At 42.7% G+C, this 70,436-nt stretch overlaps 4 protein-coding genes across 9 annotated transcripts; 3 read left to right on the top strand and 1 right to left on the bottom strand.

The window, feature by feature from the left end:
• The first annotated feature begins 1,940 nt into the window (after positions 1-1,940).
• Positions 1,941-22,818, top strand: LOC105930239 (glutamate decarboxylase 1). 3 transcript variants are annotated; one of them, XM_012868343.3, is made up of 17 exons: positions 1,941-2,322; positions 3,140-3,283; positions 5,844-5,900; positions 7,257-7,394; positions 9,065-9,307; positions 10,262-10,352; positions 15,938-16,050; positions 17,560-17,675; positions 18,220-18,299; positions 18,417-18,471; positions 18,569-18,685; positions 18,780-18,844; positions 18,930-19,008; positions 19,157-19,306; positions 19,423-19,530; positions 19,691-19,780; positions 20,963-22,818. In XM_012868343.3, the coding sequence occupies exons 2-17, from the start codon at positions 3,208-3,210 to the stop codon at positions 21,134-21,136; spliced, it is 1,752 nt and encodes a 583-aa protein (XP_012723797.2). In that variant the 5' UTR covers positions 1,941-2,322; positions 3,140-3,207; the 3' UTR covers positions 21,137-22,818. The 3 variants fall into 3 exon arrangements, with proteins under 3 accessions (XP_012723797.2, XP_021175109.2, XP_021175111.2); XM_021319434.2 differs by having other exon boundaries at positions 1,942-2,322; positions 3,180-3,283; XM_021319436.2 differs by lacking the exon at positions 5,844-5,900 and having other exon boundaries at positions 1,942-2,322; positions 3,180-3,283.
• An 8,511-nt stretch (positions 22,819-31,329) lies between these two features.
• LOC118563405 (golgin subfamily A member 6-like protein 22) lies at positions 31,330-34,031 on the top strand. Its single transcript, XM_036137978.1, has one exon. The coding sequence runs from the start codon at positions 31,408-31,410 to the stop codon at positions 32,824-32,826; it is 1,419 nt and encodes a 472-aa protein (XP_035993871.1). The 5' UTR covers positions 31,330-31,407; the 3' UTR covers positions 32,827-34,031.
• A 4,546-nt stretch (positions 34,032-38,577) lies between these two features.
• On the top strand, positions 38,578-46,083 carry gorasp2 (golgi reassembly stacking protein 2). Its single transcript, XM_012868358.3, has 10 exons — positions 38,578-38,764; positions 39,497-39,577; positions 40,527-40,730; positions 40,832-40,918; positions 41,039-41,169; positions 41,253-41,385; positions 43,328-43,451; positions 43,562-43,669; positions 44,769-44,897; positions 45,046-46,083. The coding sequence occupies exons 1-10, from the start codon at positions 38,702-38,704 to the stop codon at positions 45,300-45,302; spliced, it is 1,317 nt and encodes a 438-aa protein (XP_012723812.2). The 5' UTR covers positions 38,578-38,701; the 3' UTR covers positions 45,303-46,083.
• A 2,553-nt stretch (positions 46,084-48,636) lies between these two features.
• LOC105930288 (serine/threonine-protein kinase tousled-like 1-B) lies at positions 48,637-70,218 on the bottom strand. 4 transcript variants are annotated; one of them, XM_012868415.3, is made up of 22 exons: positions 69,671-70,216; positions 67,872-67,993; positions 66,041-66,109; positions 65,829-65,867; positions 65,608-65,683; positions 65,477-65,520; positions 64,392-64,481; positions 64,213-64,293; positions 64,019-64,111; positions 62,874-62,984; positions 62,408-62,544; positions 62,107-62,298; positions 61,787-61,853; positions 57,992-58,089; positions 57,207-57,288; positions 57,011-57,102; positions 54,471-54,560; positions 54,074-54,243; positions 53,850-53,985; positions 52,695-52,806; positions 52,505-52,612; positions 48,637-50,009 (listed from the first exon to the last, which is right to left on the bottom strand). In XM_012868415.3, the coding sequence occupies exons 1-22, from the start codon at positions 69,795-69,797 to the stop codon at positions 49,860-49,862; spliced, it is 2,286 nt and encodes a 761-aa protein (XP_012723869.1). In that variant the 5' UTR covers positions 69,798-70,216; the 3' UTR covers positions 48,637-49,859. The 4 variants fall into 4 exon arrangements, with proteins under 4 accessions (XP_012723869.1, XP_012723870.1, XP_012723871.1 ...); XM_012868416.3 differs by having other exon boundaries at positions 64,392-64,475; XM_012868417.3 differs by lacking the exon at positions 65,829-65,867.
• Positions 70,219-70,436: the final 218 nt, after the last annotated feature.

Genomic DNA, 70,436 nt, shown 5'->3' with positions numbered 1-70,436 from the left:
AACTATAGAAACAAAGAGGACAAAGAACAGAAGAACAGCCATATAACAGCAATGTTTCACCAAAAGAACTTAGTCTTTTTGTTCATATCGAAGCATGTAAAACAGGAGTAATGTTTATGTTGTTAGCAGTGTTCATAAAAGGTTATTTATTGTGCAAAACATTTCATTATTTCTCTTTCGTCAAGTGTCTCAGAAAGAGTAAAATTGTCTTGAATTCAGATGAGAGTTACAATAATAACATAAAACACATTAAAAACTGAGTCCAGCCATGTATGATAAGAGCGAAGCAGACATATTATGGACTGTGAATATTCCCTGGTTCATGAATAAACATATATTAACCGATAAGTCCCTAAACATTTTCAACATAAATGCAGAGTGGATGCCAGGCTTCAAAATGAAAACTAACTCCAAAGACGAGACAGAAAGCAAGCTCAGCTTCTGAGAATGGTGGTGGGCGGTGGCAGGTCATGTAACTCCTTTGTCCAGTTATCTTATATCGATCAATCCCACCGAGCTTGGAGACTTTTTTTTTAATTATTGCGAACCTTCGGAGCAGGGTCTAGCTTTTCTTGATACAGTCCATCACCTTCCTCTTTGGTACAGCCCCTTTCCAAGCACTTTCACAGCACAGCATCAGAAACAGCAATGTAAACAAAAGCCGTCGTCCCGGAAAATAGCAACCGCAGCCATTGCATTGCAAAATCACATACTCTTTCAAGCTGTCTGCAAACCCAACACATCCATCACCCAAAGAACACCATCCCCATAGTGAAACATGGTAATGGCAGCATCATGCTGTGGCCATGTTTTTCAGAGTGGAGGAAAAGCTGTATAGTGCTAATAAAAGGGATGTTCTTAAGCAAAACGTGTCTCGGGTTGCCTGTGTTCTGAGACTAAGACAGAGCCTTCCGGTAGGATAATGAGCCGAAGCACACTGCTAAAGCAACGCTGGAGTGGTTTAAGGGAAAACATTTAAATATGTTAGAAGGGTCTAGTCAAAGTCCAGAACTCAATCCAACTGAGAATCTTTGGCCCCATGGAGAGAATCTGTGGAAGTTGAAGATCACTGTTCACATGCAAAAAACCATTCAACATCAAGGAACTGGAGCAGTTTGCTTGGAGGAATGAGTAAAAATCCCATTGGCCAGACATGGCGAGCTCAAAGAAACTGATCCAAAGACATTTACAGCTGTTACTGCCACAAAAGGTGGCTCTGAACAGTTATGACTTTAGGGGGCATCAAGCTAGTTTTCTGGGTTTTTTTTTTTTATTTTTTTTTTTATTTTTTTTTTTTTTTTTTGCTTCACAATAAAAAAAATAATAATGTTGTAATCAGGTTCTGTAAATACAATGGTGCTAGCTATCCAACAATCCATTTTTATTCCAGGTGGTAATAGAACCAAAAATGAAAAATGCCAAGGGAGATGAACACATTTCCAAGGCACTGTAAGCTGCTGTGAATTTTTTTTTATTATTATTATTCCACTTTCAGGACTCACAACCTCTCTTTTCTCTGCATAAAAAATCATATTGTTTTTAAATTGCACACTAAATGTCAGTGCGTTGTGACTGTCAAATTCCTTGACAGTACACACAATCATGGTCAAATTACACTGATTCAGAGAAATTCTGCTCCTTACAAAATCCCGAGGGGTGTGTCTAGCCATCAGTTTATGACTTTGAACACAAGTGCACACTAGCAAGTGCACCTCTTACCGGTTTAAAAAAAAGGAAGATTTTGGAGTCGCCTATAGTCAGTGTTTGGAGCTTAAATCTGATGACCGGAAACGGACTACGCATGCCGAAACACAGAAGAATGTGTCCAAATACAACAAAGAAGTCTAAGAAATCTGTTGTGCTTTCAAGGTCAGTTGCAGAAGAATCAAGTGAGAATGCGCTCATCTCCACCCACCAACACAACGCGAAACGCACCTGGTGACACGCACGTTCACTTAACGCGCACGCCTTATGAAACATCCCATCTCTGTTGCTTTTAATTTCACGTTTTGTAACCCCCTCTCTATCTCCAAGTCCTGCCTGGCGTCTCCAAGTGCATCTCTGCTGTCAGTGGATTCCGGGCAGGCTTCATTAGTCGTCACAGGGAGGCAGCGCCGTGACTCATGCCTGCGTAAAGAGACCAATGGGCAGCCTCAACCCCACATATAAATAACGAATAAAAGATATTCTTGAGAGACGAAAGGGTCAACGTGCGCACGCCTGGATGGGATTATTTTAGTGCGCTCCGTCAATGGACTGCTTCTTGTCGTGCACATTATTCAGTTAGTGCGTGGAGTCGATAACCTGTGCGCCTGTGAGCCGGTAAGACCCGTTCCCTTTTCTGTCCTTCATATTTATTGGGATCCAGATATAGCCTCAAAAACAGGCAGCTGACAGTTTGATCATTCTCGGTCGTTTTTGTTTGTTTGTTTCATATAAGTAATATAGATGTAATTAGAATATACAAAAAGTACTTTTGCTATTTGAAAGAATATAATCCCAGAACATTCTGTTGGTTTTCCTCAGACCTTTATGACATTGTCATTTTTCAATTTGAAATGTCGTACTGATCCTATAAGCAAATTGGTTTTTAATAGAGAAAAATTAAGCTAAATAAAGTCGTCTTTTTTTCTGTCATTATGTGTGCTCCTTCGAAAACAGCAACTGGTGCGAGCGCTGTGGATATTCGGAAATAAAGCGCAGATTTTTTTTTTCCATACCGAAATGTAAGAAAAAAACATTAAGGGTGATTTTTTTTTTTTTTTTTTTTTTTTTACAAAACCTCACATGTATTAAAATAAGTAAGACCGTTCCAAATATGAGGTTAAAACGTATAAGTTCTCTCGGTCTTATTATGAACTGTTATTATCAATGTTGTTACAAATGAGGTTGCTGGCATTGGAGATAAAAACGGCTCGTTAAACCTTTTTGAACAGCCATGCAGGAATCACATTAACCCGAAGGTCTGTATCTGATGATAGGCGGCTGTCCTGTTTATGCCGAGCGCAGTTCTCTTCCAGCTGCGCGTCTTGATCAATGCGCATACCCGGCTTGGCCTTTAGAAATCAATTTCCTGATCAGATCTCATCTCACCCTGCTGTGAAACTCGGACGCGCTCATTCTGGATGCATGTTTTCAGACCCGCAGCCTCTCTCACCGCTGCGTCGCTCTGTTTGCAGTGAACTGTCACCAGATAACGGAGAAGCGATGGCGACGTCTGAACCCAAAACCACCGAGGCGGACCAAGACCCCAACTCGGATAATTTGAGACCCCCGTCTGGAAGTAGGTCCACACAGCGCTCATCCGTATGATGACAAGGCGACTCAGTCTGTATCCCCTCTTTCAAAGTTACCCTCAAAGCAGACACCAGGTTATGACAGCCCCTTGATGCCTTGCTAAAAGGCACTTCTGAACCCAGTCACCCCCCGCCCCCTCTTTTTCTCCCTCTCTCTCCACTAACCTCAACCTCTCAGATGAAAGCAGTCTTGCCCGGGCCATTTGCTGCGTGGGCTCCGTCGTTAATCATCCCGGTTAAAAACAGAGCCATTACAGCAGCCTGTCGCTGTCTGGCGGATCAGCAGTGCGCGCCGGACAGCAGACAAGGCTGAAATGACGCTCCATTAAAGCCGTCTGAACGACACTTACGCCTATAGGTAACATTCTGATAATGTAGTATTCGTCTTATCCTCCCTGCTGATTTGACACTTTAGCTTTTTTTTTTACATTCTTGGAGGAAATCTCATCCATCCGTGTTTTATCTGTGGCGTCTTGATATTTTAAACGAATATTTCCCAGTAAAGGCTAATGTTAACGTTTTTTATAGGATAATCATTTTCCCTCCAATTTTCCAGAAATGCCTATACATTAACCCGGGGGTTAATTAGTCACATTCAGTGTTTGCCGCATATACATAATCGGCTGTATTAGAGTGCACATTTAAGCAGCCATCCGCACTGCAACGCAGGGAAAAAATAATAACAGGGTGTTGTCCTCTTGAGCTCAGCCAGCCGGCAGACACAAAGAGCCAGTCCGGGGGCAGTGAACCAGTATATGGCATTTTCTCTTTTTGGTTTTATTAAACGAAACATTTCGGAGTGGGATTTATATGTGTGGCCTGTGGGCGTCAGTAACCGTGCCTCAACCCCCCCCCCCCCCCCTCACATTTATTCCCAAAGTGAATTAGTACTCCCCCCTCCCAAAAAAAAAAAAATAAAAAAAAAAAAGACTCACTGAAAAAATATATAAACTAAAATCTATCTATGTTTTGTCTGATAATTTGCACTCTGCTGCTGCTGGATGTTGCCATTGCTGCGCTCCATCTCACGCCTGGCGGCTTGTGTCTGTGCGTGCGTGTTTGTGATCGTGGTAAACGAGATTGCTCTAGATGAAAAAAAAAAAGAAAGAAGAAAATAAAACATTTTCCTTCTGCTGTTTTGATTTGTCTGGCAAATATTGTGATCAGACACATGCAGGCGTTCACTCTGAGTTTGCGGTTCATGCTTCTGGCTTCCACCAAACTGCTGCCTCACCTTGCATGTCGTTCCCGCTTGAGCGCACCTTGTGCACTAATAAAACGAGTTGTAGGAGTTTCCTCAATAAAAAAAAAATAGACCAAACCCTTTGCAGTACTTTTGGGGTAGATTTTAATCAATATTCATGATTGGAATTTTTTTCCTCCTTGAGTATAGAAACCTTTCCTTGGCAAGCAGCACAGCTGAGACTCTTCCGCATGCTAGCAAGTTTGGCATTAGCATTAGCACAGCTGCTAAGCTGGCTAAAGCCTGAATGACCTGAAATTCATGCCCCAACACGCAAATGTTCACAAGTCATATAACGTTTCGTCAAAAAAAAAAAAAAAAAAACAATAACAAACAAACAAACCAAAAGATCTCCCCAAATAAAATGTCTGACATTAGCGTTCGTACTTTCGCTAAGCTAGTTGTAGCACGATCCAAACTGGGATTCCTGTTTTTAACACAAGCCTTATGGCAGCTCTTACTGCTTTATTTATGTCTAATGTGCACACAAACCCAGCCTGATCATCCTCTCCTGAACGCCCCACTCAATGGATGAGAATAAAAGCATCTGCAATTTAATTCTAATCAAAATATCCAGGAAGGATTTGTGACCAAAATAAAGCACCTAATTATGTTATACAATTTAACCGCTATCAAGCATTGCTTCTATATAACACTTGCTTGAAATTTAAAGGGTTAAACTCAATATCCCCCATCATTTTATTGTATTTGTTTTTTTTACAGTGTAGGCTTTGAGATGCGCTGTTTAGATTTCTGTTTCCAGCTGGCCACAGGCTTTCCAAAACCACGCACAAGCTCGTTCCAGTCCCAGACCCCACTGTGTTGCACTCAATTAATTTCTCGTCCGTGGGCTCATTTCACGGGTGTTAAATCCAGCCCGCCCCTTGGCTGGGTGTATGAGCCGGCGTGGATGTGCTGCTCGGTCACTATCGATTGAAACTAAATCGGAAATTATATATATATATATATATATATATATATATATATATATATATATATATATATATATATATATATATATATATATATATATATATACTCCTCTCCCCCTATAATAAAAAGCCGTTACGGCATTAGGGGACATCGTTAATGGCAAATAATCAATAGGCTTCAGTGTATTAAAAATAAAAATAAAAACATGGGACAAGATGGCTTGCCTGAACTGGCCAGGAGCCGTCAGCTTCACGCTTCCGCTGCGCTCAGTGTGCGCTCCTCCACCACCATCAGCATCTGCACGGCCTGCACGAAACGCACCACACGCACACGCTCCCAGACAAATCTCAAAAACATTCATTCTGTTTTAGCCAACGAATATGCATGGATGCACGGATGCACACGGAAACTGGGGATGAAGATCTGCGGTAAGTTGTGGTTTGAGCACATGTCAGTCATTTCCTGTCACGATTTCATCACCTTGTGAGACTCTCATCAGGGGGGTAATGTTTCATTTCCTATCGGACGTGTCATTTGTGGACAATTTCACATAAAAAAAAAACAGCGATGTTGTGCCATTCTTTTTCTACCGCCAACCGCTCATCATTACCTTTGCTCCATTTATCGGCCTTCTGAAATGCAGGCCATTGTTTAGAGCTGAGCTGCTCGGAGCAGGCCGCTCCGCGCCGCTGTCACTTTGCGTTTCCATCTCCCAAATGTCAGCGGGCATTAGCCCCTGAGGTGCGGTGATGATAGCCCCCACAGCTCGGCCCCTGACCGCCGTGTCCTTCCCTCGCTAACAACGGAGAAGAAAACCCCTTTGGACATGGCCGGGAAAAATAAAGCCCTAGAATTAAATGTTTTTCGTTTGGTGAAGGTGGCATTATTTATTTCAAGCAAAACATCTGCTGCTTTTTGTGACTTGTAATAAGCCGGGGATGATGTTGATTTGCCAAATGGAGATGAACGTAATCAAACGGATCGTTATTGACCTGTTTTGTCTCACCACAAATCAATTAAAGGCCTCAGGAAGTGCGATGCGCCCTTGGTCTTTTATTATTATTATTATTATTTTGTTTCGTGCCTTCTTTTTCAATTTATCCTTTCGACTTTGATAAAGACATGTCTTGAGGGCAGGTACAGTGAATGCCACAAAGACATATTTGAAAGCTCATAGCTACTATTTTGCGCCCGCAGATTAAAAAGTGCGGAACTTTTAGGCTACAGGTTTTTGCGCATTTAGCTGCAGATGGATACTTGGCGGAAGGGGAGGGTGTGGACCTGATTTTGAGGCTGAACGTAGAGCAGGCCTTCCCCCGGCCGTGCTCAAGCAGATGGCCTCGGGACTTTGTTCATCCGTCATTAACCCAGGAGTTCGCGTGGGCATCCGAGGCGGTGTACCCAGACGGCCCTCCTGCAGTTGCGCTCCCCCCGGGGGGACAGGGATCGGCTGTGACGTCACTGGATGAGACGCTCCCTCCCTTCTCCCGCCCTCACGTCCCCGGGCGCGTATCGCCGGCATATTTAAGTTTGACCTGCGCACACCAGTTAGCATTTCAGATGATTCAGATCATATGAAGCATATTAGCACCAAATGCTGATAGCAGACTCTTTTTTTTATTTTTTTAGGGCATTCATCGTCTCAGATTGTGGTGGCATAGCTCATTACGTTTATCCTTCTGTTTTCATATAGCTACCTTTATTTTTTATTTTACTTTATTTTTGTCTGAGTGTAATGGAGGTGTTCGGGGATAACTCCTTCTCTGCGCCGTGCAACGCTTTAGGTTTCCTGCAGAAGAACAACAGCCTGGAGGAGAGAGGGCGGCTCGCGGGCCAGAAGAACCTGCTCTCGTGCGACAACAGCGACAGAGACGCGCGCTTCCGCCGCACGGAGACCGACTTCTCCAACCTGTTCGCCCGAGGTGAGAGAGACGTCTGCGGGAGCGACACCTGGTCGTAGTTTCACAGTCGCCCGCCTAAAACAGAACTTTTAGTCAGATGAAAGTGTAAAAGAGTTTTCAGAGAATTTAAATGGCCTGTCGCTCTTATTTATATATGGGTTTTATCTTTCTCATTTAAACTGTCGTTAAACTGTAAGTCAACAGGTGTTCGCAATGAGTTAAATTCATTGAGTATGTACATTTATATCTGTTTTGATTGCTTTTGTTTGGCCAAGAAACACGAATAACTAGCTTAAGTAAAAAACAGTTAGTGTTATTGATGTCTGGGTTCACTTGGGAGGCAATTTTCCACGCTTAAATTTGATTCCAATATGGATTATCCGCAGTCCTGAATATATAACCATGGTCAAACTTCAGCTTGAATATTATGTATTCACATAATACAATTTCTCGATTCCTAAACATACTCAAAACAAAACACGCACAATGTGGACAGGTTAAACCTGGACAGAATTAAGATATGTGTGCAAAATAGCCTACCGTTTTTGTAATTGTGAAACATTTATTATTTGTGAACATTGAAAAATATGATTTACAGTTTTGTTTCTTTACCTTAGACAGGGTGGTCTTCTACAGAAATCTGCAGTGGACATGTCAAACCTGGACAGAGCCATCTGGCACAAATTTAGTAGAGATTGTAAAAAATAAAAAATAAAAAAATTAAATAGAGTTTGTGAAACCTTTATTCAGTTTGTCAGAATCCAGAAATGGGAAGTTATAAAGGTGCTTGGCTTCGCTGGCACCTTAAATGGGGCCCATCTGGAAATGCAAGGCAAATCCTGGATTATTCTACACTGATAACAGATTTTCTAAAATATAGTATGTGATTTTTTTTAAACCATTATCCTTTTTATATATGGGGTTCGGCTTTAAAACAGTTATTCAACACTAATGACAGGTTCTATAAAATATAGTTTATTACTTTTTAAACTTCTTTCTATTTATGAAAACTGGAGAAAAATATGTTAAGGCCTTTTGGGTTTCATTGGGATCTAGCTTGAAAGCTATTTTGTAAACAGCCAAAAATCCTTATAATTGCCCTTTTCTAGTTTAGGTGTGAGTCTTTGAAGTATTTTAGATTTTAAGATTTTCAGAACAAATATAGGGCAGATTTATTTATTGCAGTAAAACAACCATTTAGTCTAGCGCCATGATGGATGGTAAGTTCAACATTATTGTGTAACAGCTAGGCTGCATTGAAATGTCTCTGGGTTCTTTGACTAAAAACAAGTGTCTACAATATCTCAACCTTTACCGCCCAATGCTCAGTGGTCACTTGGGTCTAAAGGGAAAAGCTACAGGAACAATCCCATCTATCCCTGAGTTAAAATGGAGTCAGTTTTTCCTTTGAGAGTTTCGTCCTGCTATCGTGGGAAATGTGGAATGTGCTGTTTTCACATAGGCCTTTAGCTGGCTTTAAGCCATTTGACATGAACCAGCTTTAAATTACAAGGTCAAACAGAGAAACAAAAATGTAGACCTTTAACTACAATTGCATTTGATCATGTTTAAATAATATCAAAACATTTAAATAAATAGTTTAAAATGGCTTTGTAGATTTAAAGAAGGCCAACTATTTGAAATCAACCCCGAAACTTTATTTCCACTAACCTTCCCCTTCCACCTCTTAGACCTTCTGCCAGCAAAAAATGGAGAGGAGCCCACCTTACAGTTTTTGCTGGAGGTTGTTGACATCCTCACAAACTACATCAAGAAAACCTTTGACCGCTCCACCAAGGTCCTGGATTTCCACCACCCTCACCAGCTGCTGGAGGGCATGGAGGGTTTCAACCTGGAGCTGTCTGATCAGCCCGAGTCCCTGGAGCAGATCCTGGTGGACTGCAGGGACACGCTCAAATACGGCGTCCGCACTGGTAAGCAAGGAGTCTATGTGATGACACAGGACAGATATAATTTTACGCGGTTGCATAGGCACGATAATATCAAATGTCTAACAGTATACCCAAAAGCTTGCTAGAATATTATTGGTCGACCAGTGCCAATTAGATCTGGCTATGAAATGTTTAACCCTATTGAAAGCTTTAGATGCGTATTTATATTTCTTGAGAATTGAGAATCAGAAAAAAGGAGTTTGTTGGCTATAAAGACAGACTACTACCCTATGTGTTTTCCCTTGCAATTCAGTTGACACCCCCTCCATTTCCCCCATGACTTATTAAACCAAATGTAGCCTGAGGGGGATCCTAACGTGGGCTGTTTCATGCTGTTAACACAACAAAGCTCAAACTGTCCCCTGGGTTTTACCCCTTGCTTGTTCAATCTAGCTTCGATGTTTTCTCTCCTTTTAAAACATTGCGAGGAGGGTTTGGGGGTTTCTTGTGTGGGGGCTGATGTGGAGCTCTCCGCGGTGCTGAAAGAAAAAGCAGCTCGTTTCTCTCCCTTGTTGGCAGCAGCAGAGTACCAACAGTGTTGACAACAGAATTATGTCAACATTTTTTTCTGTTGTAATACTTAGAATGCAACTGTTTAATATGTTACACGTGTAAAGCTCTAGTGTTCTTGACTGCGCGTTGACTGCAGGCTTATGTTGGCTGTATTTTAGCAACGTGCAGTTTAAACAGCTGTCATATAACAGCAGTGCAGATCCTGCATACTAAATGTTTCTGTCAGATATCTTGCTGTCATGGTTAACTATTGGAAGTTTGAACTTTCTAACAAAGAGGAGATTTCCTGTTTATTCAGTTTTTGTTTTTCCACTAAAATCATAATCACATTGTCTCCAGAGCATTTTATAGTTTCAGTTCAATTGTTTGCTCTGTGTATAAAATCCAGTGCAACCCACTAATGCAGCATGTTTATTTGTTTAGGCCACCCACGGTTCTTCAACCAGCTATCTTCTGGTTTGGACATCATTGGTCTTGCAGGAGAGTGGCTCACTTCTACTGCGAACACCAACATGTAAGTCACACAGAAGACAGGCCTCTACTTGTCCTTGAGCAGACATAGTTATCTGTCACGTTGGGATATCCTGTTTAAAGACCACTGGAAATAGCCTCTGGTCATTATGATATTAGGACATATTTACGTGGGTCCCATGAGCTCCCTACACCACAGGTCCCAACAAACACAAGCTATGTTATATAAAGTGCTTTGTTTGTCCTGTTAAGACTTTGTATTGACAGATGCAGGGCTCCCGCTCTGCTGCTGTGCATATCAGAGGCTGCCATGCCCCAGGGGTGGTTAGATTGCATATTGATCTAGTCTTACATGGTGGCCCAGTCGGATCGAGGGCACGAACCACATCTGCCTTAGATGCTCTTAACACTTACACATACACTGATAAGAGCTCTAAAACAGGATAAGTAACACCAGGGTGATAATTAAAAAACATATTCCTTCTTATAAAATATATTATTAAATCTACCATGTAAATAAAAAATATTAGTAAAATTATTTTTAAAGCATTGTTTTACACTTGTAATTCTATACCACAGTCATGTCTAACAGTTTAATTAATAATTTCCCTTTACTTTGCCTTCGGCCTATGCATGATGCATGAAATCACTGAGTTAAAGGAGCAAACTTGCTTGACCCCACCACGGCACCAAATAAAAATTACAAAAGATCTCCGCCTCACTATTGACTCTCATCTCTTGTCCGTTCTTGTTCTTCTTGACCCGAGTGCAGCCTTCAAACCATCGATCCTTCCAGCCTTCTTGAAAACTAAACTCATTTGGCATTTCTGGTATCCCTTTAGACTGGTTCAGTTCATATCTCTCTCGCTGCCCAGTTCACTCAACTTCAGTCTTTTTATTCTCAGTCTTCCCCCGTCTCTACCGGTGTGCCCCAAGGTTAGGTCCTTGGGCCCCTCTAATTACTCATTTGCCTTCTTGTCCTAGGTCACGTTTCGTGAATATTGGCATCCATTTTCATTGTTAGCTGAGGACACCCAGTTATACTTGTCCACCAAACCAAACTCCACACTCCCACCCTCCAACCTCATTAATTGTCTCAGTGAACTCAGTCACTGGTTTTCCTATAATTTTGTCAATAAAGAAGAGCTCATCCTTGTTGGCGCAAAAACTCTCTTTCCAAATCTGATTGCTTTCTTCTCCCACTCAACATTTCTTTGATTTCCCCTTCGCCTCAGGTTAATGCTGGGTGTCATCCTCTACAGCACACTTTCCTTCACATCACATATCAGTAATGTCACCCGATCTGCCTATTTTCACCTACGCAATATTCTCCATTTCTCTCTCACTTGTCAGTCCACTGCCACTCTTGTCCACAGTCTTGTGACATCCCAGATTGACTACTGCAATTCCCTTCTTTTTGGTCTCCCCATTAAAACCCTTCTCAAGTTATAGAGGGTTCAGAACTCAGCCATTCGTGTCATCAGCCAAACCCCAACAATCACATCACTCCTGTCCTGCAGCAGCTTAATTGGCTCCACGTCAAGTCTTGTATCATCTTCAAAATTCTTCTACTCACATTTAAAGCCATTTACGATCTTGCTGGTAGGGGTGGAAACCTGCTCCCTTTGATCAACCTCCTCTCTTCTCCTCTCTGTGCCATCTGCCCGTCTTACCACCATGGGGTACAGAGGCTTCAGTTGCTCTGCTCCTCAACTCTGGATCTCTCTGCCCTCTGACCATCACTTCTCTCTCGCTGTTCAAGTCTGGTCTAAAACACATCTCTTTAGATTAGCGTATCCCTCTTTACCTTTCCTTGTGTATAATTTAATCTGTAAACTTTGTATAATCTTAAATGTTTGCTTTTTGATTTTTGGCATTTAACTGTACAGTGTCTTTGAGTTTCCTTAAAGGCGCTTCTAAATAAAGTTTATTTATATTATTATTATTATTATTATTATTATTATTATTATTATTATTATTATTATTATTATTATTATTATTATTAAACATCCATTAATCCATTGTCTATACCCACTTACCTGCACAGGGTCGTGGGGTGGGGGAGTGATGCCTGGTGATCATTGGGTGAAATGCCTGGCACAACCTGCACAGGTTACCTGTCCATCGCAGGGCAACATAGAGACATACAGGACAAATAACTAAGAACACGCACACACTCAAACCTAAGGGCAAGTGATCAGTTAATCTAACATTCATGTTTTTGGACTCTGGGAGGAAGCCAGAGTACCCGGAGACAACCCACACACACACGGGGAGAACACAGGACTGCCAACTGCGTTACTTTCCCAGAACAAACCAATAAACAATCCATATCCAATCCATATAAAAACGGAGATCTACTCCATTTGTACCTCTCAAAGGAGCAGACAGTCAGTTCATATCCATGCAGACAATGGAGCCAGAATGAGGATTTTGACCACTGCACATATGGTTCTTGTCTAATAACAGGAGGAGCAAGTGTATAGTCTGCAAGTAGGTTGGGGTCTACAAAACCAAAGTTGGCATATTATTGGTGGTATCCTAACGAAAAACCTATATCTAAAATTCTGATGCCTATTTCTTACTTTATTTATTTAGAATAGCTTAAATTAAAGCCATTCAGGTAGTAAACTAACAACAAGTTTAAAAGTTAAGCTTAAATGGTTCAAATGTAACTGCTACCAGTGGCGGTGTGGCAGTAATTATGACACAGAACCAGCTGTAGGCAGCCGAAGGAAAGAATATCTGCAACGTTAATACATTAATCACCAGAAAGCTGCAGCACTATATTAATTCATTTTTCCAAGCATCGTCTTAGGAAATGACCTCTTCCTAAACCTACTTTCTCTCCCATCTCATCTACTGGTTGGAAGAATGCCCCAAGAGACTGGGCCATTGACTTTCAGCACTCAAACACACCTCCATAATGACACTCGCACATTCACACACAAGCTCAGGCTGTCCCAGATTCAACAGCAAGTCTTTCCAGTCCATTGACTGCCGGCTCATTGTGAGCTGGTCTTAGCAGATAGGCCAGCTGGGCCCCACACTGACACACAATGTCCTCGGGCTACACAGAAAGCCCCACTACTCTGTAGAAACTGGCTGCTGCAGTTTCCTGCAGCGTCCTCATTCTGGCTCCATTGTCTGCACGGATATGAACTGACTGTCTGCTCCTTTGAGAGGTTGAAAGTAGTGTAGTGTGGGGTCAGAGGGCTAGTCACATACAAACACACCGTTGTGCACAAAATCATCTAAACACGCACGCATGCACACACCGCATGCCCTTGATGATGATAATAAGGGCATTTAGGGGCTGTCTCTGGGGACAGGCAGGTGACTGAGGGGTAATTTTCACCCTGAAAAGACCAATGATTGGCTCTGATTGTGATAATGATCACCATTATTGTCATTACAGCATGAAATGAATCAGAGAGAAGGAGAATTTTAAAAAGGTGCATCAGTTTTGTCCCTTTGTGCTGTGGCAGGGATTGGTTTTAGATGCAGAGAAAGTGAAATATTGTGGAGATTAAATATATGAGCTATTTCCTTTGATAATCCCAACGTGTCAAAGAAGGCTGTGATCTTGGTGTCTTTGTCATCTTTGCAGCTTTGTCCTTTGTTGATGTAGATGAAAGTCAAAGCCCATGAATCATAAAATGTAGACACATGTATTTAGGAGCTGATGACATAATCAGCACCTGCCTCCAAAAACTAGACGTTTATGGACACCTTTTTAATGACTCTTCAAGGTGTGGCCGTCCTGTTTATTTAGCTGTTTTGCCCACGGGTCCAGTCCAAATTTAGCCCAAACAATTATCTGGAAAGTCAGGCTTAAATAACTCATTTAATGGACTCCATCCACCATCTATTATTGAGACACCAATGGTCGTATTTATGTGGATTTCTCTTCAGGGTCTTTTATATGTGCTTTAAATGGATGCCAGCGTCGTCTTTTTATGTCTGTTCAATAAAACTTTGCTTGCAGGCCTCACCACAAAAAAAACAAACAAAAAAAAACAATGTCTCTCTTTCAACCTTTTCATGCCTCCTCTGTCCTGTTTCTGTATGATCTTTACAGGCACAACATTTACAGAGCTGTGGTCGTTTCGCTACTTACCATTTCTTACATTTTGTAGTTGCTGTTGTTTCATACCCGATTTCTTCCAGTATGGAATGGTGATGGATGTTGTTTCATAACGACCATGCATGAATTTCTACCCTTGTTGAACTAAACCAAACAGGAGCCAGAACCAGAATAAATAAGAATACAGTCTTATGCCGTTTTGTAATGATATACAACTTAAAAAAATTCTACCGCACATGAGATTTTGACATTTGTCTCTTTATAATTACTCTTTATAATTACTTCATTATTACTTACCGTCAATGAAAAAATAAAACTGACACACAATGGTTTAAGTACATGTTTGGTGTGCTGAAAGGTGCAAAATGGAAGTAGATTTGGATGAAATGATACCGCATGGGTAGAAAACAGGGGAGGCTCCATTGTCTGCATTACATTATAAAAGATATTTACGCCTCTGTTAATCTTTATGACAGAAATACAGAGAAATGTTTATTTATACTCAACGGTCTGAGTACTCGGGTACTTGAATACAAAATGAGGGTGCAAACTGGTGGAGGGCCCAATTAACCTGGAGCCTCATTCACACCACCCAGCTCTCTCCCTTTTGTTGCCCTCTGTTACAGTTTCTTTCAGATCCTTGCTTTGATAACAGCCCCTGTCCCCCCCCCCCCCCCCCATACACCCCCAGAGCCTTGCTGCTCTTTTCTGCACGAATACCACAGTGTTGCAGCTCTTTAGAAAAAACCCGGCTAGATCAGGGAAAGGAGAGGCTAGTTTCGCTGCGGTGGAGTGGCGGCTTCAGTGATGTGTTGTGTAACTGGCCTCTTTATAGGCGTGGTAGGCAGGGTCTGTCCTGAGGCAGTGTGTGGGAAATGGCTCTTCCCTTAGCAAAGAAACCAGAAGTTCATGCTTGCGTGGAAAAGTTAGCTTTGTGTGTGAAATTTAACCTACTTTAGGCTCTCAAGGTTTTTTTTTTCTCTCTTTTGTTGTTGGTGTACCTGTCCTTTCATTCTATCTTTACCTAACCAACATTGAGGTCGTGTCCACACCTTTTTCTATTCTTTTAATTTTGATTCAGACTTTTCTTTATTTCAGGGCCAACCAGGGCTGTTATCTCATTCAAACATCCTCTCTCCTCCTTTCATTCACACATCCCCACGCGCTCTTCCACATTCAGGCTCTTTCAGCCGTCGCGTTGGCCCCATCCTGAGCAGTCGCTGAGATGGGCAGGACTAAGAGATAGCCATCAGGGCTTTGTGTGCTCTAATTAAACCTCTCAGTGATTTCAGAAGGCATTTCAATATGAATGTTTGCGGATTGGCTCCTATCAGGAACTTTTTAATTAGCCAAGTCAGCTCTGGCCTGTGTGCATGGAATTATACAAAGACTAATGAAAACAATGGAAAAGATGTGTAGGTGCGAACAGCGGCGTGTCTGTTTGGAGCCTCACATCCGCAAGCGTTGCATACCTTCATCCGTCAAATGTTTCCAACAAACAATAATGCATCGTCTTGATAACGTGATGTTATGATTGACAGGTTCACCTATGAGATCGCTCCGGTGTTTGTGTTGATGGAGCAGCTGACTCTGAAGAAGATGAGAGAGATGATAGGCTGGCCAGGCGGAGAAGGAGACGGCCTCTTTTCCCCAGGTCAGTTCATAAATCACTGAGCAGATGCGTGTTTTTAAAGGATCCTAACAATACCGCCACTACATGCTGAATGTGTGGTTCTGCTCAGAGGTTACATACATTCATCTTGGGCAGGAATGTTCAATATTTATTTGTGCGGAGTGGTAACCATTCATTTCCATGTTTGATTATCCTACAGAAAAAAACTTCAATCATTTAAAAAAAAAAAGAATTGAGTACACAACTTTGAGGATGTTGGGGATTTTCGATGATTCAAAAAGGGTCAGTATTATACGTACAAGCTCAATTATGATCAAAGATTTAAGCCCCAAACTATTCCAACCTCCAGCAGATTTAGATTTAAAGTGATCTTTTCACTTTTACAAAATATTTATCCCCACTGGCAGTGGTATCAATGTGTTAGAATGACACATTTTGAATCTTGAAGAAAACCTGTGAAGGGAGCTAAAGATTTGGGGGAGGGCAAGGAGCCCAAACAGCTGGTCAACAAAGCATTTGATTGCTGTAATGCCAATAAAGGCCCAGATAATTAAGAATGTCTAAATCATTTTTGACATTCAAGTTTTGGTTTAAAAAAAATATTGATATAAAAACAGATTTTTCCCTCAGAAATCATTCCACTTTTATTGTCCCATTATCTTTCATAAACAAATAAATGGTTGAATAAAAATAACTTTAAATCTAAGTCTAATTTGGAGCGTGACTGATTGCCCTCCATGATATTCTGTTACTTGACCCCTAACAAACTACGCCTCATTCAAACAGCTTTTGTAGCCATCAGGCATCGTGTATAATTCTAACTAGATATTTGGACTCTCTTCCTGGCAGGATCTATAGAGATAATTAGACTGGTCGGGTTTCCTGGCAGAGACTCTGTTTTTAAGCCTAGAGCATAAACTTTCCACAGGACTGAGGCCGAGGCATTAGAAAAATCCAACAAGGATCCAGATCAAAACTAGTTTCAATGTGTTTGAGGTCATTGTTAATCTCAGGGATAGATTGTCTTGAGGGGATGTAAAAGGTTTTGGAGATATTCCTCCTCATTTATTAGATTTTACTGGTATGCTCCACTTTGTACAAAATACCAGCAAAACGGCCTCATTCTGCCACCTTCATGCAGCTCAGTGTTTTCTGTACTGGACTTTTCAGAAATCATTACTTGTCATTGTGGCCAGATACTTTGATCCTTGTCTCGTCCTTGCAGAAATCTTTTCTCCAGAAGCTGTTTGGCCTGTCCTTGTGGGCAGCTGGAGCTTGAAGCAAGGGCTTCTTTCCTAGTGCATGACTGTATAAAAGTTGCTGTCCCACAATTTTTGCTTTTAAAAAGTGTGTTTAATTATCATTCTAAGCTTAAAAAATAATTATTCAGATGCTTCATTAAAGGTTTAAAAATGTTTATGATAGGGATGTACGTTTATGATGGGTGCATGTAGACGTCTGACTGGAACGTTTTTCTGGGTGTCGAGGGTTCTCTGCTGTGGGACTAATTGGCCTTTTCTTTATTGATAGGGGGCGCTATCTCCAACATGTACAGTGTGATGATCGCTCGCTACAAGTACTTCCCTGAGGTCAAGACTAAGGGCATGTCTGTTGCTCCTCGCCTCGTCCTTTTTACATCTGAACACGTACGTCACCATGTCCGCACGTATATTGATTCCAGTCGCCTCAGACTCACACCTCTGGAGAACTCTTTCAGTTTTCAGTTTGGACAGGATGAAAATGTGTTTAATCCAGTTTGAAGTTCACCTTCTGAAAATCTAAAACATAGTTCAGATTTATTCATGAAGATTTCATTAGCTAAAATATTCTAAAAAGGTTTTCAAATGTGTGTTGATGATGTCAAGAGTTAATACGCATAATAACGATGTATGTCGCTTAGTATCTGCAGTGAGGCTTTGGCACTGCATACAGGGCAATCTTGATGAATTAGAATATCATTGAAAAGTCCTTTTATTTTAGTCGTTCAATTTCAAAGTTAAAACTTACTAAATAAATAGAAGTTTCTGCAGTTTCTTGGTGAATGCCCATCCTGAGGAATTGCACATTTAGTTATATCACTGCGAACAAGACAAAACTCAACAAGCAGTTATCTCACAAAATGTCCAACCTTCCTTGAATACAGCTGTTTGATCAAAAATGAAAACTTTTGTCTAATGTGTGTCCCTGCAGAGCCACTACTCCATAAAAAAGGCCGGAGCTGCTCTTGGCTTTGGGGCTGAAAACGTGATCCTGCTGAGCACAGACGAAAGGTTTGTGGGCGATTGCTGATCACCTGTAAAGCTACAATCTTGACTAAAAAACATAATCTATAAAATCAGTTGCTTAAAACCAAAGATAAAATCTGTTGCTGTTTTACATGTTTTCAGAGGGAGAGTCATACCTGCAGACCTAGAGGCTAAAATCATTGATGCAAAACAGAAGGTTTGTACCCTTCTTCCTTTTCATTCTATCTGAATTTTTGCATACTTTTCTGTTTAACCCATATTTTGCACCGTGTGTAATATGTATGTCTCTGCAGGGTTGTGTGCCGTTGTTTGTGAATGCCACAGCTGGTTCCACTGTCTACGGTGCATTTGATCCCATCAACGAAATTGCTGACATCTGTGAGAAGTACAACTTATGGCTCCATGTTGATGTGAGAAGCTAATTGTTATGTTGCTCTTGTGTTTGATAGTAACAGGTTTATAAAATGTCCATCCACTCTTTAATGGTATTTTCTGACTCCTCAGGGTGCCTGGGGCGGTGGACTTCTGATGTCTAGGAAGCATCGCCATAAGCTAAGCGGAGTTGAGAGGTAAGAGAGCATGGGGAAACGATGGCGCCCCGTAATTCAGTCGAGGCTTTTCAGCCTTTAATGAAATATGTATTCAACACTGCAGGGCCAACTCTGTCACATGGAACCCCCACAAGATGATGGGCGTCCCCTTACAGTGTTCTGCAATCCTAGTCAGAGAGAAGGTACAAACAATGAATATTTTGGACCTTTATATCTTATTAATAATCACATATGTAGCATTGCTTTATGTAAAACAGTTTTTTATAGCATTTCCAGCTGAGGTGGAGAGGGAGACATGCTGAAAGGTGTGCACATTGCTTTCCTCTGCAGGGAATCCTAGCCGGCTGTAACTCCATGTGCGCCGGCTACCTCTTCCAACCAGACAAACAGTATGACGTCACCTACGACACAGGCGACAAGGCCATCCAGTGCGGGCGGCACGTTGACATCTTTAAGTTCTGGCTCATGTGGAAAGCCAAGGTGAGATGGCCGGAGAGTGGTTAATCCAACAGGAATAGGTTTAATGTTGGTGTGAAGTGTTTGATAATGTCCATTTCTTTACCCCTAAACCTTGGTTGAATGGCGTTTCCCCTCAGGGCACTGTTGGCTTTGAGCAGCACATTGACAAGTGTTTGGACCTATCTCAGTACCTGTACAACAAGATCAAGAACAGGGAGGGCTTTCAGATGGTGTTTGATGGAGTGGTAAGCGTCAGCAATTTTGTTTTTAAGTTATACGTTATTGTTGAATTCAAAGAAAACGTCTGAAAGCTGCTAAAAATAAAAGCAATGTGACTTCTTTAATTTGACCTTTGACTGAGCTATAAAACCAGACTAATGGCTGGTGTATTTACCGTGTTTGCAGCCTCAGCACACAAACGTTTGCTTCTGGTACGTTCCACCAAGCCTGAGAGGAATGCCCGACAGTGAAGAGCGGCGAGAAAAACTCCACAGGGTAAATTTCCCATTGTCAGCTTTTTATTTACTGTCCCTATCCTAATTATTCATATCCCATGATCCTTTTCACATTTCTTCTCATTATAAATGCAAACTCCAACCTGTGTCAATGGGATTTTACACAAACTTGTGTATAATTGGATTCTCCAATTTTTTTACAGAGAAGTATCTAAAAATGGTTGTGGGATTTTTGTACCAACCCACTGATATGTCTAATTAAAACCCTATGCAACCAGTTGCCTTTAGTGGTCACTTAATTAGTAACTTCAGTCCCCTTAGCGTAGTTTAGTCTTACTATAAATCCAGCTGTTCTCAGAAGATCTTGGAGGTTTGTTGGAGAACATTGGCAAATAAACTGCATCATGAAAACCAGGGAACACAGTAGACAGGTCAGGGCTACAGCTTTGGATGTATTTAAAGCAGAGTCAGGTTCTAAAACCATGTCCCAAGCTTTGGACATCTCAATGTTCAATCCATCGTCCAAAAATGGAAAGAGTTTGGCACAACTCCATCCTACCAGAACATGGGGTCCACCTAAACAGAACGGCTGGCAAGGAGAGCATTAATCAGAGAAGCGGCCTAAGGCCCGTGGCAACTCTGGACGAGCGGCTGAAATCTACAGCCAAGGTGGAAAAATCTTACAACAACACAGTTATTAGCCGTGCAGTAAACAAATCTAGGGTAGGAGGAATCCTGTTGTTGAAAGACATCTACAAGAAGACCGGTCACTTTCCATCAGGACAATAACCTAGACACATGGCCAGAGCTGCAGTGGAATTGCTCAGTTTAGTGCATTTTCATATTTATAGGTTGTTTAGTAATTAGGCGACTCCTTAATTGTTCAGATTTCTAAATGTAAAACAATAGAAAACCCTGTTTATTATTTTCACTTAGCATTTTGGCCATTGTCATTTGTCTGAGCATCTCCTGCTGTGAGACTCTGTCCAACTGGCTAACTATGACATTAGCATCTAAAGTGCAAGATCATAACATTTGCAATATATTAGCCAACAATTATTGCACTCCAAAGTGTTCTTTGGGACACGACTTATCTCCACACTGAAACTGCCATGACATATGCGCCATATATTGTGTAGCCCTGCTGGTGGGAATGCTTTTACAACATAGGCGGCGTCTCTCCGGTTTGCTTCATGCTAACTTGCTGTTCCTACTCCACCAGGTGGCGCCAAAGATCAAGGCCATGATGATGGAGTCGGGGACCACCATGGTGGGCTACCAACCCCAGGGCAATAAAGTCAACTTTTTCCGCATGGTTGTGTCCAACGCCGCTGCCACCCAGTCCGACATCGACTTCCTCATCGATGAGATTGAGAGGCTCGGTCAAGACCTGTAGTTCTTTGTTAATCAGACAGCAAACTGGGGATTCATGCCTCGAGTCTAAAAAGTAAAAAAAAAAAGCCAGTCAGGTGAAACATTAGCAGTGCTCCAGAAAGAGAAATGATATAGTCTGGTTTTGGTTCTTTTCATCCAGTAGTCGTTTCCCTGAAGCGTCCTAAATGTTTCAGCAACTGATGAGAAACAAGTAATGAGGCTCACAGGTCCCCATAGTAGACAAAATAAATCAGCTGCATCTGAGTTCTCCAGGTACACAAAGTGTAACTAAATATACCTGATCTGTGTGTGATGTGGAGTCTTTTAATATCTATATGTGAACGTGTTATTACGGCTCTTGTTCAGAGACATTGGTCTTTTCCAGTTGCGTGTGTGTGTGTGCGGGTGTGTGTGTGTGTGTGTGCGGGTGACTGTGTGAGTGTGTGTGAAGACTGTAAATAACAGAAATGGGGCAAAAAAGCACAAAACAATATGCTTAAGTATCATGACATAGTTTTGCTGTAATCACACATTTGCTACTCAAACTGGACTCATGGATGCTTCATGATGTATATATGCAGTTAATATTTCATTTGTGTGCACCAGCATATTTGCCTTGAACTCCGAAGGCAGCGTGTGTGCAGGTGTCTTCTTGTGTTACATATTAAAGGCTAAGACACTAAAGCTAAAGCAGAAGATTTTACACCCTGCAGTCTGCAGTATCTACCCCTCATGAGGACGAGTTGTAAGGCGAAGCAGGCGTCATGATCTTGTGAAAAAGCTTTGCTTTGTTTAACGCTGGCTCGCTTGTTCCGTGCATTCACGCAATACCCATCAGTGAGTATAAACATTGATAGTAAAAGGAATATTTGCTTGAATAAGAATACATTTATTTCAGTTCCACTGTTGGCAGATTCAGCTATTTTTAACAGTAGAGTTGTCTTTATCTATTACACATTGCTACATTTGTAAAAGTAAGCATCGGACTAAAGTAAAATTTATTTATATTGATGTTGTCTGCCAAAGAAAGAGAACCAGGACCAGAGCAATCGATTTCGTTTGTGTGCAACTTCCTAGATTCTAGATGTTTGTAAAAGGCTATTTGTTGACCTTAAGGCACAATGCAATTTCTACTTCTTGTTTATTTCTGCGAATGAGTCTTTTTTTTCCTGAATGTTCTGAGATGAAGGATTGGCCTTTTGATGAGATTCAGAATGAATATTTCTATAAAATCTTCTGGCTGTGGTGCCAGTCTTATTTTAGAAAGAAGCACAAGGATGTGAGAATGTACTCTGGAAACTGGGACGAAAGTTATGCATCTGTTTGAACCCTAATGCATTTATTGTAGTATAGTGTATTCACTGTAATACATATTACTGTTATTCTCAGTGTTACAGGGGCCAAGTGAAATATCTTGTAGGAGGGTTGCTGTTCTTGTCTTTGCACAATCTTCACCTTTCTTTCTTCCATTGTAAATGGATGTGTAATGTATAAGATATATGTTAACGGTATATTTATGGTCATTAAGGACCATATGTGAACAGCACAACTGCATATATAATAGTTAAGGTTATCTGTGTACTGGATGTTACCAATGACTCTTGTATGTGGCCAGTCTGAATTTTAATGAAGCCAACTACAAGGGAATGTTTCCCTTAAGGTACTCAGAAGGCACTTTAGCAAAAATTAAACTGTTATGAAAAATTATATTAAATAAAGTCTATTAAATGGGAAAAAAAATCTTTTGTTTTTTCTATCTTAAAGCCAGAATAATAATAAAAAAACTGATGTGACACATTCCAATTAAGCACCTGTAGAACAAATAATTATCCAACATATCATTATACAACTCGTCAGAGGCCTAAAATAGACTTCCTGACTGACACACACACACACACACACACACACACACACACACACACACACACACACTCCCTGTTGCTTCAACAAAGAAAGCATGAGTGTTACAATACTTTTGGCCTTTTTTATCTTTAAAGATGCCTTTAAAGCATTCTACAGCACGCTACATCAGCATTTGCAGAAACAATAATTGGATGCATATGTTTGGATTTGTTGTGTCTACAGGTACATCTCAGAAAGCTAGAGTTCTGTGTTGTTATGCAATAGTTTTAGCCAGTCATTTCAGAATGTTAAACAATTATTTTATAGAGATTCATTAAACATACATAGATTAAAATGTTTCAAGCTTTTATTTCTTGTAATATTGATGATTATGGCTTACAGGTAAGGTAAAAAAAAAAAAAAAAAGTAAAAAAAAATTCTGTATCGGAAAATTTTAATATCAAATTAAACCAGGCAAAAAAAACAAGTTTTAAACAAAAATGTTAGACTTCTGTATAGTATGACCATTTCCATGAACCTGATTGGTTGGGCCTCCCTTTGCACAGGTTACTGCAGCCCCTTTTCCACCAGCCCTACTTAATTTTGCCCGCCTAAAATAAATAAATCATTATAATTAAAAACACAAATAAAACAAAAAATATAAATAAATGGTTTGTATTATTGTATATGCAAGATTGTCTTGAATGTTTTTTTTTACGGATAAAATAATCCACATCAGCCTGAACTAATAATAAAATAAGGCCCAGCTTCTCTCTGGCTGCACAGGTAAGGGTCTGCGGTGGTATGACGGGAATTGCAGAGGCGAGACGAGACTGCCGGCTCCAAAGTTTGCCTTATGGAGTTAAGATTTAGGGATTTATGAGGAGGTTTTTTAACACAATATAGCCTATAAATGGAAACAAACTTTCTTGTGACAGTGCTTGCACACTGTATTATTGGTGTATATTTATTTGTCTAATAAACTTAAACCTACACCATCCTCCCAGTCCCATTATTGTATAAAAGGACAAAAACCAAAAAGCTTGTTCGGGCTAAAAACCTTTATTATTGTTAATATTATATACACTGCTAACAAAATTAAAGGGGACATTAAAATAGCATCCTAGATCTCAATCAATATTCTCATTGGAAAACATTATTATTAACACAGTGGAATTGATTCAGAAGAAAATAACACAAAAAATAATCAATGTAAATGAAAACGATTACACCATGGAGATCTGATGATGTTCTCCTGAGGGATCTCTTCCCAGACCCGGATTAGAGCATTAGTTAGCTCCTCAACAGTTTGTGGTGCGACGTGGATTAGCAGCACAACCAGAGCAACTTCAGTGGGTTGTAAAAACAAAATGTGTCGTGATGCCTCTATGCGTGACGGCACTGCCAAAACAAAAAAAGTGGCTAAAAGTTCAACCAGAAACAATGAGAACAGAGAAATGATCCGCAGAATCTCTCCGTTATAGGGGGGTCTTGCTAATTGCCTCCATTTCCACCTGCTGTATGTTCCATTTGCACAGCAGGAGGTGAAACTGATTCACAATAAGTGTTACTACCTAAATGGTGAGAACGATTCCACAAAGGTGTGACTGATTTGGAGACACATTGTTTTCTTTAGGTGTCCCTTTATTTATTTTTTTAGCAGTGTAGTTGAAAAGTGTGGCAATATTGAAACATTCTGGTTGTTAGAAACCATAACCTTAACCTTAAACCTCTCAGTGTCTCTCCTATGAAAGACAGTGAGAGGTTAAGACATGAAGAAAACAGCTTATTAGGGTCATGTTTATATATACAAAATGTGACAAAAAGCTGCATTACAATAACCAGTATTATAATGTCCAGATTACTGTGAAATAAAAACAAATATAAGCCAGGTGAAAAAATTAATGTAACAAATGCAATCTATTTAGTTTTACTGTTTTCAAGCACAACCAGGGCGTCTCCATAAGATACTCATGCCATAAGTTATGACCACAAGGCTGAGAAATTAGCAAAGGACCTGAAGAACATTTTACCAAAACGTATTTTAAATTGAATAACATGCCCACATAAATAAAATGAGGGTAATTCATTTCCACAAGCGTTTGCTGATGAATGTTGAGGGAGAAAGAATAAGTTAAAAATAAAACTTGTCCAGAATAAAGTTCATATTTATGTATTAAAGGCAAAAACATTAAATTCGTTTTTTTAATTTAAATGCATCTTTTATGTTCATGAGCATCACATCTCCTGGCAAATCCTAATCCAATTTTTCAGACTATAAGGCGCACTTAAAATTCTTACATTTTCTCAAACATTGATGATACGCCTTATAATCTGGTGCGAACGTAAATCGCCATGGATGATGTAGTTCTCACAAGCTAACAAGCTTACAAACTAAAATATGCGATTTCTAATCAGATATGGTCAAGACAGAGACTTTTAGGTGATCAAAACCTAGGATATAATACTGATAATTTAACACGTTACCCATATATTACTGATAATTTATCTTTCTTTAATTACTTATCCATGACGAAAGTTCTCTCCGCAGAATCACGCAGCTGCATACTTTGCTCGGTCTGGTGTAAATTAACACTTTTAAAAACACGTCCGTAAGCCGCGTTACGTTACGCAGCCAGTGTATTTCCTCCTTAAGGTGACCAGATGTGATTTCTCTAATTAAAACTGGGAACGTCTCTGATTTTGTTAAGCACAGAATCTCTGCCTGGGGTTGGTTTGTTTTGTCTGAACTGCAACTCTGATGGGGGGAACGTTCAGCAAAGCGTCGGGACAGCAGCAGGAGCGGGTAAATACCTCTTGTTGCGCTAAACTTTATTCCATCATGATGCACTGAAATCAGGGACATTTCCGGGAACAGCTATTGCCGGGGACAGATCATCTAAAACGGCGTCTGTCCCTAGAAATCGGGGGCATCTGGTCACCCTACCGGAGGGTCGGAGTGATATTATACACTTAGGAAGAATATGTAATGTGCCTTATTATCAGATGCGTCCTATATGTGGACAAAGACAGACAGACAGACACATAAATTCACGGTGCGCCTTATAATCCGATGTGCCTTTTAGTCCGAAAAATACGGTAATCATTTCGTTTTAGATTTTTTTCTTGTTGAGTTAAAATGTTTCTGTGTTACAAAGTACCACAAAGAGTACTTATATCAGTTAATGAACAGTGAAATATTTAAGGACCTAACTAATAAAGAAAGGTTACTGAAGCACTAAGATCCAGTATAACATCATAGAAACTAAATTGCTAAACGGCCTTCATGTAACTACTGACTGTGTAAAGAATTAGCAAACGGAAATGAATTGTGTTAAAATCTCATTAAAATGCAACACACGAATATTACTTTATACATAATGATGATAATAATGAAATAATGTATGAATTTGTATACATTGACTGGATCCACGCTATGTATATCTAATTTGACCAGAAACATAGTAATCACAGGCACACATATTGAACAAGCAAATAAGTGATTCAAAGTGTGTAGTAATCAGATAATTATTTCAGTTTCAGAGGGGAAAAAAGAGACTAGATTAAAAACTGTATTTATTATATTTATATCCAGCTTTGTAATCCAGGGTGGAAATGTCTGCAGTTTTGCGTCATACATTTGCAATCTGAGCAGGTCTCCTCTCTGACCGCATGAAGGGCTTTCCAGACGAACAGCTGCCTGTGCCTGTGAGACAGCGCTGAGGGAATAGGAAGGTCCCACACAGCTCTAGCAGTCTGACAGTAACAGTAGACAGATTGCTGCTTTGACATGAAGCTGCTAAATTGTCAAAAATACAGAGAAAAGTCGCTAGATTTGTTTCTAAGCGCTTTTTTGAATGAAAGTTGCAAGAGGAGTCTGAAAAGTCCCCAGATACAGCGACACAGAAGCTAAGGTGGCAACACTAGCAGTTTCACAGAGAGGTGTTGCTTTTTCAAAATAAAGGTGATTTTAACATATCGTATATATAAATTAATTTCAAACTCTTATTATGATTATAATAAGTGCGCAAATAAACACAAGCTATGCTATATCACATTCTTTACATAGTTTTAACATATTTTTAAATCATTCTGAATGTGTGGTATATTTTATTTTGGGGTGATGGTGCGCCTTGATCAATTACATGCAGCGGAAACCTGTAATTAGATCATTTTACTCATTATAAGCAATTTAAGCCGCGGCTGCAGGTACTTCCACCGTTACTTCTTTGTGAATCAAACACAGTATTACAACAAGCAGAGCCCCAGGAGTTACAGAACATGATGGGTCGCAGAAAGCGGGGGAACACCTGCCGACTCCGCCATCGGCCCCTGCAGCTGCTTCGGATGCTGCTGCTGAAGTGGACGCTCCACCAAAGCCACCAGCAAATGCCTGTGTCATTTTCACACATTTGACAGCATCTGCCTTTTTAACTTTATTTTTTCCGGCGACTCCTTTTAGTTTTTAATATTTCAGTTTGATCCACTCCATTCATAGTGGTCCTTAATATTAATGCCGTTGCTCTTCAGTTTTTCCTGGACTTCCTTCTCATCTCTCTTCGCCCCATTGACCAATCACTGAAAAGCAGTGTGTTCACTTCAAGACTCGGCTCAAGTCCACTTGGTTTCACCCAGCTCCTGAGCGGGGCCGGTGAAAACCAGGCCGGTCAAATCGAGGCGGTGGGAAATGGGCTACTGCTCCGTGGCATTGAGGCGATCAGCCTGTAGAACTGTGTAGGTGTCTGATAGCAACCTTCACGTCATCTGCCTTGTTGGGTCTGTTGTCTCTCATCTTCCTTTTGCCAAAAGCCCATATATTTTCTTTGGGGTTCAGGTCAGGGGAGTCTGCTGGCCAATCAAGAACAGGAACTCCATTGAAGCAGCTTTTGGTACCTTTGGCAGTGTGGGCAGGTACCAAGTCCTGCTGATGAATAACATCAGCATCTCCATACAGCTTGTCTGCAGAGAGAAGCATGGAGTAGCATACTCTAGAATTTTTCACCCTCCACACAGGGTGAAAATCTGAGATTTGGCTGGTCTGTCAATGTTCTCATTTTCACTGCACTTTGTGGGATAGTTTATTTGAAGGAAAAAAATATTGATTTTGTAATAAATAATCCAGCAAGGAATGCTCTGCAGTTTTTGCCATCGTTATTGCAGTTACCACAACCAATCCTCTAGGGTAAGCACAGATAAACCAGAAAGTTTTATCACTTCATAACACAAGTAATTTTCACTTGTTGGCACAGCACCATGTACACCATAACCGTTCCCCTTCCCCATCCAACTGAGATAAAAGAAGCTAATTTAGCCAGATTGAGTCACAATAAAGATAATATGCCTTTTGAACTAAACTGATCTTTTTAGCCATTGCCTCTGAATAAATGATTTCTGTTTGAGGCAACAGGAACGGGTTGACGATCAGACGCCTCCCTGAAACTTAACTAAAACATGCTGCTAGCGCCATCTGGTGGGGATGTAGAGCATCTACACCACACAACACAAGGAAATGAAGTTCATTCAAAGGGCTTTGAAGTTAAATGATTTTTTTTTCGTTTTATCCGTGATGAGATCTCAAAATAAAGGAGACAAAGCTCCCCTAGATCTAACCAGTACATAAATTAGCCTAAAATAAAGATTCAGCCTCCTGTGACTTTCCCAATTCTCTGATGAACACAAAGGTTTGGATGACTGATTGGTGGTCTACAAACTTGGCAGAACTGCCTTTACCCTACTTAGGCTAAAAATGGCAATTTGAACACATTTTGCTATTATGGCTGTAAAATAGTCAGGAAAGGCCCCAAGTCTGAGAGCTTTTGGGTCGCTTTTCCCCGAGAGCACTTGAATTTGACTTTCCAACATCTGGCAAATAATTGTTGATCATTATGTGGAATTGTGAGCAGTTAAAAAGAAATCAAGTCAAATGTATTTGTTTTTCACATTTCGGCAGCAAGGCAGTTCAAAGTGCTTTACATCATGAAAACATAAAAACATCATAAACACACTGAAACAGTCACTGGTTGAGACCAGTAACAAACATTAAATTGTATCAGGTGAAAACATCAATACAGATCAAATATGTTGGTCAGTGTTCCTTTTATTATGGGCCGAAAACAACACTAAACAGGTAGACTTTCAGTCTGGATTTAAAGAAGAAAAATACAAAAACTGATTTGCTTTTGTATGACCTTTTACAAGAATAAATATTGTTATTGCTCATGAAGTTTTGATTTGAAAATATAACCTGCACATGTTCAGAATAATCAGTATTTTTTTTCCTCTAGGAATCTGGGTGTGCATTAAACAGTGCAAAAGATAACTGCATACATAGGCAAACATTTGTGCAAATAACAGTACAAAGGTGGAAAAAAAGAACACAACATTATCGAGTCAAATATAAAAACTATAACAACAATACTGTAATAATACCGATCTAACTTTATACTATCACAATAAAATACTATTTTGGATTTAAATGTAAAATTTAAAGGAATTGGCAAGCTTGCTTTGTACAAATGCAAAGAGTAATTTGACTGTTGCAAAAACAGCTAAAATCTGACGCTACAAGTTTGATCTTTTTGTTTGAGCTCAGCTCAGTATGTTCACAAATACATTTCAGCAAAAAAGAACCATGTATCCCATATAGCTTTTAAGCCCAGCCTATTAAACGTGGCTCCTCCTCCCAGATTTACCACTTCTTTATTTAAATGTTGTTAGTGTTGGTGATGATCTTAATGGAAGAGAGGACACTCAGGGACACACCAACATAACTAACTAATGTTTTATATATATATATATATATATATATATATATATATATATATATATATATATATTTTTTTTTTTTTTTTTAACTCGTCTTTTCCTCCCTTGTTTGGCTCTCCTTTTGTCTCCTTTGTCTGCCTAGCAACAGAGTAGGATGAATTCTGACAAACTCGTATTTTCTGGATGAAAAACTGTTGCTTTCAAACATCAAAGGAAATTGCAATGCGAACCAAGCGATTGGTTGGTTTATTTATTTAGAAAATAACCAAATGATAAGTACAATTAAGAGCCCTGTGATAGACTGTGAACCAGTGAAAGGTGTGCCTCGCTTCCTGCTCAGTGACCGCTGGAGAGAGGCTCTAAATGGTAAATAGACTGCACTTATGTAGCGCTTTTCCAGTTATACTGACCACTCAAAGTGCTTTACACATCACTAACGCGCGCACATTCATACACCTATACGCAGATCACTAGGCATCTTGGGGTTAAGTGCCTTGCCCAGGGGCACATGGACATGTCACCGGGGAAGCTGGAATCAAACCGATTGCGAGACAACTCTTATCAGGTACACCTGGTCAATTGCTTGTTTACACGACAAGTAAATGGGCTAATCAATCACTAGCCTAGACGTAGTGTAGACCACTTGCTGAGGTTCAAACTGAGCATCAGGATGAGGAAGAAAGGTGATTTAAGTGACTCTGAGCCTGACATGTTTGGGAGGGCCAGACGGGATAGTCAGATACTGCTGATCTGCTGGGACCTTCACCCAACCACTTCTTGGAGTTCATAGAGAACGGTCAAAAAAAAAAGAAAATGATCAGTAAATCTCAGTTGTGTCAATGCCTGATTGATATCAGATGTCAGAGACCAATTGCCAGACTGATTTGATATTCTTAAAATCCAACAGTAGCTCAGATGCCCGCTCATTACAGCCAACTTAAGTGCAAAACCGTCACTCGATGCGCACCACGTGGAAACTTGAGGCACCGCGTACCGAGCTCAAACCGCTGCAGGCTGGTCAACGTGTAACATAGTTCAGTCCCATGGTCCCCAGCGGTGCAACAGTAGATCTCCATAACCGGCGTGCAGCGACTGGGTGATGCTTTCATCTCGATATGGATCAGAATCTCTGGGGAAAAAAATGTTTGACACCTTAGTGAACTCATGCACCAAGAACTGTGGCAGTTCTGAAGGCAAAAAGGGTTTCCACCCGGTAAGAACAAGGTTTGTTAAACAAAGTAACCGGTAACTTTACCTTGTTATCCAGCTCCTAAACTCAGTTGGAATTTATGTAAAATGTCTGCTGATTCGAATTCAATTGAATTTCGATAACTTACTATATCCCACAGGGAATTTATAATAAGGACTTCATTTTGCTAACTATTCTAGACAGCATGAACTCTGTCTCACATGAACAAGCTATTCTAGCAGCCATTGCTGGAATAGCTAGGGTTCTGTTCTATGGCTGTCTTGTTTTTGAGCTCTGCTGTTGCCTAGCAACACAACAGGCATACAGAATTGTTCTGAAAGCAAAGAACAGCTGCTGGTGGAATCTGATGATGTCATAACGGTCTGTGATGTCACAAAGCGCCACATAGAAGGTGTTTATTCTTTATAGGCTTTGCTTTTAAAATCGAGGTTACATCGTCTTCACAGCTTTCCCAAGGCACAGGTCAGACCTTCAAAATGGCGGACATCCTTTGCTTAACGAAGCGGCAGGTCTCCAACATGTCCAGAGCTGAACTGATCAGCTTGCTTTTTAGTTGGATAAGTAAGAAGAAAGAGAGATATATTATGAAGGGAATGAAGAGTGAAGTTCGCGATCGTATAGAGCATGAACAGATCTATCGCCAGAATCAGGAAAACGAAGAGCTTAGCTCAGAGCTAATTAAGGTGAAGAAACAGTTGGAAGACGTGCAAACTCGGAACATCGCGCAGTTAAAACAGAAGACGGAGCAACAAAACCAAATAAAGGAGGAGCTGTCTTTGCAGGTAAAACAATACAAAAATCAAGTGTCTGAACTTCAAAACAGATTGAGAGAAGTTGAAAAGTCATCAAAACAGCGGCTCGACAAGGTGTTGGCGGAAAAAAAGCGGGCGCTGTCTCAAGTCCTGATATACAAAGAAAAGGCTGAAATAGCTCAAGCTCGAAAGAAGAAACTTAAGCTTGAATTTGTCCAAAAGAACAATGAGCTCTACGCGAAGAACGAGGAACTTTTAAAAGAAAAAGAAAAGGTCAACTCCCTTGACGCAAAGATATACAAGCAGCAGAAGCAGATTAAAGAGATGGAAGAGCAGATTATGAACCTTGAGAAGAAAATCAGACGATCAAACAAAGAAGCCGACTTAGATAAAACTAAGAAAGAGTTTGCAGCAAGGGTTGAATTAACCTCAGGGGTATTGGTTGACGCAAGAGAGGAAAAAGATATTTTAGTTAGACGTCTGTTGAAAAAAGATAAGCAGGTAAATGAACTTTTGCAGCGACAGGCACAAGCCAAAGAACCTGTAGTAGTTGTGAAAAAATCTTTTGAAGAGGCCAATTATAAATGGACTATTAAAGAGCTGAGAGAAAGCAACAAAGCCCTACACGCACAGGTGAAAGTGTGCAGCGAAGTCAGGCAAAGGGATCAAGACCGCATTGAAGAACTCACCGACGCAGTGACGCGTCTAAAAAAACTGTACTTCAGCGAGAAAATTAAATATGAGGATTTGAAGGAAAGTTTAGAGAGCCACGGTATCAGGTTAGACGCAGGTGGCGTGGTGGCACATAGACAAGGCAGCGCCTCTGAGACACAAATCCCCAAAGAAAAACACACGTTCCTGCCCCCCATCGTGGATATTCCCGTGCCGAAAGGTGAATCGAGCCCGTTTCCTGTCGAGGAAAACGCCGTTCAGGGCAAACCAAAGTCACGATCGGCTGGGACTGCGGAAAACCTTACAAAGCAAAGGTGGCCGGCACCCCCTGCTTCCAGAAAGCCTCAAACGGCTTCTGCTTCAGAGAAAAACATATTTTTTCTCACCGAAACGGACGATCAAGCGGCCGAAAAACAACCCAGGAGGAACCACACTGCAACCCCCAACCTAAGGATCAAACGTATCCCTTAATGAGTGCACAGCCAGTATACACTTGTTAGAACTCCTGACATGGCCTGTTTTGTTTGTGCGCGTCTGTCTTTCAGCTTTTTCCTATTCACACCTCTGCAGGTAATGCGGCTTGCCCCACCATCTGGAAATGTGCGGTTTAGCCTCATTGCTCACTCTTAATGGCCTTTAGGTGTAAGTGTGTGTGTGTTGTTTGTTTGTGTGTGCCTGGCTGTTGGACTTCTGAATATTTACATTTCAAAAAGCATCAATCTTTTGGCAGCAGTAACTACCCTTGCACTAAAAATTTCATAGCTTGAACCCCATTGCCATTTTGCAAGGAGTTCGGCTGTCCTGCCCCAAGGATGTGTGGGTTCTCTCCGGGTACTCCGGCTTGCCCCACCATCAGCCAACATTTAGGCTAATTGGTCAGTAGGTGTGAGTGTGTGCATGCCAGGTTGTTTGTCCTGTGAGTCTTTACTTTCTTTTTTGCTTCTAGTTCTCTTAATTCTTAGCCAGTTACAGAATATGGCCACTCACACTGAGCGGGAGGTTTCTTCTTGTTTCTGTCCCATGTGCTGTATTATCAGTAATACTTGCTTGAGTGCCGTGTCAGTATTAACTGTGCAATATTTTATTTGTTGCCTTTCTGATAAATCCATTCACTTTTGCTTTATATCTTAACTTTAACTTATCTTGATATTCATAACTTATCTAGAGTTTCTTCTCTATAATGACTTCCGTTGATAATCAAATGATTTGTCCCGTCTAACATAAACCTGGCTGCAGCAGGAGGATCATGGTGGTATGAACCACTTAATTGCTGAAAGTGATAATGCAGCCCCAAAGGAGCCACAGTGTGCTGTGTTCTATTTTGGGCCGGTCCCAAGCCCGGATAAATGCAGAGGGTTGTGTCAGGGATAAAACTCAGGAAGGGAATCCGGCATAAAACTTCAGTAAAATATACCATGTGAGTCAATAACACGATAATCACAACACTGCCACTGGTGATCAACAGGATACCAGTGGAAACTGGGCAACTGTTTGTCAGCAATGAAGAAGAGGAAGAAGGGGTGATGGCGTGTAGACAAAGTGAGAAGAAGAAAGGCAAGCGTCTGGGACTGAGAGTAGGGACTTTGAATGTTGGTAATATGACAGGAAAAGCTAGAGGGTTAGCATGATGCAGAGGAGGAAGGTGAAAATAACAAATGTTCAGGCGATAAAGTGGAAAGGTAGCACTACCTTTCCACTTTATCGCGTCAAGGACCAAGGCCTCTGTATATGGGTCGCACTACCCGCTGCGCCATGAGCGCGCCCATCGATACCATTTTGATGTTTGTATGTCACTTGAACGCAGCCTTCTCTCTCCCGACTAGTATTATACATGTTATATAAGTTCATGAAAGTTGCACTATTTTGGCATTTGAGAGCCAAAACTCAGGGTTTAAAAGAGATTATTCAATTATTAATGTCATTTTACTGTCTTACTGTTGCACTACTATTATACATTTTATAATTTCACAAATGTACTATTTTGGCCTTTGAAAGCCAAAAGTTTATTCAACTATTGTCACTCATTCCAGGTAGGTAGTTCTACTACCCTATGTGTATGCAGTTCTTCATATATACACACATATATCAATTTCAAACAGATGGTATCGGTATCGGCCAATACTGCACAGCCAGGTATCGGGGCCACAAAATGGCATCGGCGCTACACTAGTTACAACACAGCAACAGGAAAAGGGAGCAAGCTGACTGTTACTGGTTGCTGTGGTAACGGCCAACTGTCAAGACAAACGACTAACTAACATCTGTAACTAATAAAAACCAGCAGTAAAATAACTTGTTGACTAAATAAAAATTAATTTGAAGAATAAACTCAGTTTAAAGGGTGGTTCATCTATGTTGAAGTCAGCTAGAAGAAGTTTTAAACTACCCACCTTGTTGAAGATATATTTTTGGAACAGTTACCAAAAATAAAGTTTTTGATCCTCAATTTTTTGATCCTCGTGTCAGCATTAACTGTGCACATCACTGGACTGTGAACACCACGTCACTGGTGAAGAGGGCACAGAAGCGACTGTACTTTCTGCGGAGGATGAAGAGAGCCCGCCTGCCCCCGCCCATCCTCACGACCTTCTACAGAAGCACCATAGAGAGCATTCTGACCAGCTGTCTCTCTGTGTGGTGTGGAGGCTACAGTGCCTCTGACTGGAAGAACGTGAGGAGAGTGGTGAGGACAGCAGAAGGGATCATCGGGGCTCCTCTTCCCTCCATTAAAGACATTTCATCGCAGCGCTGTGTGTCTCGAGCCCGTAACATCATCAGGGACCCCTCACACCCCCACCATAGACTATTCTCCCTGCTGCCCTCTGGAAAGAGGTTCCGCAGCATCCGCTGCAGGTCCACTAGGTTCTGCAAAAGCTTTTTCCCTGCTGCCATCAGACTGTTGAACTGCTGAAGTATAAAAGTGTACCACAATAGATTCGCTGATTTGCACATCTGCACATTTGCACATTGTATCGTATCCTGCAAAATTGATGCTGCACCTTAACCGGAAACGTACTGCAAAACTGTGTACAATGCAACTGTCTACTTTTAAATCACTGCTGCACCCTACTGCATATTTGTCTACATTTGGTTTACATTGTTTACATTTCAACTGCCTACTGTTCACTGCTGCACTTTATCCGGAAGTAAATTGAAATTTATCCTGTAAGTGACTGCGATTGATCACTGCACTTTATCCTGTACTGTAATTCACTGCAAGGTATCCTGTAGAGTTACTGCAATATTTCTGAGCTGTGTGAAAACGAAATTTCGTTCTGTATGCACTCTGTGTATACAAAATGACAATAAAGAAAGTCTAAGTCTCTAAGTCTCTAAGTCTCTAATCAGTTATTCTTTAGGATTACATAAGGCTCTCAAAAACCAATCACTTTTAGACCTCCATCTTCCACCTTTTTTTTTTTTTTACTTTTTTTTAAATCATTTTTGAACATGCAAATATAAACTGTCAACATGAACACCTGAGGGCTAGGGCAGGTAACATACATTCACATTGATAGACATTACAGTTTCTCAAACAGCTTACTGTATAAATTTGTAATAAGTGAACGGAAAGAGAACATCCCGAGTATCAGTCCAAATGATGAGAAGCCACAAGACAGAAGGAAAAAAAAAAAAGGACTCATCTGTTACACACATATGGCAATAAAGTGTTCCCATTTTTCCCAACGTTTTTCTCCTTTCTCCTTCTTGAGCCTTAGTGCACAGGTCAACATTTCCATATTGTAAATCTGATCTATAATGTCTACAAGAAGCTTTACGGCCAACATTTAGTAATTGCTTTCTTACTCGCAATCATAATCATCTTCAACAAGTACGAATCCCTGTGACTAAGCCCCTCCGGGAGTTTTCCAAGGTACATAGTAGAAAATGACCAGGTTAAAGTTATGCCCAAAATACCATGGATTATCTGATTAACATCTTTCCAGAGTGTCTTTAGCTGTTGACAGTCCCAAAAAATGTGAAAATGTCCTGGAGAGACCTCACCACACCCCCCTCCAGCATAAGGGTTGCGAACAACCCAGCTTCAATCTCTGCTTTGGTGTGATAAAGAATCTGATTAGATTCTTCCAGCCGAAATCTCGCCATGTTAAAGAATGTGTGGTAGACATGGTGTTCTTCCAGATCATTGTCCATGCTTCAGGTAAAATTGTTAAATTTGCCTCCTTTTCCCATCATTGTCTGGTGTACTCAGTGGAGTCCATATTCAACGATGCTAGTGATCTGTAGCATTTCCCAATGATGCCCTCTGTGTTCTTACCAGCATACGAATCCACAAATATTTTCACTATTCCTGCCTCTACATCCATATCATGGACTTTGATTTCCTTTCTAAAAAAAAATTCTGACCTGTAGATTAGGATAGAAATCTTCTCTGTCCAGTTCATAAATCCGGCATAAATCCTCAAATTTTACTAATTCCCCATTCCTAATTATATTGCAGAATGCCATAATTCCCTGCTTCGCCCATCTTCTATATTTGTGGCAAGCCCATACACCCCCCCCATATATTTCCAGGGTTTTCATAAGTAATGGAATGCCTGATTCCGGGTTTTTGACTATTACTAATATATCATCCGCGTACAAGCATATTTTATTTTCCACATTCCCTATTGTCACACCCTCCAACCCAGACTCCTCTCTAATAACCTGAGCTAAAGGTTCAATAAAAAGATTAAAGAGCAGTGGGCTTAAAGGGCAGCCCTGCCTACATCCTCGTTGTAATGTCATTTGATTGGACAAGCTTCCATTAATTTTAATTCTTGCTTTGGGTGAGGAATACATATCTTTTATACATTGAATAAACCTGTCACAAAACCCAAATCTCTTCATTACTTCAAACAAGAACTCCCATCCTACAGTATCATATGCCTTCTCAGCATCTAGGCTGAGAAGGACCGCACTTGATTTTTCTTTTGTTATATAATCGATAACCTGAATAGCCCTTCTTATACTATCATGTGTTTGCCTATTACTGATAAAACCTGTCTGGTCCTCATCTATCAGGAAAGGCATCAAGGTACTTAATCTATTAGCTAATATTCCAGTATATAATTTGTAGTCTATATTCAGTACGCTGATTGGTCTATATCCTTTAGGATCCGCTCTGTCCTTTCCCGCCTTCGGTATGACCGATATAAACGCTTCTCGCCAGGATGGGGGGAGGGCACCCCCCCCCTCCCAGAGTGTAATTATAGGAGGCCTTTAATAGTGGGAGAACGGATTCTTTCATGGCCTTATATTACTCAGGAGGGAACCCGTCGCAACCCGGCGATTTATTGGTTTTAAGATTTAATATCCCTCGTTCGACTTCCTCCACTGATATTTCCGCCATAAATTTATCATTTTGATTTTTACCTAAGGATGGAAGGTCCAGGGAGTTAAGAAATGTTTGAATTGTTTGATTCTCCACTTTGTCCGGCTGTGTATACAAGGCTGCATAGTACCCTTCAAATGTCCTCTGGATTTATTCAAATTTATTAGTGATTTTATTAGTTTTTAGATTCCGAACTTTATAATCTTCCACCTTTTTAATGCAATGTATAGTCTTTTTCGGCACATATTCTTGTTTATTCTTTGATACTCTTAATTAAGCTGTTGGGAACAGCACTGCTACAAGATGAATTGACAACATTTTTATTTTAGATAACTAGATTGGTACTAATACGGAAAGGTTTTGTTGAAGTTTGGATTTAAATTCTTTCATTTTATTTTCAATAGTTACGTTTTTTTTTTTTTTTGTTTTTTTTTTTTGTTTTTTTTTTGTTATACGTTCCTAAATATTACATTTTAGATTTAACTGAAATATTGGATATTTCCTTTAGGTTTCTGTACTGAATGGCAAGAAATTCACATTGTTTTAAATTTAGTGTTAGAGCCTCAAGCCTCAGGGATGACATAATTAAATTTAAATAAAAGATAAAATTATTTCATTTGATCAATTACTGTTGGCATTTCCATTTGTGTAGTGTAATTAGCTAAATGGCTAAAAATCCGATAACATCTACTTTCTCAATACAATTTTTAGGCAGCTAATATTACCCATATTTCTCTAACTAAATAAAATAATGTATATGGCGGAACTGGACAATTCCAACGTTAATGCTAAATCTAGCAGAACGGCACAGCTCCTGATATTCTGAATGCTGTTCTCATAAGTAGATGATATTAGGAAAAGGGCGTTATTTCCTGCCACGTAACGGCGCCTGCGCATTACAAGGCTAGTGATTTGGCGACGTGTACCCGGTGTGTGGAAGTGTTTAGGTTCCTCTCCTCGTCCGGGGAACAGTCAGCCAGAAGATCCCCAAAGCTCCCGAAAGCCCGAAGCATGGGAGCATCTCAGAGCGTGGAGATACCAGGAGGAGGCTCCGAGGGTTACCACGTCCTCCGGGTGAGTTTGAATCACCTGTAGCCTGCTGTTAGCTGTTAGCTTAGCATCCGGGTGGAGGTGGAGGGTGCCTGGCTCGGAGTGTTGACGGGAGGCCGGGGGGTTCCACTTCCACGGCCTCCCTCCGGAGAACACAGCACCGCGTTATGGACTCCCCGCGTGTTTTAGAGTCCCGGGAGGGTCGCACGTCGTCTGGAGCGTCCAGCTGGATGTCTGCGGGTAAACGCGGCGGGTTCTCCAGCCGGAAGCTGGGCATCAGCAGGGCTGGAGGCAGCTGAACGCTCCCCGGGGCTGAATGACAGCTGCGCCGGGGGGGGGACACGTCCACTTCGGAAGCTGCGTTTTTAACCCCGTGGGTTTGTACCCTTTTTGCTAAATGTGAACTCTTTACTTCGCCCTGTTACATTCAGCCCGTTTTTGGTCAAGCTATAGTTGGACTGGGCCAGTCACAAAGGAGGCTGGAAGCAGCGGTAGAACCGTAGCTCTGCCCTGAATGAACTGTCACCACAACACCTCACCCACCTGATCCTTAAAGTCCCTCTAGATAACTTTATCGCCATTTCTTGATCTCATTTGTCTCCCATTTACTCCAGAAACATTAAAAACGCCCTCATGTGTTGTAGCCCAGACGCTAAGTCTGTTTGATCTGATCTTTTGTAGCACATGTAGAGACTACCTTCCCCCTATGGGGGACAGTAAAGTATAACCTAATCCGTCTCTCCATCTTCGGCACAGGTCCAGGAGAACTCGCCAGGACATCGGGCCGGACTGGAGCCTTTCTTTGACTTTATCGTCTCCATCAATAACACCAGATTGGTAAGAACCGTCACTGGCTCCACCAGGAAATCTGCATTACGGCTACTAGCTGCAGCTGATCCAGAACGCTGCTGCCCGCGTCCTCACTAAGACTAAGAAAGTAGAGAACATCACACCAGTTCTAAAGTCCTTACACTGGCTCCCTGTATCTCAGAGAATAGACTTTAAAATACTTCTGTTAGTCTATAAATCCCTGAATGGCTTAGCACCTAAATACATCACAGACTTGTTATCAGTGTATCAACCCTCCAGACCACTAAGGTCTTCTGGCTCCAGTCTACTCTGCAGAACCAGAACCAGAACTAAACACGGAGAAGCAGCATTTAGTTCCTATGCTCCACTTATCTGGAACAAACTTCCAGAAAACTGTAAAAGTGCAGAAAGCCTGAGTTCCTTTAAATCAAGATTAAAAACACATTTGTTAAGGATTAACTGTTCTAATTAAACTGTTTTACTGAAACATCACTAGTTCAACTTTGTAGTCTTAACTGTTTTTAATGTTTTCTTTTAGTTTCTATTTTTCCAAGTTCTATTTTGTTTCTACATTTTATTCCTACTTGCTTTTATTCTGTTTTTCCCCCTGTATTTTAATCATGTAAAGCACTTTGCATTGTCTCTGTACTGAAATGTGCTATACAAATAAATTTGCCTTGCCTTACTAGCCAGACCTATCAGCGCAATAAACCAAATTAGATTTCTAGATGACGTGTCGCCTATATAGAAGAAACACCAGTGTTCCTGGTAGGTTGGTTACATCATTAATAGGAGAACGTCCGTTTAAAAACGAGCTTCAGCCTGATGATGTCCGCTGATCAGATCTCTTCTGTTCACTTTCGGTTTTCACGTTGTCGTTCCCTCTTTGTGCGCATTCTTTCGATTGAATCCTCCCCTTTTAAAGTTGTTCTGCCGCCTCGGCTAAAAGCTCTGAGTTTGTCCCGTTTCCCTGCAGAACAAAGACAACGACACGTTAAAAGACTTGCTCAAAGCCAACGTGGAAAAGCCGGTAAAGATGCTGGTGTACTCCTCCAAGACCCTGGAGCTGCGGGAGACCACAGTGACTCCCAGCAACCTGTGGGGAGGCCAGGGCTTGCTCGGCGTATCCATCCGCTTCTGCAGCTTTGAAGGCGCCAACGAGAACGTCTGGCACGTCCTGGTGGGTTAGCCGCGGACCCGAGGGCATTTGGTTGTCGGCGCTGAAGCGATACGATGAATAGATGAATAAAAACATAAGCGCTTGTTTTCTGTCTGAAACAGGAAGTGGAGCCCAACTCCCCGGCGGCCCTCGCTGGCCTGCGGCCGCACACCGACTACATCATCGGAGCCGACACTGTCATGAATGAGGTGGGCTATCAGCACTTAAAGTTCTCGCTCCTCTGTCCTTTTTGCTGTTTCTATTTTCGGCGCCCGCCTCCGTGTTTCATGCTTTGTCTAATACTGCTCTGCTTCTGTGGCCGTGTTTAGTCTGAGGACCTGTTCTCTCTGATAGAGAGCCACGAGGGAAAGGGCCTGAAGCTCTACGTGTACAACACGGACACGGACAACTGCAGAGAGGTGGTCATAACCCCCAACGGTGCCTGGGGAGGGGAGGGCAGGTACGGCACACGCACACCCTGGGAGGAGCACACCGTGTTACGATCTCCACCTGTGTTGACCTTGTTTTTGCCCGCCTCTCCAGCCTTGGCTGTGGGATTGGCTACGGCTACCTCCACAGGATTCCCACCCGTCCTTTTGAAGAAGGGAAGAAGATCAGCTTCCCTGCAAATTCTTCTACAGAGCCTGTCAGCCCCCTTAAAGATGGCTTCACAGAGGTAAGGACGGAGACGCCTGACCCGCCCCGCACGTCGCTGTCCTGCGGACGTCGTGTCCGTTAGCCGCTCACAGCTGCGGGGATATGAACATGCAGCGCCTTTTTTAAAAGTATTCATTCCTCTTTAACTTTATGACCAACAAACTTCAAAGTCAGGTACTGTCCAGATAACATGCACACAAGTTGATAGTCGTGAGGCTAAGAAAGGTGAAACCGATCAAGGGATGTCAAAACGTCTGAATGGTGCTTTTAACTTAAAAATCCTTTTTTTTTTTTTTTTTAACTGTTATTCAAATCACAGCTTTTCTGTCCTCATGTAAGTCTGTGATGGGGGGAACACTTGAAGCGGCTTTCGATCTAATGTGTTTCGTCCACAAATGGACTACCGTGGGGCTGAAGCCATTCGTGATTCGAGGGACAAGTTACTGAACTAACTTGATATTTGGCTTCTTTAAATGCAGCGTAACTATTCGCCGCCCTGTGTTCTGGACGGGTGCTTCTGGGGGCAGATGGTGAGGGGAGCGTGCCGCGTTGTCTTGTAGTGGAACAGAGCGAGACCCGACAGTGACGCAGAATCTGGCTGCAGGTTAAAGGAGCGATAAGCCTAACTTCACCACTAGGAGCGCTGTCTGGAGAGCAGCCACGCCTCTCCACCTCCAAAATCTAAACACCAGACCAGTTATCGCTTTCAGTTTTACATTTTACCAAAAAAACCCGCCGGGCTGCATTAACAGTGCTAACTGTGTTAGCTGGGCTAGCGGCTACTCGCCTCACAGTAACGCCCGGCCCGTTGCTGGTCAAACTTCAACAACTAACCCACATGCCACAAATGTAGCCTTAGGTTGAATCAAATCAACATGGCAACACAAGACTGTAACATCAGACTTCGTGCTGATACTCGCCTGTCCGGAGGAGAAAAGCTAGCACCGAGTCAAACTGGAGCTGCTTCTGCTCTCCACCTAGGAAACACAAGGCCAGTGTTAATCCTCATATGGGCTCTTATATCTGGCAACTTCTTTGCCAAAGAACGTTGTTTTTTGTGGTAATAATGGATCCTGATTGTCTCCAGCTGAACACAGTGGTGGCATCTTATGGGGAGGGAGGGGCTGAGCCCTGAGAACAACACAGTTGGTGCGTGATGTCATTACATATATTTAACCTAAAAACATACCTTTAGTTCTAAATCTAAACCAAACTATTTTTAGTTTTTCTATCTAAAATGATGACATTTTGCTTGTTGATCTTTTAAGATATCAGGAATCCCAAAGAAAAATAAATAACTTTAGGTGCAGGTTCTCCCACTACGTGCATGAAAATAGACCTGTCCACCCTACAGTCCAGTTAGAGAAGAGTTTGGTTCTGTTCTGTGGATTTGTTTACAGCTTTTTGTTTGTTTGTGCAAGAGTTTACCTTGGCACTTAAATACTCGACCAGGATTCCATTTTATAACATAACATTATGCTCTTTAAAAGTCCAGAATGCAATATGCAAGCGGCCCTTTAGGCACTTTTTTTTGTTTGTGACCATTTTTAACACAGAAGCAGCTAGCTCTGTGGTGATGGATCTACCAGAGAGGGCTGAGCTTTGGATACATTGTTAGAAGTTTGTTAGCTGCAGATGCATCCTTTGCTACAGATGTTTATAGAGACTAAAGAAATGCCATGTCATTGCATTTTTGGCGTTTAAGAAATTGGGTTATTTTTCTCTTTCATGCATTTCTACTACTCATAAAGTAAGCTTTAGTAGTTAAATGAAATATGAATTAATATTTTTAATCTGATTCCCCAGTTAACCTTTAGAATAATCGATATAACATTTGATTACTAAAATAATCGTTAGCTACAGCTCTGAACGTACACAGAAAACGATGCATTTAAAGCGAGACTAGCACATTTCCTGTGCTGCATCGTTTCCTCACCTGTACCTCTGATTTCTCTCTCCAGGTCCAGCTTTCGGCTGTAACTCCTCCATCCTCCACCCCTGCCATCTCATCCGGCCTCGAAGACGCCCTATCCGGCCTGTCCGTCAGCTCCGCCCCGCCCCCCATGCCCAGTGAGCTGCAGACAGGTATATTTTTTAATATTTTATTGAACTAGCCGGATGTGAAATCTAGTCGGGGCTCAGGAAGGTTTAGCCCCTCGGCACCATGGTTCCTAATATTCAGTGTTTTCCTCCAGGCTTGCCCACGGTCCCTCTCCTCCCCTCCACCTCCAGCTCCTCCTTCGCTCCCCTCCCTCCACTGAATCCTGCCGCCACCGCTTTTAACCCAGCCACAACGCTACCAGGTAGGTGATTCATTAATTAGAGCACATTGTTCACTCCAGCCTCCATAAAGTGTTCACACCCCGTCAACATTTCAAACCACGAGCTTTAATGCTTTTCATGGGATGGACCTGCACACATGAGCAGGGGAACCAAAAGGAGACGTGGTTTCCTGAACTTTTTGCTGATAAAAATCTGAAAAGTGTGGCATGTATTTGTATTCAGCCCTCTGAGTCAGCGCTTTTTAGATCCACCTTCCTCTGCAGTTACAGCTGCACATCTAGAGACGGAAACATTTGGCCGTTCTTTTCCAAACAGCTCAGCCTCTGTCAGATCGGACAGAGGAAGGTTGAGAAGATCAGCCAGACTTTGACTAGGCCGTTGTTCTGGGCCGAGCGAGGTTTGATCTAAACCATCTGATCGCAGCTCCGGCTGCGCGTTTATGGTCACTGTCCTGCAGAAACCCGATGCTTCAACGCTGAAGCCGTGCTCAGGTTGATGTACGCTGTTAGTTCTCCATCACATCATCAGTTTTACATGTTCAGCAAAAGTCACATTTTTTCAGCATGTTTGCAGTCTGGCTCTGAACAGAACCGCTTATGGTTCTTACCACCTGAGCTGTGGAGATCTGCAGCTCCTCTTGAGTTACCAGGGGCAATTGGTTGAACTGTTTGTTTATTTAAGGGTGTCAGAGTAAATAAGAGGACACTTTTTGGATTTTTATCAGTAAAATGATGAACTAAAGTAGCACTTCCTTCCACTTCTGATTTATTGCTACAAAATCTCTATAAACTGGAGATCTTAACATGATAAAAGTGAATGTATGAAGGTATATCTGGTAAACAAACCGGTTGCAGAGATTTGAAAGGATTTTGTTCTGGCAAATTGAACATGGTGCCATAAAACCTTTTTATTAGCCTGCTTAAAAACTACATGAAAAACATTTCAACTGGTAAATATTTTAGCTTTTACTGTAAACTTCTGATTGAACTGATTTTAAAAGTTGTGAATGGCTCCAGCACAGAGGAGCAGAAGCTGCCTGATGAAGCCACCGTCTGCGTTGTTAGATATGACATTAAGCGTGGTTAAGCACTGGGAATGACGTGTTTCATCCACGTTTAGGTCTGATGCCTCTCCCCGGAGGATTACCTCCACTCCCCAACCTTCCCAACCTGAACCTGCCGCTCCCGGACCTCAGCGGCGTGTCTCTGGCGGGCCCCGTCTCCCTGTCATCAGCAGCGGGGACGACAGGTGAATAAATAAATGCTAATGTTGAAGCAGGATCTTTGTAGAAAACGCTGTTTTCTGTTCCTCATCAGGGGAAACGGCTCCTTTTTGAACATCAGATTTGTTTTTGAATCGCACCGTCTGGACTAATGAACTGTGTGTCTTTCCACAGTGCCGTCTCTGGCGCAGCTGCCGCCCCTGTCCCTACCGGGCCTGGGTCAGTTCCCCCCTCTGCTTTCCACCCCTCCCCTGTTCTCGCAGACGGCGGCCCCCCTCGTGCTCGCCTCTGGCCCCGCCGCAGCCCCCGCCGCCTCCGTCACAGTCACGGCAGCGCCCGCCGCCGGCCCCATCACGGCCGCCACAGAGGCAGACTCCACAAAGGCCACAGAATCTTCCGCCCCTACGGATACAACACTAACGCCATCGTAAAGCCGCCATTAAACTTTGACGCGCCCGGTTTTTTCCACTCTTTCTCCCATCTGTCTTTTTGTGGTTTTTCTATTTATTTGGCCAGGAGAGAGCAGGCGACGATGCAGAGGAAGCCTGGTTAGAGGCGAGGTAAAGAGACGGACAGTAGTTGTGTCCAACGCGTCTGTGTCGTCATAAAGCTGGACTGGCAGCACGGCGGCTCATCAGATCTACTGTACATAAAAAAAACTGCTTCACACTTCTGCAGTCACCAATTAATTTTTCCCCCACTTTTCTTAACCTCTCCCCCTAAAAAAAATATAATCATTATATGTTAATGGGGCTGGATGATGAGCAGATCTTTTAATTATTAGGTGGGACATCATCAACTCTTGCACTGCTGTATTAAAAAAAAAAAAAACTAAACGTGTTGGTTTTGGCCCTATTGTCCAGCTCCATTATGTAACCTTTTTATTATCAACTAACAGGACCGCCCCGCCCTCGCACCATTTAGACGGATTGAATTAACGCGTAGTCATTTTGGAGTTTCACTGAAGCCGCATTGTTTTGCACCACCTTGTGTTTTGGGTTGATTAGTCCCTACGTCTCCATGTATATGCAGAACTCTATAACAGTGTGTCGGTGACGGGCTGAAGGTCGGGCCAGAGGAGGCCCTCGTGTACAGGAGCCGCTGTGGCCCCCCCCAGCGGTCCCAGCTGCCACCAGGTGTCTCTGTAAAAAAACGTTCTGAGAATCCATCTGCAGAACGCACAGTGCAAGCAATAAAGCCAAATGAATTTTACAAGCTGTCCCCGCGTCTCACTGTGCACACCACAATGTTTCTACTGGCGCTCTGCTATACTGCCCAGCAGTAGCAAAAACGTAGTTAATTTATGCTCAGAAATAATACAATTAAATATGAGCTGAGCAAAGAAAGGGTCAATGAGGGGAAAACGAAATGGAGGACCTACTTGCAGTTCCTGAGGCTAAACGCTACATGATGCGTCGTCTCTGATCAGATTTTTCAGAAAAACAATTAAATGGATTTTTTTTTTTTTTTGGACACTGACTGTAGAGTTGGGCATTTTAAAAACTATAGAATTGATTTACGCCTTTAAAAAGTCTAGCATACATCCAGATGTGTACATTACTTTTTCCATGTTTTATTATTTTATGACTCTTTTCCCTCCAAGGCCTGAACCGTCACTCTTCCTCTCACATCCTGAACGAATCAGGATCTTTAAACTGGCTTTTTGGCCGTTTATGGCTCTTACTTTACCCAACTTTACACATCAGTCATTTTCATCCTTGAAATACTGAACGTCTGTCTTACTCAACTAGCTGAAACGTTCACAGACCCAGTGTATGCAGGCCATGCCTCCTGGAGGGAATTGTTGCACTTTTGTTCTAATTTAATTGGATTAAAATGAAGATTTAACCAGAATCTGGTTGCAGTTTAGGTAGGGACTGAGATTCATGTTTCCATCTGACTACAGCGTCATTGTGACTTATTTTTGTTAGCAGCTGCAGTTAAACACGGACTAAACTAAAGCCCTGACGCTGATAACGGTTTGCTAAGTTAGTGGCCGACATCTGGACAATTCCCTGTTCAGATCTTATGGGGTCATCTAAGCCTCCTTAGCCCTTTACGTTCCTCATTTCTTCACCTACAAAATGAGGCCCTTAGAAATAGTATCTGATCAGTTTTGTCATGTTTTGCTCAGAATAGATCCTAAAATTAATATTGAACGTGTCCCCTCTAAATATGCTTTGTCACTGATCATTACTGCTCCATTAACTCAGCTTCACGGTGCGTCATCCAAGGCTCAAAGGAACTCTGCAAACGTTTTACTCTACGCCTACTCTCTAGATCTTTCCAGAATCAAACATTTTTTGTTCTTTTCATATTTATTAGCTTTCATTTTGGTTCTTTAGCCATGTTACACTGTGAAAATAACCAAGTGCTATATATCTCTATATCGATATATATATAGAGCTATATATAAATAAATGTAGTTCTAGCTATAGATATGTATCTCTAGATGTCTATATCTAAATGTAGATCTATATATAGATATATAAATGTAACTAGGTCTATCTATATCTAAATGTAGATAGATCTATATATAGATCTATAAATGTATCTAGGTCTATATATAGATATATATGTATCTATCTATATCTAGGTCTAGATATATGTAGGGTGTATGTACTGCATATTGTGCATCACACAAAAAAGTTGCCAAAGGGTCGCACTAACTTAATATTTCTGTTTAGCTGGGACACGACCCCAGAGTAGCTCCTGGGCTGAGCTATTGCTGCTCATAACTTCCATCTGTGGAGGACTCTGACCCCGTCTCTCTCTGTTGATCCCTCTCCTAACAAAGAAACTGTTTCTCACCACAAAGGTTCTGCCGGCGGCTCAGGGCCCGTGTATGTTTAGAGGTTTCTCTCCTAGACAAAGCCTCTAAAGAAGGTACCGCTAAGATGAGCTCTTTACTTTTAACAGAAAGCAGGCGTTTCACCACTTGCTCAAGAGGAGGGATTGCTGCAAAGTCAATGGCACCATGCCCCCAACTGTCCACTGTTGCCACACGCCGATTCAGGAAGGACGGTGGCTGCAAGTCGACGCAGACGCCTGGCTTTGCAGACGAGACGGAGCAGAAGAGGAAACTAGTCAGTACAGATTCTTCAGCAGAAAACAAGACTTAATGATGGCCGACTGCGGCTGAGTGGTAGTTTCACCATCGTACGGTTGTGCTCGATTCCAGTTTCTTGTCACATGTTGACATGCCCCCGGGCAAGGCACTTAGCCCAAAGTTGCCTGGTTTAAATTTATGTTAAAAAGATCTACACAGCTAAATGGGACCAGGACGGCAGAAGTGATTTAATTTGGTGTGCTGCACACCAACAGGTCGCCAACGGTGTGGAATAAGAGACAAATGGTTGAAAAACTTTATTACACGAAGGTGTTGGAGCAGTTAACGTCTGATAGATCTGGTACCTTGCAAAGCTCCATGTATTTAATCAGCTGTTTTTTTATCTAGTCAGCTTCATCTGACAATTTGTTTTATGATCCTAAACATTTAAGTGAGAAAAAAGACCTGGAGAAATCTGTAAGGGCATCAACACTTATTCACACCTCTGCTTTTTCATATTTTTCTTCCTAACCACGGCGTCATCTCGTATATATAAATATTTTGCCAAATTAATATAATCTAAACTATTTTTTGGGTGGCCAGGTCCACAGATTAGTAGTTAACCCCCCCCCCCCTCCGCTCCCCTCCCCTCCCCTCAGCATCCAGGCCCTTGGCAGGCCGGCCTGCATTAGGTTGCTTCAAACGTCACAGGATCGTACAGGTCAGAGCTTTTATTTACACCATGACAAACAGTTTGGATATTTGTTCTCCAGCTGAAGTTAATAACGCAGTAACTTTCCTCGCCTCCTGCGGCATGGACAGGTGGGGATACTCCTCACGACACAGCACACAAGGTCTTCTAAGTCATGAAACAAACAGAGGTCTGAGGAGACGATGGATGTTGGCTGAACAAGAAGAAAAAAATAATAAATCAGGCATTCCTTCCAAACAACACAGGCTCTGGAAATTTCCTCGTAAAGTTCAAGTATGCATCGATTGCGAAGGTGAAACTCATTCACGTGTTAAAATAAACTAAAAGCAACATTCATAGCAGCAAACTGAGAACAGCTTCAGAGGGGGGAAAACAAAACAACAAAAAAAAAAACCCGGACGGAGACACTTAGAAAGCAAGGAAACGCCTTGTTATAATATATCTGCTATAGTGAGTAATGTCTCCTGCACAGGAAATGTACAACCAATCCCCGACGGCAGCCTCCGTTGATCTGCAGCGAGTCCTCGGCCACGTCTCCCGCCGCGTCGCTCTAAGACATTCGCATTTTCGCCTGAACAACGGTAAAATAAAAGCTTTAAGACGGGATGCGCGGTTCCACCTTCTGCAGAGCCGAAAACGCTTCTGATTGGACCGCGGAGACCTGGACCGGAAGTGCAAAGTCAGTCCCACCGAGGGTCCAACGTCAGCTTCAGACGGAGTCCCTGTTGCGTGCAGAGGAAAACGCCGTCAGATGCAGCCATCCTTCTGAAATGAGTTGTTTCCACACCCACTGCTGCTCACAAATGCTAGGTGTTATAGTCATCTGGTTAGCTAGATTATTATTATTATTATTATTATATGTGTACGTAGAGATGAAGAGAGCGGGTTGGGAGAGTGCAACTAGAGGAGGTCATATACTGGTTTCAGATTTTCTAAGGGTTAAAGCAGAAACACTTGGTTCGCTCTCTGTTCCGGACCCAGGACAAGGCGGCGCTGCTCATCTCCTCCGTTTCAGTCTTTTCTACTCGGCCCCATCTCTCAGAGTTCAAGGGCGCCGTTCTGTCAAACGCAGCACCCAGCTCCTCCTCCCACCGTCTGGCTGCTAAATTCTCCGTTCTTGGAACGTCTCTGGCAGGGGGGAAAAAAAAAAAAAGTCCACATTTCTAATCCTCCGACTGCGACGACGCTGTTTTAGGATGGACCTGAGGGCCCCGTCGCTGCGTGGAGTCAGTAGGAGGCGACGGTTGAGGCGGAGGACTGCAGCGAGCCGGAGGAGTTCGAACGTCTCATGTGAGGAAGAAGGTAGGAGTCGGAGCACAGCTGGTGAACGTCGAAGCGGTCCTCCTTGCGGTAGGCCAGGCAGCGCCGGATAAACGCCTGCAGGACACAGACGGGTTTGTTTAGCAAGACACCAGATTTCAGGCAAAGTAATAGATCGACAGGAAGTAGAGCCATGAAGCTACCATGAAGGGGAACAAAAAAAAAAGTTTACACACTTTTAACCCCATAAAACAGTTCCTGATGTGTTCAAGGTGAACGCCACCCTGAACACACCATTACCAGATTTGCTCAAGTCTGGATCATTTTAAGTCTTATTTCTCATATATTTATCCTATTTTTAAGCGCTGCGCTCCTCTTGTCTTGATTTGATGAGATCTGTGAAGCCTGGCGAACGCTGAGCACTGCTTCCTGTAACTGAATGGTTCTGGTTAGTTGAGACGTTGGTCTGAATGTGAGAGTTGCTGCTAAACTGAACTACCTTAAAGTAACCTTTATAACCTTGTAATGCGACTACAGCTAACACTTCCAGGCATCTGCTTGGGTCGGCATACAAAGCTGCAAGAAGCATGAATGCAGTGGTTAGAAAGTTGCCACGGCTAATTATACTCTAATAAAAAATGAAATCTAGCTACTAAGATGATGAATTTAGTGGCGTTTAAATGGAGAAAAAAAAAAATGTCTCTAGCCAAAACTGACCAGTTTGAGCTAAAGTTCTTTGCTACTCTGACAAAGCGGGAGGAATGAGTTTTTATTCTAGAGAAATAAAAGAGCTCTGATCACAATTATCTCAGAATCTGGCCGAGTAAAGTGGAGCATATAGTGTAAGAGGACTATTATTAGGTACGGTGGTGGAGTTGTAATGATTAGAGGAGGTTTTCCTGCTCAACAGACAGAACGGATTAAAGTGATAGAAAACACAAGAACGGCCTGAAACATGTCCAGAAATACTTCAGGTGTTTGGTGTGAACTCTAACTCCAAACTTATATTAGCTAAACATCAGGGGTTTTACACATTACTCAATAAAAAAAAAAAAAAAAAAAAATCAATTTTCAGACCCACTTTTCCAAATAACATTTAAAAATCCATCTTTCAAACCCAAATAAATGATTGTCTTCTAACTACTAGCCTTTAAATGACAGCCCAGTCTGTGGGATGAATTAAGCGTTTGCATCAAACAACATGAACAGATCCACAGAAACTGCATCAGAACTTCACGTCTCTGTGCTTCTTCAGGGCTCGGCGATACAGCTTAAAAATAAAACCTCCCATTCTATTATAACAAACCCCATTAATCGTTTTTTTTCCCTCCTTTCCATTTCACAATAAGAAATTAAAGAAATTATTTTAAAACTTGCTTTTATTTCAAGCCTTGTGTATTGGAGATTGAATTGAAAGAGCAACTAAAAACAAGCAGTGAAACATGCCTGTAAAACAAGATGGCGGCCCTGCCTTGTAAACAATGAAAATATAACTAAATGCTTGCTGCTAGTGCTATTACACTTCACTTTAACGTCAAACCAGCCTTAAAAACCTTTACAATATATTTTCCTAAAGCATTGACTGCTGTTCTCTTCAATCTTCCAATGAGTGCAAAATTAAATTCTGTTAATTCAAATTAATCGATTAAACAGATTTGTGGGCCAGCCCTAAGCCAGTCACTGAAAAACACAGATACTGAGCCCAGGAGGTTTTACTTTGGAAGGTAAAACTGAGATGTGGGAATTAGGTCCCACCCAACTAAACTATTTACAGTTATGAGCCACAAAACCAGATCTATGTGCTAAGCCCTGTGCAAAGGCTGTTCACTGAATACTTTAGGAGAGGATATGAATTAACACTTTTACCAACAGAGGCTGCACAGTAAGACAGAGAGAAGCGCAAAAGCTGAACACGTATGGGTCAGGTAGAGATCTGGAGGCTGGGCCTGAGGAGAAGGCTGAAGATGAACTCTGCTTCTGCAAGTAAGCTTCAGATAATTGTTACCTCCGAGCTCCAGCGTTTAAAATCTAAAGCCAGAGAAGAAGTCAAGTGTTGCTTCTAATGCAGGACGTTTTTCTGTTTTTGCTTTACTGCTTTTTGGTCAATAAGCAGAAGTCAGATGCAGCATGATGACAAACCGCCCTTCCTCACACCTGGGATTACACAACTTAACCCACTTTTATAACAACCAGAAGCATTTCACTCCCAGGACTTAGAAGAAGATAAAGTGGAAAACTGCTGCTTTAGTCGGTCTCAGACATTTTGCATTTCACTGCACCAGGATCTGAGAGGTTGGCTGAACCACGGCATGAAAGCAAAGCCACAACGTTCTAGTTTAGACTAAAACGGAGAAAGGAAATGGGTTATAATCATGATAGACAATCTGTCTATTGATTCAGTTGTTACAGCTGATTAGAACTGAATAACGTTGCTTATCGTGTCAAATATTGCTTTTTGATACAAATGCTAGCGAGAGACTACAAAGGCTGTAACTAGCTTGCTTTAACCGCGTCCCTGCAGCATTTAAAAAGCTGCCCTGATGACTTGTGAAGCAGAAACAGCGGCGGCAGTAAAGCACAGAACCGGGCCCGGGTCTGGAGGAGTGCGTCACCTTGGCCTCTGTGCTGGCCTGGGGTTTAGCTGGAAACTGGACCTCTGTGGCTTTGAGGATGGTGTTCTCCTGGAGGATGTCCTGCTGCGACTGATTGTGACCAAACGGCTGTGGAAACAAAAGCGGAGAACTCACGCCCGGTCCAGAGTCTTAGACTAAAGCCAGGGAGGACGGGGGACCTCTGGCGTACCTTGCGTCCGTAGAGGCATTGGAAGAAGATCACTCCCACGGACCAGACGTCCACCTTGTTGGAGATCTTGGGCGGTTCTTTGCCCACGACAAAACACTCTGGAGGGAGGTACCTGGACATGAGCACAGACACTTATTTACAGACACGTTCACACGAGTAAGCTTAGTTTTTTAATGTTAGGTCGCAGCCTCTTAATTAGGTTTACAGCAACAAACAGTGTCTTACATTTGTACCCCTGGAACATTTTCACTTTTCTTTCTTACAACCGCAAATGTTTCAACATGCACGCAGATTATTAGTCGGGTTGAGGCCTGGACTCCTACCGCGTCATTCTGACCGGTCTTTTTTAGTGTCCCTGCCCTCCTAGGACCCTCGTCTCAAGGTTTTTGCACAAGCAGCACGTTTGAGCAGATCATAGGCCCATCTTTACAAAACCAGATTTAAAAAAAAAAAAAAAACTCCCCACTGTGGATGGAGCTGGAGATACTTGACTTCATTTATTTTATTCATTCACAAATAAAGTTTGTTTCTAAAGACAGGAGAAACTGATGAAGAAGAGGTCAAAAGAAGTACGCCACTCTAAAGAGAATTTTACAAGAAAATATATTATATAAACATATATAATATTATCATCTTTCCACAGACCAAAAATTAGGAAATAAATAAAATACAGCAATTTCCGATTACATTCACAATCTGTAATACCAGAGTCCTTATATTCCCGTTGTGTCCATGTCTTTCCATTTTAATATACGGGATTTATCTGTGAGATACTCAGAGCTGGGGTAATGTTTCATGACCCAGCCTTGTACTTTATTTACTGATCCGTCTGCCGTGTTCTTCACCAATGTTCTCCAATAGATCTCATAAGGGGTCTTCACAGAATGACCGTTTTATTACTGAGATTAAATAACACAGGTAGACTATATTTAGACGTCTAGCAGCAGCTGGACCTCATTTTAAAGGGTATTTAAGTTAAAAGCCCTGAATTTATTTGCCCCCCGATGGTCTTAGATTTCAATTTGTTTCCTTTTTCTTTCTCTGTAGTTCTTCTCCCTCCAAAAATTAAGCTTAAGTTTGGGGATTAAAAATGCCAAAAGGGGTATGAATACTTTTGCAAGGCGCTGCGTTAGTTTTAGCTGCTGCGTGTCTCACCAGTAGGTCCCGGCACCCTGCGACGTCAGGTCCATCCCATCAACGCCATAGTTGTCGTCGTCCATTATCTTGGACAAACCAAAGTCTGTGATTTTGATTTCCCCGCACGCGGTACCGTCCACCAGTAAGATGTTTCCTGCAGAGCAAATCACAGTTAGACTCAGAGGGGGGGGGGACAGGAGGACCCGTGGCTCGGTTCGGCGCTGAAAGGACGTGACGGGCACCTGGTTTGAGGTCATAGTGGATGATGGGCGGCTTGATCTCGTTGAGGTAGCGCAGCGCGCTGACGATCTGCATGACGATGGAGCGGGCCTCTTTCTCCGACATCAGCTTGTTCTGCTTCAGGTAGAAGTCCAGGTCGTTCCCTTCGCAGAACTCCAGAACAGTGCAGAACCTGAAAAAAAGGCTTTTGTTCAGGAGAGTGCATCTCGCTCAGGAACGGAAAGCAAACGGCGCTCCAACTCGTCTCTCTAGAGCCGGACGGACCGCGTTAGAAAGCAGGGTTCACCTTCTGGAGGCCAGAAGTCAGAGGCAGGCCTTTCACGGCTTTAGCTCACAGAAAAGCGTACGAAGTTTACCTAAAATCTATTCTGGTAACAACACCAGCAGAGGTAAACTCACGTGTCGGTATCCAGGGAGAAGTAGTCGTAGAGCTTGACTATCCTGGGATGGTCCAGCTGCTTGTGTATCCGGTACTCTCTGCATGCGTGCCTGGGAAGGAAGACGAGTCAAAGGGTGAGCGACACCACAAGTGTTTTCCTCTCTGAGGCGTTTAGACGCGACGTCAGCGTGGATCCAATGTCATCTGGCAGCAGACTCATCAACAACAACAACAACGTGCCCGGTCGTTATCGTCACAACCAACGGCACGCTTCCCCTCAGACTGTGGGCTTGTGTGGATCCAGACAGGTTTAACATTTTGTCACATTAAAGAAGAACTGTGGATTTCACTGTGATTTCATGCGATTTCTCAACGCAGAGTGCTCCATAGCCGGGACGTGGAAGAGAAACGATGCGAGGTTATCAGCATGTGAACAGCATGGCGCGCTTATGCATTTAGCTCCTACAGTCGCTGCTTTGTGGAATCGCCTTTTGGCCGTTCGTCTTTGCCTATCAGCGTCTGCCGGCAGCCATGTTCAAGCCTCGCTACAAATGCTACGGTGGGTTCAGGCGTACGCCGTCACCAGGGCAGGTTTTTACCTCCTGAATATGCTGGACCATCTCCCTGCGCCCGTTTTTAACTGGATCGGTAAAAGAACCGCTTTGCCTTTCCACCACCCTCTGTTTTTCCCTCTCCCTGTTTTAGTCTGTGTTTTTTATTAGGGCTGAACGATTTTGCAAAAGAATCTAATTGCGATTTGTTTTCTTAATATTGCGATTTAATGCGATTTTTTTTTCCAGTTTAATTTATCATGTCTTTTTAAACATATACAAACAACAAATCATTTTGTTTCCTCGCTGTGCAGATTAGTTGCTAAAAGACCCGCAGCATCTAAACTCAGAGCAGAAATGATTGCGTTCTGCCTACGATATATTTCAACCAAAATTGCAATTTTGACTTTTCTCTGCGTTAACCACAAGCAACAAAAATGGCGTCTAAAGACATTTGTAAACAAGGACTATTCAAAACAAGAACTTTTAATGTTTCTATTAATCAGAATATTATTCAAGAGAACAGCTTTTAGTTGATTTGGACATCAATCCTTGTTGAACATAAAGTGCAACCAACAAGCAAGTCTATGTATTAAACTGATTGACCTGTACTTAATGCTATGTATGATTATATAAACTCTAAAACAAGTAATAAAAATAGATTATCTCACTGCTGCAACTGTCTTCCCTTCCATGTGGAGGCAAACCCACTTTAATTTTTTACCAACACCTAATGGACGTGTCTAATTCCCTAATTGTTACAGAGCCAAAAATTGCAGACCTCTGCGATTTGGAAATTGCGTTTTTTTAAATCACGATTATATTGAAAATGCGATTAATTGTTCAGCCCTAGTTTTTATGAAGGACTGTAGTGTAGGCAAAGAATCCAACTGCACGAGTAATTTCCCGTATCCCTGTTGTAAACAACTAGTGGTGCTTGTGGAGGCTCCATGATCCGGATCAGCTGATCCGTCGCTCGCACCAGAAGCTGGGAAACAGGAGGTAAACATTGCTCGGTGGTGATTAAAAGACCGGGTCTGAAGTAACGTTCATGGATTCTGTGGAAAACAATTCCCTGTTAGGGCAGCGGCACATCCACCTACTTCAGCTTCGCAGTGCTTAAATTCAGAATAAATTACAGGGAGATTAGACAGATGGCGTTCTCCTGATGCTAATCGGACACTTTATTCTTGTTCCGGCGGTTTTAGTTTTTGTTTTACATTTCAACCAAATCAAAAGCGAAACAAACCTCCGGTTGCAGCGCTTCCTGGAATACCACGGCGCCTCTGGGCTCCTCTGACTGACGCTCCCCCTGCTGCCGGTCTGGCCGGGCGGACACGCCTCGGCAGAATTGCAGAATCCAAACTTTTGTTTTTAAGAAAAATCACCTAAACCTGCTTTGAACTTCAGAACTTTCTCCCTGAGCCGTCTGCCGAGTTCCTCGTCTTCATGATGCTGTTCTCCGATATTTAACCAAGAGGCCTCCGCAGATTTAATTACACACAGGATGGACTTGCTTTAATAAGTTAGGTTGCCTTTGTAGAAGGAGAAGCAGCATTTAGTTCCTATGCTCCAATTATCTGGAACAAACTTCCAGAAAACTGTAAAGATGTGGAAAACCTTAGTTCCTTTAAATCAAGATTAAAAACACATTTGTTTAAAATTGCCTTCAACTGTCCTAGTTAACTGAATCACCACTTTTTTGTTCTATTTTCTATCTATAATTTATTCCTACTTGCTTTTATTCTGTTTTATTTTGCTATATTTTTATCATGTAAAGCACTTTGCATTGTCTTTGTACTGAATTGTGCTATATAAATAAATTTGCCTTGCCTCTGTGTGTTATTTATTTGGGGGCATCAGAACAAAGGGAGCCGAGTGAATAAAACACGGCACCGTTCTCAGATGTTTGGCTTGTAATGTGACAAAACGTGGGGGAAGTAGGAAGGCAGCATGCCTGTGTGAAAGGCCCTGAGCTGACTGACAGCCACGTGTGTGCAGAGACCTACTTGTGGTAATTTTCCTTCTTCTCCTCCCTCCAGTTCTTGTTGAGCTGGTGGATTTTGACGGCGGCGTAGCGCTGCTCAAACAGGTCAAATGCCTACATGTGACAAAGCAGGGACACAGACACGTCGTCTCTGAACGCACCTCAGCCAGCGAGGGAGAAAAGGGCGGAGAACGTTACGCCGGCTGAGCGGACGGTACCTTGTAGACTTCGCTGAAGCCGCCCCGGCCCAACAGGTGCAGCAGCAGGTAGCGCTCGTTCAGGGTGGGATGGTCTTTGAAACTGAGTGAGGAAGATGATTTTAGAAACAAAGTTAAGACAAATAAAAAATAAAATAAAAAAACAGCGACTGCTGCACCTGGCATGGCTACATAAAGGCTGGGACTGTTATCAGACGAGGCTGTGCGGAGCACGTCTTAGTAGTCAGCGTCTTTACTGACGGCAATCGCTAAGATGTCACGGTGCAGAGGAAACAAAGCATCTCCCTTCTGGCTCAGAGCAGCCCTTATCCATCTCCATCTTGATCAGCGCCTCCTCTGAGCAGCTTTTAGCTCGACTCCCTCATTAGATTCCCTGATAGACTCTGAAAGCTGCTTGCTCCGCTGCAGGTGGCGGACGGCACATTTCATAAGAGCCAAACTAGCTCTTTTTCGTCAGCTCGCTGCGTTTTATATTCATGGTGTGGGCACATTTGGAGCAGCTATGAATAATGCACTAAAATCTGTTTAAAATGGGTTTATCTAAAAATGAGTTGAAGAGCACATCAAGACGACAAAATGTAAGTCTGAACCCATCTCGACGTCGAGGACGACCCAGTAATGCTGTTCTGCTCCAAACGAGGCGCTACGCTGGATTTAAAACAACTCTGAGTATGAACCGTCTAATTATGGAGTCGTATAACACGGAATATGACGTTTAGGATTAAAATGACGTGACGCGTTGTTTCTAATGTTGCCCATTAGCAGCTCGTCTGTAGCAGACTTACGCCGAGCTGTCCTCGTTGTTTATCCTCTTCAGCTCCCTGATGTGAAGGTTCCTCACCCGCTCCAACCGTTCCAGCTCCGCCTGGATCTCAGCTTCCTCCTGACCCGACATGAAACACACACAGTCCACTTTAAACATTTACTGCACTGAAAAAACACACAATTTATAACTCCATCTGAGATCTCCAACTCTAAAACGATGGTGCCTTGCAAAGGTGACCCTTCAGCACTTTCTCCCTATCACTCAAAACCACAAAGCTCACAGGATTTGCATCGTTTTCCTAGTTTTTTTTTTTAAATAATCTATTTGTATCTTGTCCCCCTGAGTCAATACTTTGTATAATTCATTATTTTCACTCCAATTAGAGCTGCAGGTTTGTTACCGTATGTCGTTACCACCTTTGCACAGCTACAGCTAAGAAATTTAAGTTTTATGAAAAGGTTAAAGGTTTTTTTCCCCTCATTTCAGGAAGTGAAGCTCATACAGAATTATTACACACACAGAGGGAAGCATTTCAAGCCTTTATTTATTGTAATTTTGCTGATTATGATTTGCAGACAATGAAACCCCAACATTCAGTGTTTTAGTAAATTAGAATACTATAAACAGGTTAATTATTGGAAGCTCCTGGTGGCCCACCCTCATCAGCTAATTAACTCTAAACCAGCAAAGCTTTCCTCAGCCTCTTGTGTTGGCATTCTCTGTAAGCCACATTCATCCAAATTACAAGAGATAAAAGCTTGAAATCCTTCACTCCATGTGTAGCAAATCTATACAATGAGTTTCACTTTCTGAAATGCTACAATGCTGAACTCCCCCAACCCCCAAATCTTTAAAATTAATGAACTTGGCCTCCACTTTAAGATTTGTATTTATTATTTTAATATGTATCGTTTTCCTTCCACTTCACAAACATGTGCTCCTTTGTGTTGCTCCATCATATAAAATCTCAAATAAAAACATTTAAGTTAGTGTTTGTTACTTGGTAAAAGGTGAAAAGGTGTAAGAACACTTTTGCAGCACGTATTATGGAGGCGTTAAAAATGGGTGCTTGATTTTCTCATCTTAACGTATAAATATGGAGCTTTTGTTTCCACCCTTGTTTCAAACCAGGACAGCTGCCTGCAACCGGTCCAGCCAAAAGCATTTCAGCCTGTTGGAGCGTTACGCTGAAGGTTGTCAGTCACGCTGAATAATTCAATAATATATATCGATCAGTAGACGTGTGGCGCAATAGAAAAAAAAGAGAGACCTATAAAAGTTTGATATAGAAACACAGTTTTCCTTCCTTTTCATTGTAGCCTATCATGTAGATTTGCTGCAAAAAGGAAACTAAAAGTAAGCAAAATGTTCTTAAAATTAGTATAATTTTTACTTGATTTGAGCAGCTACATGAGACTATTTGCCAATGGAATGAGAATTTCTACCCCTAAAATAAGATAGTTAGACATCCTGCACTTTAAATAAGATGATGGAGATGAATTGTTCTTATTTTAAGTGCAAAGATCTTATTCAGTTGGCAAATAGTCTGATTTACCAGCTCAAATCAATGAAAAAGACACTAATTTAAAGAGGATTTTACCTACTTTTAGTTCCCTTTTTGCAGTGTTGTTGCTACACTACGTAAACCATTTGCAGGGAATCGGTAAAATCAAAGTCTGGTATCACAACCAACTTGTTTTATCACACCCGCAGCAGCACGAGCCGGGTCGGCCCCGGTGCGGCTCCACGTCTGACGGGGAAACATCTGGAACTTCTGGCAGAACAAAGCAGGCAAAGCGAGCTAAACTGGGCTTCCTTCTTTGCGACAAATATGACAAAGTGAGGACATCACCCATGCAGGAACATGCTTCATGGCGATGGATATGCTGCCGTTGTCTGCAGCTGAAAAACCTGCCTTCAAACAGCTTCTCGCCACTCTTGATCCACGATATGAAGTGCCGGGCCACAAGTATTTCTCTGACATAGCGCTGCCCAACATGTACAGTGAGAGCAGGGAATCAGTGCAAAATGAGACGCAGTCTGTGTCTTAGCACGCCACAACGTCGGACCTCTGGTCAAGTCGCACATCAGAGCCCTACCTCAGCCTTTAAATTCCCTACATAGACAGAGGATGGAAGCTGAGAAGTAAATGTCTAGAAACAGCTTGCTTTTCTCAAAAGGCTTGGCAGAATTACTGGAGTCTGAATGAAGACAAACTCGTGTGCATCACAACTGATAGCGGCGCTAACATCGTGAAAGCCACAGCGTTCAGTCACTGGCCTCAGCTCCAGTGTCCTGGGCTCCGTCTACATCGGTGAGTGGCTCGTTACTGAACTGCTGACATGCCAGACCACTAAAAAATGGTGGGATTTTTTAGTTACCACTAAAAAAGAAAAAAAAAAAATCAGTTATAGCTAAAAAAAAAAAAGTTGGTTAAATTTTAGATTTAATTGGAATTCAGTGTTTGTGTGTTCTTTATTAAAAGTAGATAATTTATCAATACTATAAAATGGCCAGGGCTGCACTTAAAATAGGCTTTTAAATCTTTTTGATAATTATCGATCAATGTGGGTTTTTTTTCTATCAATACACTTTTCTTCTATATCGTCCAGCCCTACTTTAACGTGTATGAACCTCCTGAGCATCATAGGCTAACGCTAGCTGTTATTAGCTAGCCCCCTTCGAGCTGCACTACGCAACGCTGTGCTGCGGGAACGACACACCGGCACACCCCCACCGCCACCAACAGTCGTCTGCCGCTACGCTGAAAAGAAAAAAAATCCTGGTGAAGATTTGTTCTGCAGGCAGAGGCAATGGAGTCATCGCCTCCTTCTACAACAACGGCCTATATTACTAGCAATAATATCAGCTTCATTAGTCCTGAACATGAGTTGCAATACACTCATTGGGTTTCCATGAAGAGAACAGCATGTGATGCTGAATCTATGTTTAGGCAAATGTATTGTCAAAATAGTGTTTAGTGAAAACTTTTTTTTACCATAATACGAGGTACTTAATTTACTTATTTACTTTTTTTAACTTAGTTTGAAGTTCACAAGTGCAGTGACGTCTGTTCTTAGCTCAATGTGTAATACCACTAGCAGCAAATGTTTTGTTATATTTTCATTGTTTATAATGGCACGGCTGCCATCTTGTTTTACAAGCATGTTTCACAGCTTGTTTTTAGTTGCACTTTGAATTCAGGTCAACTCCCTGACGGAATTCTTGATATAAAAGCAAGGTTTTAAAATAATTTCTTTTAATGAAACAAAAAGGAGGGGGAAAAAAAATCGATTAATCTGATTTGGTATGATAAAATCTGAGATTTATTTTTTAATCCATATTGCCCAGCCCTATATACTACTAGCAATAATATCAGCTTCATTAGTGGGAACGTGCGTTTATTTTCTGGTCGCCTTCCTAAGAGTTTCCCACAGTCAGAGGAAGGATGGGAAACAGACAGCTGTCACTAATGAACCCATTTTTTTTTTTTTAAAAACGAGAATAAAAGCAAGGACCAAATCAAGAGGCATCGCTGATCTAGTTCTTTCTCTGCATGCCCAGAGCTGATCGGTGCATTACTCAGCGTGTCGCATCTTTATAGACTAATCGTAACAAAGGTAAAGTGAAGACAAAACGCCTGCAACAGAAATGATTTACGTAGGGAGCTTTGGACACCAGTACTTTAAGCTCTTAAACCAAAATGTTATCATGTAGAGAAAATTGAAGAGCCCTTAGAGAGTTGGAGTGAACATTTGCCGTCCCCACAGGACGCTTTATTTAGACTCTGATCTTCTTCTAATTAGCCACTGACCTTTTTTAGGTGTCCGAGCCGAAGCTTGAAGATCTCTTCCTGCTCGTGGTACTCAGCGAGGGTCAGCCTGTCAACACATTAAAGTCAGACTGTATCAGTTGAATAATGTAAAAACCTACTCGGGGTAAATTACAGTTTGAAGCGGCCGATAAATTTAAAAGGTCAGTTCAGCCTGAAGCCCTTCGGCAGCAGAGGGGCATAATTTGGTCTGTGCGCCTTTAACTCTGTCAAAGGTGTATAAATAGGTGACAACCTGCCACCGCATTCTGGACAGTCCAGCATCTTCCATTTACAGCACGCGGTTATTTCTGTGGACTCACAGCTGGGGCAGAGAGGGCTTCAGGAAGGGGTCGGAATCGTTGCCGTTCACCACTTTAGTTTTGCGCTGTTTGGGCTCAGACGTGGAGGCCAGCGACAGAGAGGGAGACGCTGGGTTCGGCGGTTTCCTCTTGGCCAGCAGCTTTCTCTGCCGCTCGATATCCTCCCTCTGCTGGTTGATGCTCTCCTGTTGCCTGAGCAGCACACGGGGGAGAACAGGAAAAAAACGCTCGCGTGAAGCAAAGCACAGAAAGCACGGCTGAAACGGAAACAAAAGGTCAACGGTTTGATGGGAATCCTCACTTGATGAGGTTCTGGAATGCGTATCCATCGGTCCACTGCTCCGTGTAGGACGCGCCGTGTCGGACGGTGGTGAAGTGTCCGAGCCGGAGGCGGTCGCGCATGCTCTTCTCGCGGCTCGACTGCTTCTCCTGGGTGCTCTGGGGGAGCAAAACAGACTCTCACCCACTGACCGGCTGGAGGTTTCCCAACAATATGAGCTAAGGGAAGATTGGGTTACTCCTTCAGCTGAAAAGAAAACAAGTGCTGCTCACTCAGGAGCCCCTCGCCTCCTCATAGATCTGTCCCCTCTGAGAACAACGGCAATAAGTAACGCTTCATGCTTTGCAGAACACATACTAGGAAATATTTCTGTCCTTCAACTCATCTAACCTCAGTATGAATAAAAACCTGGACAAATAAAAAAAATAATAACCCGATCCTGAAAACAAAAATATCTTTAATAAGCAAGTTCTGACAGGATCCATACCTTCTCTATTAGCAGCTTCTTGCTCATGGTGATGCACTTGTTGAGTCTCTCCTTGTATTTCTCCAGGAGCTTCTGCTGCTCATCGATCTGTCTGCGCAGGTCACAGTTGGCCTGGTGGGAACGAGCACATGAGGGACAGCATGAACGCGCCCCCATCCCAGGTCATGATGGAGGCCATCTTTAGTGACTGGGGTGGCGGCCCCACGCTCAACCAGAACGCTACCTGCGATTCCCACGTCAGCTGCACCAGCAACGAGGCCCGTTTTTATAGAAAATCTGCCCATTTTTATGCCTCTGGCTTGTAGACGTTTACCAAAGGCTACAGTACGCACCACGCTTTGTTGAGCTGGTAAGTCAAAAGGAAGGAGACTACACTGGCTCCCTGTATGTTCGTGTGAAAAAGCAATGGCTACCCAACAGACGTCTTTAGTTTTTGCTTTCCGTCACATTTATCTGTGTCAACAACCGTCAGCAAACATCTGCAATAACCAGAAGTGAGTCTTTATATCGCTACAGAGGAATTTTACCCGCTTTTCTTTGCAGCTTTGCTTTCATTCAGCCACACTGGTCTCCACCTATTTAAGGTGGAGACCTTTATGATCATGTCAGATTTAAATCCAGACTTTGACTAGGCCGCTCCAACACCTTCATTTTGTGCTTCTGAGCCAGTCAGAGGTGAACTTGCTTGTTAGCTTTGGTTAATTGTCCAAACAATTCTGCAAAGAGTTGAGAAATATAAAAAGACTCACATCTAACTATTGTAAATGTTAGCTAGCAGCCAAGGCTCATATAACAATTACTCCTTTCTTATCAGACCAGGTACGTCTTCAACGCTTTATTCCTTAATAAATGACATTATCATTTTGTGTTTACTCAGGTTATCTTTGTCTGGTGTCAAAACTGCTTTGATGATCGGAAACTATTAACTGTGACTAAAAAGCAGAAACAGGTGGAGGCCAAAACTTTTCCAAATTGCTGTATGTGACCTGATTTCTACATCGTGCTGAGAGAGCTTTTGGTAAGCGGAGCATTAAACTTGTAGGGCAGAGCGTTGCGTTCATGAAGCAGGAGCCCACGTTTCTGGACGGATCCACGGTGGACGTGTGCTGTGGAGACGACCGACGGGAGCTAGCAGAGCTACTCACTCTCAGCAGGTCGTCTATTCGCCCTTCTTTTTTCTCCAGGTCCAGACTCTTGTTGCTCTCCAGGGCAGCGAGCTTCAGGCCCGTCAGCTCCGTCTGCAAAAGTCCCATGAGTTACTTCCAAGACGTCCTCTCTCCAGCAGTGAGCAAAAGCATCAGAACAATCGTGCTGTCGGGGGGGGGGGGGGTTCTCGTACCTGGACACATTTGCTTAGCGAAGCTTTGAGGCTGTGCTCCCCAAAACACAGACTGGTGGGCGAGGAGCTGTTCTGACGGATCTACGGGGACAAAAGACACAGTTGCAGCCTTGCTGTGCAAACACACACACACTGAGTGGAAACCTCTGACGTGAAGTAACCCGCGGGGAAATACGCACTATTAAGCCGGGTGCAGACTGCGAGCTCTGGGGTGAGCGGCGGGCGGATGGGAGGCCTCTAACGGGACTGGAGCCATTTCCACCCTGAAACTTTGCAGAGAAGGAGAACGTGACGCACAGATTCAGATCATCAAGATTCTAACAATCATTTACTTCAAATAAATAAATAAAATCAGACAGACATCTTCTAATACTACTAGCAGGCGCAAAGAAAGTCATAACTGGATCCAGCATCATTTAAGAACTGCACATCATGAAGAGGCTGACTTCATTAAGACTTGCTGTGGCTACATGTGAGAAGTACTGGTAGAAATGGAACGCCTCCCTGGATGCGAGAAGCCCGAGTTTGGTCCTGCTCTGTGATCCGTGTAATCACCTTCTGTTATTTGAAGGTCTCAGACTGGCTACGTTCACACTGAAGGAAGCCTGAATTCGATCTTTTTGCCCACATGCCGCCCAGATCTCGCTCATGGCAGTAAGAACGGTGCAATTCTGATCTCTCCACCACCCAAAATTAAATAAAATCCAATTGGGCCAATTCCATATGTGGTATTAATCCGGACATTTTTTCAAAGCATCCGCAGTCTGAACGATCATGTCGCATTTCATCCATCACTGTCTGTGTAGCTCTCACTACACATCCACAGCAGCAGCAGCTAGCGCTCCCCACAGGACCGACGTTCACCGCTGTGCCGCTCTCTTCTTCTCGCTCTGATCTATGACGCTTCTAGAAACAATTACATCCACCATTACTTCAGTAAACAGTGCGCTGCTGCGTGACGTCCTCTTCTGTCATCTGTGCACGTGGTTCACTTTGGGGTCCTGAATGGTTCAGACGACCATCCGATGCCGCTCGCATTTAATTAGTAGTTTGAATGATCATCACCGTACCAAAAAAATTTTATAAATTAAATAAACAGGCACTGAGCATCCAGACCTGCCGTGCGAACGTCGCCTTGTCCTTCTGTTTTTGACTTAATTTGGCCAATGCTCTAGTCTGGACATGTTAGTGGTGGTCTGTATGTTCTATAGCACAGAAACATGAAAAAAATAACAGATCCCGGACAAAAAGTAGAGCTACTCACGTCAAAAAAGTCACTGATCTTTGGCCCGCGTGTCGAGGTCTTCCCTGGCAACCAAACGACAGGACTGCGTTTAAAGGGAAGCTGTGGGGCGGCTATGTTAGCATGAGTCCCACCGTTTATATGCAGCATACCTTGACTGCTCTCAGAATAGGTATCGGCTTTCCTTTTCCGGCCCCTGGACGACTCAGAGTGCTTCTTCTCTGGGGTCTGACAATCGATATGGTATGAAAGAAGAAAGGAGGAGGAGGAGGGGGAAAGAAAAAAATAAAAAAAAAGCATAAATCCCTTGTGTTTTACCTAACAGAGCAGAGCACAGTGAAGGGGTGTTGCAGCAGGAAGGAAGAGTACATACTGAGTAGGCAGGGGAGCTCCCTCTTTTCAGATCAGAGTTCTTGGAAGAGAAAAAGAAACAAGAAGGTGGAGGGAAAGACGGAGAGAAGAGGGTCGTGCATAACATTTTATCTGCACATGCATGGTCTAAACTCAGCAGACGCCTTGCTCTGCGTGTGTCTGTGTGTGTGTGTGTGTGTGTGTGTGTGTGTGTGGGGGGGGGGGGGGGGTTACCTCGGACTCCTTGTCGCTGGATGATCCCAGGCTTCCATAGCTGTGGTTGGAGGACTCATTAGCCAGACCCTGTGCAGACCGAGAGGACACACAGGACGGGTGAACGGGGGAACAGTCTGTACAGGTGTGTTGTGCAAGCTCAGTGACTTCACAGGAATGCACAGCACAGAGAAACCAGCGCTGGCTGCAGGCCTGCCGTGCAACACGCCTGACAAGAATGCAGACTCTCAGTGATTAGGTGTGTCACTTGCCCCCCCCGTCCCAAACACACGATCATTTCCAGGAACTCCGAATCCTTTTTAGGAAAACAGGAACCTTTAACCTGCCTTTCCAGCACGAGGAACACGGGCTTGGCTTTTATTTCTGGGATTAAAGGAGCTCCCGGCCCGTTTAGGAGACATGTTGGATCAACTTTCTAACAGTTGTGTCTGGAAACTAATCATTAAACCTTAGAATGACAGTGACATGTATCTAGGACAGATTTACAGGAGTTAAAGAACAACATTTTTAAGAGCTGAGGAGTAAAACAAGCGTGTAGGAAACAGACTGCTGGGTCTTCCCAGACTTTAATTTCCAGGTACTGCTTGAGCCCCATAACCACTAAGGCCTCTGATCGCTTTGTCTTTAAGTTTAAAAAAAGATCATCACCAAAACCATTCTGTCATAGAGTGCTTGGCATCAACAAATATGTTTAAATTAAAGCTCAAGTCCCCAAAATTGAAGAGACATTAATCAATAATTAACGATGCACTGATCAATCAGCCCGTGATCTAAATCTTTGCCTTTCATCAGCTCTGACCAGAGAGCTGTGCCTACTTTGTCTTTTTTCCCCCTCAAACATTAAACGCATCAAAAGTGAAAACATCCACGTTTTGGATCTTGAAAATTGTCGACACCTTCGCAGGCGGTGCACTTTTTGTTTTGAGTTTAGTAAAAAAAAAAAAAACATCAGCTGGAGGCCGGTGACGTATGCACTGGTGCATCAATGGGGAGGATTTATGATGCCTTCACTTCCTGCTGAGCTGAAAACCACAACCTCCACCAAGGAATCAGCTGCACATTTTATTCTTCTCCAAACAATCGGAACATGCCGGCTAATTTCGGAGTTGACTTCTCCACGCTGACTTTCACAGAGCCTGATTTCAGGTTGAGAGCCAGAAAACAACAAGAGAGAAGAAGAGCATCTGGAATGACTTCCTAGCCTTCCCGCTGAGAGCTCGTTGTTTACGCTAGCAGTGGAGATCAGGTCACACTGCGTCTGTGAGACTCGTCGGTGTTTCACTCGTTTGAAACGAAAGACAAAACGTACAGTTGAAATTTTAAACCGTCTTTAGAAAAAAGTGCAACTTTGCTGCGATACATTGGGCCTTACTGTTCTGTGTAAACTATTGGTCCCTAGAACATATCAGCCATGTCCCATAACGGGGTAGAAAATACAACCTCCTTTAAATTCCACTCTGAATTTCATTTTTCAGTAACTCAGTAACAGCATCGGCTTAGAAAATGGTTCCGCTTGGTGTTATCATGCATACGGTGCATTCACCACTCAGAGAAAGACGATTTTCTTGCTAATATTTTGAAAATGGGCCAACTGCGTCCACCAGCCGATTTTTCAATGCTTCTCTGTTTGTTGCATTAATATAGAGCCATAAAAAGTTCTGAACACACACGAGTTCGGAAGTCCTCAGAAAGAAAACCACAAATCAGAATCAGCAGCTCAGATCTCAGCGGGAAACAAAAAAAAAAAAATCAGCACCGGTCAGTAAGTCTGATCGGTGCGTCTAACAACGATGATCGTTGCGTTTCAGAGTAAAAGCTTTGGTTTTTGTACCTTAGCGCCTCCACTGGCGCTCCCGGTGCTGCCTGCCGTGTTGCCGCTGACAGCTCCCGTAAACCTGGCCTCCAGCAGCTCCTGTCTCCTGGGGTCCAAGCTGTGCAGCTCCTCCATTGCTCCTGTTACGAAAGCATATTAGGTATTGTTATATCCAACGAGCCCGGCGGGAAAAAAAAAACTGCAGTACATCGACAAAAGATGGACCTGAAAATGTCAACAGCAGGACGCAAACAAAGAGAAAACCAAACGGGTGAAACTAAAAGATCAAGATGGCTCTTGTGTGCCAGATCTGTGTCGGAGCATTTCCAAACAGAGCTGAAAGGTCACACCAACACTGGGAAGTCAGCTAAGCGAAAAAGGCGAGAGCGGGTGAAGTCAGCCTTCCAGTCTGTCCGCACCGAAATTTTCCACAGGCGAACCTACAGAGTCACCATCGCTCTGAGCCGTCAAAACAACAGGCCTGAACGCGGACGGCGACGTTTACGGACCCGGAGACCCAAGGAGCATCCAGAGCCGTCGCCAGGCTGAGACTCTTGAATTATACCCAAGAATTATAACCCAGACTAAGACAAGATCGGATCAACACACACACAAAAAAAGATGACAACAAGGCCTTTCACAGCATGTCTCATTGAAATGCTACATGTGTGCATCAGTGGTGCTTACACTGGTCCAAAAAAAAAAGAAGGCTGTTCAGGCTGAGCAAAAGCCCAGATTTACCTTTAAATGGAACCACGGGCATCAGTGCTGGTTCAGTCTGACCCGTCATATGTGGAAATAAACCCATATGTGCCGTCTGACAGGGGCTTGATCTGGAATAACCAGTTTCCACCCAGAGGAGAGGTAACACAGCTGCTCTGCTCCCTGCTGCTCCAAGTGTTTGTTTCCTTATTGGACATTTCCAGGCTGTCATCTTTACACAGCCACTGGCACCGGGGCAGGCCTTAAAAAGGCATAATGGAGATTATGAAAGCCCCATGAAGCACGTAGCAGAGGTTACCGTCCGACAAAACAGGAGAGGGGCTTGGGTTCATAGCCGGAGCTTCGTGTTGATAAGATTTTCCCCTTTTGTCAGTGGCTCAGGATTTCGGTGGTTAAAAAAAATAAACAATTTCCTGGAAATCGGCTTGTCAACACCGCAAAGGTGTGGATATTTTAACCCCGCCGATCATCTCCCATTACCGACCGATCAACATTCAAACCAGCTGTTGCCACTTTATCACGATCGATCCGTCCACACAGCAGCACGTCCGTAAATTACTTTTGTTTTCCACCGAATATGTCGAAAACAAGGCGAATAAAAAGACAAACAAAAAGCCCGCAGAGGCATTCAGAAACTAGTTGAAAAAGTAAGACCCACGGCCCACTGCGTGGATAATAATGATAATGATAATAATGGCAGGGACGTCCAGAGCCGTGCATTAATGGATGCATGCAGCTAAGTAGCAAAGTGACAGGAGAGCAGCGCCGCTGATCCGCTCCAGCCTGGCAGCTACACAAACAAGCCAGCCAGCTAGCTGCAGCCTTTGAGGAAACATGGCTGGTTCGGCCCGCTGCTGCTTACAGCTGCCATTAAACGGAGCTGACAGCTGACGTTTGGCTTCCAATTCAAGGCATCAGTGAACTTGACATCCATCCATCTTTCTTTTTTTTTTCTCCCCTTCTCCTTTCGCCTCAGCAAACGTTAGCTTCCAAACACCGAAATGCTCTCCGTCTCCCGACAAAATTAAAGACACTTTTTTTAAAATTATTATTAAAGCGAGAGCAGGTCGAGCCCTCGGCGAGCCGTTCAGTACCTTCCTTGCTCTTTGCGGTCGCCGTTACGTGTTTTTGAGAAATCGTAGGGGACGAGGAGAGCTGCGACCAAGATGGCGTCGCCTCCAAACTTCCACCACCACTTCCACTGTTACTTTGGACACTCATGAAGCCGCTTTACCGCCGAGAGGAGCCAGCGTACGCACTGCCGCTTGCGGAAATCCCAAACTTATCGCGTCCATCGTTCTGGCACCTGCCGCAGCCCGAACACACACCGGCAGAAAGCGAGGGTGAGGAGGAGGGAGTAGGGGGGGATGTCAGTCCCGTCTTCGTCGCCGCTAGACGGCTCGCATGTTGTCGCCCGAGACGGTCCTGCGGGGGAACTGCTTCTTGACTCGGATCCAACGTAACCTTTGCATGATGACCGCAGCGCGCGCGCCTCTCGGCAGCATCCAGTTCGCACGCGAAGCTCTGATTCTAGCGTCGGTGAGGCGAGGCTATCGCGAGGCTGCAGCTCACTGGGCGAGCAGCGCGAGAGCAGGCTTGACACCAAAACAGACACTGATCTGGGATCATTTTACCCTCCTCCAAACTAGCTCTGGGTTCACCGGAAGGTACCGCTCCGCGTCGACCTGGGAACAGCTCTCTCTCTCTCGTCAGGCTCAAACAACAAACATCCCTTGAAAATGGCTGAAAGTTGTTGTCTGCGTCCAGAGAAAGAGAGGCAGCGAGAAGCCGCGCGTTTACGTTTTGGGCAACGAATAAAGCGAACCCTTCGGATAAACACCAGAACAGACCTGTGCTCTG

This window comes from Fundulus heteroclitus, chromosome 6, assembly GCF_011125445.2.
Source record: "Fundulus heteroclitus isolate FHET01 chromosome 6, MU-UCD_Fhet_4.1, whole genome shotgun sequence".
Taxonomy (NCBI): Eukaryota; Metazoa; Chordata; class Actinopteri; order Cyprinodontiformes; family Fundulidae; genus Fundulus; species Fundulus heteroclitus.
This window is presented reverse-complemented; position numbering and strand designations above follow the sequence as displayed.

What these genes read in the sequence shown, in the direction of transcription:
- gorasp2 (XM_012868358.3), top strand. Translation starts at nt 38,702, where the DNA reads ATGGGAGCATCTCAGAGCGTGGAGATACCAGGAGGAGGCTCCGAGGGT. An exon ending in CCATCAATAACACCAGATTG is followed by an intron (nt 39,578 to 40,526) that starts GTAAGAACCGTC and finishes GTTTCCCTGCAG; the next exon opens with AACAAAGACAACGACACGTT. An exon ending in AGAACGTCTGGCACGTCCTG is followed by an intron (nt 40,731 to 40,831) that starts GTGGGTTAGCCG and finishes TGTCTGAAACAG; the next exon opens with GAAGTGGAGCCCAACTCCCC.
- LOC105930288 (XM_012868414.3), bottom strand. Translation starts at nt 69,797, where the DNA reads ATGAGTGTCCAAAGTAACAGTGGAAGTGGTGGTGGAAGTTTGGAGGCG. An exon ending in GCGCCAGTGGAGGCGCTAAG is followed by an intron (nt 66,110 to 67,871) that starts GTACAAAAACCA and finishes CGGTCTGCACAG; the next exon opens with GGTCTGGCTAATGAGTCCTC. An exon ending in GGCTCGGACACCTAAAAAAG is followed by an intron (nt 58,090 to 61,786) that starts GTCAGTGGCTAA and finishes ATGTCGGGTCAG; the next exon opens with GAGGAAGCTGAGATCCAGGC.
- LOC105930239 (XM_012868343.3), top strand. Translation starts at nt 3,208, where the DNA reads ATGGCGACGTCTGAACCCAAAACCACCGAGGCGGACCAAGACCCCAAC. An exon ending in ACTGGGGATGAAGATCTGCG is followed by an intron (nt 5,901 to 7,256) that starts GTAAGTTGTGGT and finishes GCAACGCTTTAG; the next exon opens with GTTTCCTGCAGAAGAACAAC. An exon ending in CTCCAACCTGTTCGCCCGAG is followed by an intron (nt 7,395 to 9,064) that starts GTGAGAGAGACG and finishes TCCACCTCTTAG; the next exon opens with ACCTTCTGCCAGCAAAAAAT.
- LOC118563405 (XM_036137978.1), top strand. Translation starts at nt 31,408, where the DNA reads ATGGCGGACATCCTTTGCTTAACGAAGCGGCAGGTCTCCAACATGTCC.